This window comes from Barbus barbus, assembly GCF_936440315.1.
Source record: "Barbus barbus genome assembly, chromosome: 4".
Lineage (NCBI taxonomy): Eukaryota > Metazoa > Chordata > Actinopteri > Cypriniformes > Cyprinidae > Barbus > Barbus barbus.
The window spans coordinates 3,051,651-3,123,739 of NC_136732.1; the positions used below are offsets into that span (position 1 = coordinate 3,051,651).

The 72,089-nt window shown below is 39.5% G+C and overlaps 2 protein-coding genes across 3 annotated transcripts; one reads left to right on the forward strand and one right to left on the reverse strand.

The window, feature by feature from the left end:
- Positions 1 to 4,482: 4,482 nt before the first annotated feature.
- Positions 4,483 to 13,657, reverse strand: LOC306866738 (uncharacterized protein). The gene is made up of 2 exons (XM_079412057.1): positions 13,467 to 13,657; positions 4,483 to 9,640 (listed from the first exon to the last, which is right to left on the reverse strand). Exons 1-2 carry the CDS (start codon positions 13,475 to 13,477, stop codon positions 8,059 to 8,061), a joined length of 1,593 nt encoding a protein of 530 aa, XP_079268183.1. The 5' UTR covers positions 13,478 to 13,657; the 3' UTR covers positions 4,483 to 8,058.
- A 17,546-nt stretch (positions 13,658 to 31,203) lies between these two features.
- LOC306866761 (uncharacterized protein) lies at positions 31,204 to 34,409 on the forward strand. Of its 2 annotated transcripts, none has more exons than XM_079412096.1 (3): positions 31,204 to 31,244; positions 31,419 to 31,482; positions 31,903 to 34,409. In XM_079412096.1, exons 2-3 carry the CDS (start codon positions 31,421 to 31,423, stop codon positions 33,383 to 33,385), a joined length of 1,545 nt encoding a protein of 514 aa, XP_079268222.1. In that variant the 5' UTR covers positions 31,204 to 31,244; positions 31,419 to 31,420; the 3' UTR covers positions 33,386 to 34,409. The 2 variants fall into 2 exon arrangements, with proteins under 2 accessions (XP_079268222.1, XP_079268223.1); XM_079412097.1 differs by having other exon boundaries at positions 31,214 to 31,244; positions 31,338 to 31,482.
- The last annotated feature ends 37,680 nt before the right edge of the window (positions 34,410 to 72,089 follow it).

A 72,089-nucleotide genomic window follows, 5' to 3' on the forward strand; every position in this document is an offset into this window, starting at 1 on the left:
CACACACTCAAAATGGCGACCGCCATAACGGGAAGCACTGAGGTCAGGGGAACAGTCACTGTAACAGCCAGGGTTGAGGCCCTGGGAAGGCCAGCTGCTCGCACTGATATCAGTGGTGGGTCCCTTATGCTGGAAACCAGACACGGAACTCGAAGGACTGACCCTAAATCTCTGGTGACAGCCTCTGGCAGCTCGGAGGAGGCGTGAAGAGACTCTGGCTGGAGCACTGAGACGTGGGCAGACTCTGGCTTGACAGCGACGACGTGAGCAGACTCTGGCTTGACAGCGACGACGTGAGCAGACTCTGGCTTGACAGCGACGACGTGAGCAGACTCTGGCTTGACAGCGACGACGTGAGCAGACTCTGGCTTGACAGCGATGACGTGAAGGGGTGTTGTTGTTACTGCCATTTTGCGAGTGAGTGCGGTGTTGCGTTCCTCCGAAACACCCACGGTGAATGAAGAGCCCACACACAGCAAAGCATAGTCCATAAATTGACTGAGAGATGAACGGGGACCCTCGCGGATTAACTGTGACCGGAGCGGCTGATTAATGCCCTCACAAAAAAAGTCAATAAGTACATAGTCCGGCAGATCAGAAAAATGGGCGAGGTCTAAATACTCTTGTATATACTCCTCGAGCGGTCGCGAGCCCTGCTCGAGGGTTAATAATATACGTGCCATGTCCATACCTGGCCAATGTCCTCTTGAAAAGCCGCTGGATCCTTGTGTGGCCGAGTATTCTGTTACGGGGCTGACGAGACGTGAGACGTGCGAATCCATGTGCAAAGCTTTATTAAACAACATGGTCAAGACAGGCAGGGTCAGAGATCGGCAAACAGGTATGGTGGAGGCAAGACAGAGCAATCCGTGGAGCAAGCGTGGGTCAACGATCAGCGAACAGTATCCAAAGGGGCAAGGCAGAGAGATAATCCAGAGTCGAGAGCAATAATCCAAACGGGGAGCGAACAGAGTCCAAACGGCAGAGGCTAAGGGTAAATCCAGAAGACACGGGCAGGGTCAGACACGGAAAGGAAAACAAGGCAAGGCAAGGCAAGGCAAGGCAAGACTATGAAAACTAAGAACGCTTTGTAAGGTAGCAGGCTAATAATACTCGGCGGTGTGTAAGAGCAAGTCTCAGGCTTAAGTAGTGAGTGGTGGTGATTGTGAAATGGTGATCAGGTGTGGGTGTGATAATTGAGAACAGCTGTGCGTGATTAGGGAGTGCAATGGATGGTGGGAAATGGAGTCCAATGTGCTTGTGAGTGAAAATAGTCACTGTGGTGAACGGGTGACCTCTAGTGGGGGTTAACCGGGAGAGCATGGCCAGGATTCGTGACACTGAGTATCAAAGATAATAATAAAAAACTTCATTCAAAAACTGCATGTTGTGTTTACTTGTTATCTTTGATTAATATTTTAATTTATTTGATGATCTGAAACATTAAAGTGTGAGAAACATGCAAAAAAATAAATCCACTGTGTGTGTGTGTGTGTTAATTAACAGTTGCAATGTTGTGTTTTGAGTTAGGTATTTAACAATGTTATGAAATAATTTATTATTTAGTGCTGTATAAATATAATATAATATAATATAATATAGGTGCAATATATATCCCCCGGCCCCGGGGATAGGGGGATATAGACAGTATTACAGGTGTTAAGCTGAGGCCATTTTTAATAGTACAAATAAAAATCATTTAGTTCAGTTAGAGAACAGACCATTAAAGATTGAAAAATTTAAGAAATTAAAAATTGGAAGGTTTTTGTATTTGTTTCTAGGCTGGACGATATGGCAAAAAAAAAAAAAAAATCGATTTTCATAGAATATTTGACCAATTCTCGATTTTGTAAAATTTTAACTAGTCAACTTAAATATAACTACAACACGATTCAAGCAACTCTTTCTTTATTAAACCTCTAGTTAAAGAAAATTCTATTCTAAGTGCACCACACACGAAGTTGTCGTCATGATGTAAATGTTAAACAAATCACCAAATATCTTTGCAGAAAACATGCATGAACTACAACTACATCTTGTACAAACTTTTCTTATGCATAGGCCTATATGTTCAGAAATAATACAAGAAAAATGCTTAAAACATTCTCAAGTAATTCAAATTCAAAATGACTGAAGGTATAACAGCTAGAGTGCTATTATTAACTATAAATGCTCTGTAAAAACAATGAACAGTGGTTTTCAGCCTGTCACCCTGATGCACACATGAAATATCAGACATACAGTAGTAGTTCTTCACGGGTTTTTTATTTGATTATTCTGTTTTTCATAGTTTTTTCTGTGTAAACATGGACGCGTTTGACTGTTGCGCTCGCGTCTCTTGCAGTGGCTTTCTAAAAACGAGGCGCTCTAGTTATTAAAAGATGTTTAACTCCAATCTTCTTTCATTTTTTCCTTTTCCACTGCCCGCGTCGCATCTTTATCAACACAAAAGCACATTCTGTGTGAATGGCATAGAGAGCATCACAAGAGAGCGGTTAATCATGTGCGCGCGGGCATTTATAAGCTATATAAAAGCAAAGGACAGTCAGGTGGAAGAGAGGGAAAACTCCAACGAACTTTGTAAAACAAACTGTATTATGCAACTCGCTGACATTGTGTCTGTGGCCAAAATAAAAATGAATTATGCCTCTGCGCAGTAGTGATGGGTCGTTCTTGAACGATTTGTTCATTTTGAACGAATCCTTAATATGACTCGGGAAGAACGAGTCATCTCGGGGAGTGATTCGTTCAGTCGCGCATTGCACAGCATTCTATGGGTGCTGTACTGGAATTAGTTCACCTCCCGAGTCTCGGGTTTGAGTCGTTCGTTCATCACGTGACAGCCCCATACGCTTAACCAATGCAGCCTGAGCCGGAAAGAGAATTGATTAGTTCACCTCTCGAGTCTCGGGTTTGAGTCGTTCGTTCTTTTGTCACGTGACGTGACAGTTTTGGACAGAGAAATTAGTTAATTTACAACCTTCCTTACAAATGGGTGCATAGTCTTTATTATTATTATTATTTACTCTTACAGTTATGTGATGCTTTTCAGGTCTAAAATTATTGCTTTTAATTTCTGTCACATGGTTCTTTTCCATAACACCATAATAAAGATACTAAGGAGTTGGTTATGCTTTATTTTGATTTTTTTGGAGTCTAATCTTCATAAAATACAATGCCTTGTTGTATTTATGCCTTTTGAGTTAACCCTTTAATAAAAAAAAAAAGAAATAATAATAATTATATTGATTTGGTCCATTATATCACCTCTTAACTTGTCATACAGCCTAGGCATTACAGTTTTTGATAGTGTTTTTGTGCTAGGTAGACTGTATGATGGGTCCAGAAGATGTGAATACTCCTTAACCTCTGAAATCATGGATTACTTTTATGCACTTGACACTGAAGACTTTGGTTGACTGGCTAGATAAACAAATTGAAGAGATAATATTCTTGAGAGTGAGTAAATGACTTTTTTTGTTTTCTTAACCCATCAAATGGTCTAATTAATTCCTTCTTTTATGTAAAGGTTAATTGTGAGGATAAACCCAGACAACAGCAAGTGCTTCTCAAAGTAGAGCCCTGCGCGGGACTGTTTTCTTCATCCCGCTCCCGCCCGCGCCCGCCGAATTTCTGACCATTACCGCCCGCTCCCGCAACGTGTGTTACACTCCCACCCGCTCCCGCAATATGTATGTCCACTCCCGCCTGCACCCGCAAAACTCTGAGAATTTATTCCTGCAAGATAATAGAGATGCATTGATTTTGTGTCTTCTCCCGTCCCGCAGGAAAAAAAAAAAACGTATTGTATTGCTATTATTAAAGAGATTCATGTTTGTTTCTTTCCCTGACCTGCATGTATTCTGACGCACTGGTAGGGAAGATGAATATAGCCTGGGCTATCGGGGACATCTAAAACGCTTAGGCTACCGCACATTTCTTTAGACTTCAAGTACTTTGATTTTGTTGACAATGACATCATGTCGCTAGGCTACCTCCGATCCCGCAGTGTTTTTTTTTAGCCGCCCATTCCCGCCCGCAGCAAAGTTCAAACCGCCCGCTCCCGCGAGATTTGCGTTGGGTCCCGCGGGACCCGGCGGGTCCCAATCCCAATGCAGCCCTCTATCTCAAAGTTCCAAAAGAAGTGGGAAGATGGTGCAAAGAAAGAACTCTGGCCTGAACCCTCGTGTGTCCACCTTCATTAAGGATTTTCTGGATTTCAGCTGGCAAAACTATTAAGCTGCTAAGAGCAAATACATTCTATTCAGGCAATTTTTGTTGGATGTACAAGTTTTTAAGATTGTTCTTATGACTGAATTTGTTCATGAATTGGTTTAAAATGCTGTAATATGAAACTCTTGTGTATAAATGTTACTGCAGGTTTAAGAAAAACAGACTTTGTGAAGAAAATGTTCAGTCTGCAAGAATTTTAAAATGTTTTTTTTTGTTTTGTTTTTTACAAATGAACAATTAAAAACATTACACCATTGATTGCTTTATTATTTACTGACATACAGTAATTTACAATTTGTACAGTTTTAAGGTACATAGACAAATGGGCAATGAATTTTTATTGTATTAAAATATATTACTGGAGAAAAGATAGTAAAATTATTGTATATTTTACAGTAAGAAATACTATACCATTTATCTTGCTGTAAATGTATTTGCAGTACTGTAAACATTAATACAGTATTTTTGCTGTAAACTTAATTTACAGTAAGTTACTGGCAAATTGCTGCCAGTAAGTTACTGTACATTCTACAGGAAATTTTTAACAGTGTAATTACAAACTTGTCACATTCATATGCTGCTTTGCTGATTTTGGAATTTCTGTCAAATACAGTCTATTTTTGCTGTGTGTAAAATATTCAATACAATCAAAATTAATTTTCATGAGTGTAAATATGCATTACAAGGTGATGTAGCTATTGTGGAAAAACCAATAATAAATAGCAGCCACAGCAGCGATTGTTCTCCCCTCCGCCATGTTTAAAGTATATGGCCTGCCCCAACTTGGGAACTTGCACATCAAAATTATCACTGAGCTTCCCAGTGGTAAATACAACTTAAGAAAACATTCATGTCCAAATTGTAACTAGGTAACTCATATTTACAACAATTCTGATAGCACATGAAGCATTAATCCTGAGTTTCATTCTCTGATTTTACTGTTAGGTGGTGGTGGGCGGCGTAAGAGGTCTGCAATTCCCACAGACTCTGATGGATACTCAACTCAGCTCCTGAAATCGGTGTTGAATAATGGGACGAACATCCTTTTTGTAGATCCACTACAAGATCAGCTTTCCATTTGGAGTTTGCAAAGATGCCACAGTCAAACTCAGAAAATATCACTGCCATTGCTGCCCTTACACATTGAAGAGTGCAAAGTAACTGAGGCTGTAGGTTCTAATGGTATTGTTTTTGTTGTTGTTTTATAGATCATAATGCTTTCTTAATATTTCCATTGCCAGTCCATTTCCATTACAGATTTGTTCCATTTGCCAGATTTCTTTCCCAACTGATGTCTTACCTTACCATGCAAGCATGTGTGGTAAAGGGTAACGTTATACTACAATGACATTTGTCCTTTAGACCCTTACTTTAATACCTTCAAGGATTAGTCCACCCAAAGTTGATATTTCTCTCATAATTTCCATAAATCCAGCAGTTACAATTAGAAAGCACACTATTAATCCATATTGATCCAGTCACTCAAAGACTTCTGATGGGAAATGACACATGTTTTGAGAAAAACAAATCCACCAAATCACAAACTATATAACTATAAAACGTGTTGCTGGGCAGAGAGGCAAATGTTGTTAAAAACCTTGTTTGTTAAAGGTATTAATTATGGATTTGTTTAAAACACTTGCTGACCCACTGTGACCCAGTCAGGGAAACCGATCTTATTCAGGGCACCTCAGTCGTGGTATTGAGGGTGGAGAGAGCGCTGTACATTCACTCCCCCCACCTACAATTCCTGCCAGCCAGAGACTCGAACCCGCAACCTTTGGATCACGAGTCCAACTCTCTAACCATTAGGCCAGCCAACAACAGAACATTGGTGTAGACATTTCAATCTCTAACCATTAGTGTGTGGACTGCTGCAGCTCATTCAGGGCAGGGTCTATGCTAACACAGCAGTGTCCCTAACAGTTGTGGGCAGGACTTCCAGAAACCTGGAACAGTGTGTTTGGAGTCAGGGAAACCGATCTTATATTATAATATTGCCATTTTCAAATCACAGGAAAATGAGTTGCTGTCTAGGTTTTTTTTCTTTCCTGAGGGAGAAGGGGCGATTTTGAATTGACCGAAGGGCCAGATCAAACTTCAAACTGTCTTGCAGGCCACATAAGGCCCGGAGGCCGGACGTTCCCCACCCCTGGTTTAGCTAGTAAAATGTGTACAAGTTACGTCACAATAACAACAAATGCTAGTAATCTTAGGCTACTCATCAAAGTGATATCCTCCACTGAATCCAGCTGTGCGACGCATTCCGTTGTGTTCTTCTTTTGAGGTAAATTCTGGGTTATTCTTCTCAGTCTTCTTCAGAAACGACAAGTAGCCGAGATGAACTTGACTATCCTCACGCTTTGTTTATGATGATGATGTGCACACGTTTCGGCACAGTTTCTTCAGAGCGTGATAGAGTATGCAAACACCACGTGACTTGATGGCTCCATTTTCAACTCCGCCCCCGACTGCAAGCGGCTACTCTTATTGAAAGCCATCTGTAGCCGTGGTTCAAGTCAAACACACCTACTTTCTAACCGGCATGCACTGCTTTAAGTCAGATTCTGATCAGTCTGCGCATCGCCACTTCAAGTCGAACACACCTAATGAGTTTAGATGGGAAAGACTGAACATCGTGTTGGTTTCATACGGATTACTTTATCACAGAATATTTATTTTCAATATGACTTCATTTAAAAGTAGACATATCAAGCTTTCTATTGATATATTTCTGATGTCTGGGTGTCAAGTATTCGCTGAGTTTGTTCATTTTAGTGATGCGTTTCAGATAGATATTCGCGGAGACAGAGAAGACAGAGAGCGCACCCAGGTTGTTTTCTTTAAGACCAAGGAGAGTCCTCTGACAGCTGGACAGGTGGATTCACATGTCAATGTCCTCAGTGCCAGATTAGAGATCTGCATGGACCGCATTCCCACATCAAAACTTGTCCTGTGCCATACTTTGTTGCGTCTGGTCCCATGGGAGTGCAGGTCTCTACCTCAGATGTCGGAAGTCTATGGAGACTCTTATGTTTGTTGGTACAGCCAACAACAGAACATTGGTGTAGACATTTCAATCTCTAACCATTAGTGTGTGGACTGCTGCAGCTCATTCAGGGCAGGGTCTATGCTAACACAGCAGTGTCCCTAACAGTTGTGGGCAGGACTTCCAGAAACCTGGAACAGTGTGTTTGGAGAGACTGTTTATGATTTATGGGGATTATACAAAAATAGTGGGTGGATTTGAACCATTATAGGCTGTGTTCAAACCTTATAAAAGTGAATTTTGCATAACAGGTCCCTTTAAATTGACAGATTCAATTAGTTACAAGTAAAACTTAAGACATGTGAATTGTAAAATTGTCAAATATACGTGTGCATCCTTTCGCTAATTATTTGTCACTAACCTCAAGATAAGAATATCTTCTGGCTTGGTAAAAAAAAAACTACAAACATTATGAATTTCATATATTTTTCTATTAATTTTACTTATAAATAACAAAGGCAAAGAGATAAAAAGATTTCAGCTACTAATGAAGATAAAATGTAGAAGGGATTAACACATCAACATTCACAGATGCAACATTTTCTCTCAAAACTATCATCCAGTAACCCAAAATGATACAGACACTCATGTATTATTAGTTTCTAAACTAACAGATTGAACTGGAGTGGCTTGCCTTTTAAATAATCATTAAAACACATGAAAATGAGCTTGAGGCAATGAGATCTACAGAAAGACCCCGACATTGCTTTTACATTATCTTCTTCATTTTCATCAATTGTCCTCAATGTATTTGTTTATTTCCCACCAAAGAATCGTTACAGATGAACTTTTGACAGACCAGCTTTCAGATAACTCACAGCATCTTGATTCGCTTCTTCAGCTTCAGCGATTCTCTTCATCTCCTCCAGCTCTCGCACCCAGTCGTCTTTCCCAGCCTCCCTCACTCTGGGGATGAAGAAGTGGAGATGCTGAAGAGTGAAGGCAGAGTCTGGTTTTAATGCGATCTGAGACAGATGCTTGATGGTCTTGTATGCATTGAACAAAAGAGTTAACTTTTGGTCCTCAATCGCCTGCAGATCGTTGTCAAGATGATCCATTATAACTGAAAACCACTTCGTTTGTTCTTGAGTTTCGTCATACATCTTTTTCAAATCATCAAACACAATTATGACGCTTGAAGTGCTGATGATGTATTTCTGGCTTCCTTTGACATGTTTGCTGTGGTGACACTTGCCTGTGCAGACGGTGCAGTAACCGTTTTTCATGACTTTACATTTGTCGGGATTAGAAACCCACCAGCAGTTAAACTCGTGGCAGTTTTCCTGACAGACAGTGCAGGTCATTGCCTTCCTGTGTTTCCATGACTTGCTTTCAATGGGAACCATGATTTTGACAGCATTTTTGACCTCAATGATGAAGTTTTTACACTGTTCAATCTTTTCCTTGTTTTGTCTCATTGCCTCCTGAATCTGAAGTTTTTCAGCCTTTTTCTGCTCTTTCTCTTGAATTCGCAGCTGTATGTTGCAGATAAGCGCTTCGAGCTGAATGCGCTCAATCAGGACGTTTGAAGTCAGCTCCAAACTTTTTCTTTCCTTTTCATCCAGAGACTGAAGGAATTTCTCCATCTCTTCAGTGCAGTTTTCCCAGGCGTCTCTTTGAGCACGCATGTAACGTTTCTCATTGTGACGGGCGTCAGCATGACAATTGTTGAATAAGAAATAAACAGGTTGGCCACTTTTGTCTCGTCTGCAGGGGATTCTAGCTTTATTAATGGCACCGAGGACATTTTTGGGTGGCAGACCATCAGAGTGTGTGATTAAAAATACAATGTTGTTCACTATGTCTTTCCCGAACAAAGACAGAATTGAACCGATAATGTAATGCTGTCTGTCTGAGAGACGATTCTTAGACGCTTGAGTCACAAAACACACAGCATCGACTTCACAAACTCCATCATTGCTCTGAAACAGCATGGCTAAATTCCCAGCAACTTCCAGATCTTTGTCCAGTCCTCTAGTGTCTCCGTAACCTGGAGTATCAATGATGGTGAGCGATATGGGACTCTCTTCAGGAAAGACCTCATACATGGTGATTTCAGAGGTTTGTGATTCTGATTGATCTCCAGCTGCTTCTTCTGTGATTTCATACCATATTTCATCCTCAAACTTCACTCCCAGTAAGTAGCTGACCATAGTGTTGATGATGGTGGTCTTACCGACACCAGTCTCTCCCACCAGCAGAACAATTTTGTTCTGTTTACTGGAGTCTTTTTTCCCATAAGTCCATTTTCTGACTCTGCCATTATCATCAATCACTTTCTTCTCTGTATGCAAACGGAATCTTTTTGGAGGACCTCGATGAATCAGTGTTGTGTTGCGTGGTGAAAGATGTTTCTGTCTGTAAAATATAAAGGTAAATGTTTCTCAGAATATTTATGTACCAAGTATTTTAGACATAACAGTAGCCACTGATATACAGACTTTGTGTTACATACTGTACATGTTTTTAACTTGAACAAATTCATGTAATAAAATATTGTAGGAAGACAATCCAAGTACAGATAGAATTCAAAAAAAAGAAAAGATATTCGGAGCCAGCTAACACACAATGTACCAGTTACATAATTTATTGATACTTTTTCTTCGTTTCATGACTTACTAATTTGAACCAAAAAATGAAAGTAGGCACACCACAGTTCCAGAGATAGAAAAATAATGATTTATGTTCTCACCACAGGTGACGTTTCGAGCTTAGATGCTCTTCATCAGACAATGAACACATACATGACTCCGCCCTTATATAAACAACACACACACACACACACACACACACACACACACACACACAAAGTCACATGATTTTGTTTCAATATATTAGGTAATATTTCAATCCTAAATCACATGATTGCCCACTAGTGGTGGAAATTTTGATTCTTTCCAGAGACTCGTTCATTTTTCGTTCGTTCACCAAAATGATTCGTTCAGATTCGTTCACTAATTCGTTCAGTGACCATTTTTCCATATTACACAAATACGTCAGCATGTGCGGCAAAATGTGTTGTTCAACTAACGTATTTACTTGTTACAAAATAAAAACCGATTTGGCTTCATTAAAAAGTTTGCCCTTCTCATTAAATGAATAAAATAAGTCTAAATAAGTGATCAAAGTCATTACTCTTTTTATCTTTTAAATTACACTCTTTTCGGATGACCAAAGCACAAGTGTTTTTTTATTTGTTTGCATACTAGGCTAGTTAACATTTAATTGTTTAGGCAGAGATTTACACGTTCAAATCTGAGATTATGTTAAACGAGGAGTTATTCTGTATGTAAAATATGAATATAAACAAGCGTGCACAGTACGGATACCTGTGCTTTGCATCCGCTTTCTGCTGATTGATGAACTATATTGACAGAATGGCCGACCTACCCGGTCAACGAACTGGGTATAGCTACCAGTTCGTTCAATTCGTTCACGAACGGGAGATCTCTCTCTCGTTCAGACTCAAAACAGAGCCATCTCGGTCAATGATGCTATTATATTCGTTCGTTCGATCCAACCAATTACATGCCCCTTCTAAACCCGAGCTGAAATGCTATTTGCTGACGTGAGTCACGTGACGCAAATGAGATGGGATGACGTGACGCAAATAATCAATACTGCCATATTTTTTTATGTTTCACAGTTTTTAAACAAACAAAAGTGCATGACATGACTAACATAATGAAATATTTTTTTATTTAAAAGTATGTAACTGTTCAAACATAAAACAACAATAATATAAATAAATAAAACAAAATGATAAAAAAAATAAATAAATAATAATATAAAAAAATAAAACAAAGAACCAGTTGTTCGAACGACGAACGTAATAATGAGACGAGATGTATGTATGTAACAGTTCATTTGACTCTTTCAAACTCAAAGCAACTCAATGAAGGGCGTATTCGTTCACTAGATTAAACAAATCACATGCTCCGTCCTCGTATCATACTCGCAGGCTATTGGCTCGAGGTTTAGTCATTCTTTGACAGATGAAACGGTCCAGAGCTACGCATGCGCGCAATAGCGGCGCGCTGCGGTGGAGGGAGGAATTTCAGTGAACGAGAAATATGAGTCAATGGATTACGTGAACGAGAATGATTCGTTCACCTAAAAGATTCGTTCAAAAAGAACGATTCGTTCACGAACGTAACATCACTATTGCCCACATAACAACAAACAATCCACCAGGGCAATCAACAAATCATATAACAAAAGTACAATAAAGCAAATCACATAAAAGTGCGAACAGCGCGTCAAATTAATGAAATTTGTAATTTCATTGCCATCATATTACCAACTCACAATATTGTCAATATGATTTCCTATAAGATAACCATTATATCAGTATTACTGTATCACTGTGTCTGTGTGTTGCTGCAAAAGAAAGTGAATAGCTTGATTTCCAGGTAGAAGTTCAGTAATTTCACTTATGTAAAAAATGATTTATAAAACTTAAAGTGGGGGAGTTATCATCCTCAGACTTGAACAACAACATGGGAAAACTTGAGGCTTTCACTAAAGTGTGTGTCGTTATGAGAGTGTTATATATTAAAGTAAAATATATAAGTAGTTTGCATGCATTATTTTATGGCAAACTATATACAACTTTTATTTGATATTTTGGACAAGTGTCTTTTTTTCTCTCTCTCTGAAAAGACCACTGTAAAATGTAACTGACGTTCTTACTAATAAAATTGAGTGAAATTAACTATTTTTAATAAGTTAGTTGACTTTACCAAGTTTAACCAAGTAATCTCAACTTTTTTAGCACAGAAAGTTATTCAACTAAATAGATTTCCCTAAAATAAGTATGTTTAAAGTTTGAGCGGTCATGTGCAGTTCCGTCCATAGGTGGAGTTGATCTGCAATATAATGCTATTCTGACAGGAGACTAACGGGAGAAGCACATGTGAGAGTCAGCTCATGTTTGTCATTTTTTCTTATCACTTATTATGCATCAATTGATCGTGTAATAACCAGATTAAATATGCAAGCAATGCACAGCAACATTGGATGTGATGTTTTTTAATCAAACTGTAGGATTGTGTTGGATTGTGCTAATCAAAATCAACAGTCTCGCGTCAGTGATCTTTGGTGGCACGTTTTCAATCAATGAACTTCATATGGTGCACTAAGCCAACTTTGCCAAATGAAGTTGACATCTGAAAGCACTCACTTCTCCCGATCATTACTATACACGCCCCTGACTGGCCTCAAGTGGGACTCGGTCCGACCCTGTGGTCAAAAGCATTTTTCAAATATTGCTTCAAAAAGAAAACGGCTAATAAAAGGCATAGGACTAATTCACCTAAAAACGTTAAAGGGATAGGTCTAATTAATCTAAAAATGATAATTATATAGGAAGTCACCCTTGCATTATTCCTAACCCACGTGGCCCAATTTTTTCAAGAACATTTACACCTTGTTACTGTGCACTATAAAGACAGTCCACATGATTTCTGCACTTCATTTCAAATCTTCCATATGGACTGATTTTATGGTAGGCTATAGTTATAATATAATAAATAAACTGTCGTTGTATGAAAATGGTCTATATAAACATTCATTTAAAATTCTATTTGATGCACACCAGGGAAGACTAGACAAATTCTAACAAAGCATGCCAGTCATGTATTATGTTAATGATAAGCATAATTTTTTTAATAGAATTTATATTTAAATTTCTGTATTGTGTACCACGGACTGCTCCGTCTGCCCCTGATGCTTGTGTTAGGACTTTCTGTAATATGGCCAAAGGAAAGAGACAAATATTAGATATTTGTACACTGCGTATTGTGCAGGCTCAGATGTTTTCATCAGTGTTAAATATAATACTAGCATTGGGTGAAGTCATAAAACCTACATTATGTGTGAATTTAAATATAAACCTATAAAAACCAGTATACAGTACACTTCATCTGATGCTATGTTCAGAAATCACAATGCACACACACATTCAGAAGCACTACACTGTGTCTATTATTAATAAAACAATGTAGCAATTTAGTAACAAAGCTATGTAACTGATGAAAATAATCATTTTTACCCTTACGGTCAAATATTGCACTACAAACATCATCAGCTGCTTTATCTAACTTGTTAATGCCAAGTGACCATGGTATAGGCATGGATTATCTCTTACATCATTTATATAGAAAACACATTCATTTCAACTCACTCGAAATTCATGGTTATTGCTGGATTGAATGTGTCAAACTTGCCAGAAGACCTTCAGTGTCACTCTTGTTGTGTCACAACTTTGTGTCGAGGTGGAATAAAACTCAAGAGAGCAATGCTATCAGAAAAGTAGGACGTTTATTTTCTTGCAAGAAGTTTGTCTGACACGCAGAGATTCTGCAGCGAGAAGACAAAAACCTCTACGCCACTGTGGGGTTATATATAGATACTATCCCCTCCCCCTCATCTGGCACCTCTACGGATGCTACATATGATTTCTCAGAACTAAGATACAGGATGTTTCAAAACCATGCCAACCAGTTCTAACCAGCTTGAGGATCCGTTGAAGGGGAAGACAGCCCATGAGCTAAAAGCTTCACGTATACACACTCCTATATTTGTCTGTGTAGATTCATCACTAACACATCCAGGTGTTTAATCATTTTCCAAAACATGTACTTTTTATTAAAATCACTGGACTATAAAAAGCTGAACAAGACGTTTCGGTATCTATCCAAACACCTTCATCAGTTGTAAAAACAGGAAGTAACTCTGGCAAATATATACACAGAGGTCATATGACTACTAGATGAAATGTGTAACACATGTAGTAGTAGATGGTGTTACAGCTCACGTCGGTGCCCCTCCTACTCTCCGAACGGAGCACTCCAATCTCTCCTTGCAGTGTCTTTTGTGTATATATTTGCCAGAGTTACTTCCTGTTTTTACAACCGATGAAGGTGTTTGGATAGATACCGAAATGCTTGTTAAGCTTTTTATAGTCCAGTACACTCCTATATTGAATGTAATAGAAAAACACAAAAAAATCCTCATAAATGGAAATTTCCTTCACACTCTCCAGTCTGCTTACTGCAAAACAATTCATTTATTTGTAAAACACTGTAATTTGAATGTGTGTAACCGGGTGGTAAATAGGATAAAAGCTACCATTATTTCATTGTTACTTGCATGTTCTGTAAATTACAAAGTCAAAAGAAAGCGTGAATATCTGTATTTTCCTGCAGTCGTCAGTAGGTGATGCTGTGTGTGTTACGTATGGGGAAATGCGCACGCACACTCATTCTCGGACATTTTGTGTTTTGAGAACAAAGAAATTTAACAGGTTTACGACAACTTGAGGCTGAATAAATGTTTTTGAGTGAACTATCCCTTTAAAATCTCATCATATAATGGCAGGATCTCATATAGCCTACTAGTACACATGTTTTATTTTTAACTATTAATGTGCATTTAAGACACAAATGACCAGAACTCAACTGATTGCTTTAGTTTTTTTTTTAAATACTATTTTCTAAAATAAACTTAAAAAAAAAAAAAAATCAGAAGTTAAATATTTGTATTACATGCTACATTTATGTTTTGATTACTGTTTAATTAAATGTTTTCTTTAATTCTACTCAAATATTATTAGTTATGACTAAATAAAAAAAATAGACTAAACTAAATTTTTTATAACTTATTCCATTGTATTAAGTTAACAAAACTTTAAGTAAAAAATTAAGTAAATACAATATGTATGAGTATTATTAACTCAATATTATAGTAGCACAAAACACTTTAATATTACAATCCTCAAAACCATGTGGCCCAAAACGTAAAAAAAATTGTGGCAATCGATTGCCTTAAATCGCCTGAGCCATCATCTTGGTGGCATGTTTGGACACACTGCGCAGCTCCTTAAAAGCTGCGGGACCTGGGCCGGACTTGTTCATGCCGCGAAGGAGTTTGGCCTGAAAGACCTGGAGGAACGCCATGGAGTGAAGCGCCGAGGCCACTTGCCTAGCTGACGAATAGACTCATCCAGCGAGAGCTGAAGTTGTCTTACATGGCTTGGACGGGTGGGTGGCCTTTGCCTTCCAACCGATGGCAGTGGGCGTGCAAAGATATACGGCCACTGACTCATCCAGGGGAGGCAGTCTGTTGTACCCTTTTTCCTCTGAGCCGTCAACCGATGTGAGGGCGGACGAAGAAGAGACACGTAGGCGGGCCGAGTAGGGGGCGCGCCAAGATCTGGTGATTTCATCATGGACCTCTGGGAAGAATGGTGACGCCCACTGACGAGGGGCCTGACGGCGCCCTGGCAAGAATCATTCATCCAGGTGGCTATGGGTGGGATCCTCAAGAGGAGACCACTCCAAACCCAGCTCCTTTACAGCTTTAGACAGGACGTGGAACAGTTTGGCGTCCATGCCTGTGCTGGGCTGTGCAGACGGCAGGGGGGCGGGGTCAGCTCCTCCGCATCTGAAGCCACCAGAGACATGCTGTCGTCACACTCGCTCCCACCAAACGCTGGTCCGAGTGAGCAAAGAGGATGGGAGAAACCTCTCTGAGAAGAGAGTGAGACACGAGGGGGCTCAGCCAGCGTGGGTTCACTTGTCTCCAAGTGCCGAGTTCCTCTGTCCCGCTGCTTTTTCCTCACAGGTTCCTGGGAGGTAGGAAGCAGGAGGGTGTGAGGGGCGGAGTCGCTTTCTGAAAGGAAAGCTAACCACGATCGCAGAGAGGCGAGACTCATATTCTCACAATGAGATCATTCCATCTCAGTGAGTGCACTTGCAGCGTGGACGGCGCCCAAGCATGAAACACACTCGCCATGTTTGTCAGGGGTGACAATAATGGCGCGGCATTTGCAACAATGCTGAGAAAATTTGCTCTAATAGAGAAATCGCCGGATGGCGGCAGGGGACCCGGAAGACGGCGAAGTCAGCTGAGCAGGAATGGATCTTGATCCGGTGCAAAGCTTGTTCACGGCGAAGGCTTCGAATCTCGTAGAGCGAAGATCTTGCAGTCGTCGCTGAAGGAGAAGAAATCTAAGGATCCTATGGTGAAATGCCCCTTTTATAGCCAGATGACCCCACCCATTCTGGCAGGCTTCGTCGCCATAGGCTCGTGCAGCTCCGCTTAAGCAAGATGCAGTACGAATGAAGTATCGATAGGGACCTTTCTTTCACCCAAACCGCGCTTTCAATTAATTGACTAACCAATTGTTAATTTTTTAGGAAAACCACAACTACCTTATTCATGCGAGATACAGAAACAATATTTTCATGGTTTACCTGTTCTCCCGTTGCCAACAGCACCTCCTCAATCATAGTGCCTGCCTCGGGAACGTACCTAAAACCATTCCTAAGCGAGAGAGAGACACCATCCTGCCTCACTAAAACGCTGCATGAGTTAACCAATATATCAATAAATAAACCTGAAAATCAAAACAAAAAAACACCAGTTTTACGGCAAAGTTTTAGAACTTCACGCTCCCACACGTGCCTCTCACCTGCACTCCCAGCATGCAACACAGAGAGAGAGAGATTTATAACTAACGAATCTATAGCCAGTATACTTTTTACATTTTATAATTCATTTGTGTTTAAATACTGCCGGTTATAGCGGAAAGTTAAGTATATGCTAGTCATTTGAAGATTCTATGAACTACAAGATTCTACAAACAGTTGATATGCTGTTAAGTAAAGTCATGTTAATATAGTTTAGGCCAGATAGCAAGGTAAGGAATTACACACATTTAACAGGAGATCACAAATCTGAGCAGGTGCTGGGTTGAAAATTTAAAGTAGTACAAATGTAATTAAAAATCAGAACACTTTGCTACGTTTAGCACATTTATTAAGTAAAGAAAAATGGTCCACTTCATATTAATCAAACAATGCCGGTGAAAAGGTCATACATCATCATTGTACAGGGGCGAACGAGACGAGAGACGTGCAGATCCATTTGCAAGCTTTTATTATACAGAGAGTCAAACATCAGTTAACAGATATGTTGAGGACAAGACACAAGAGTATTCTGAGGGCATGTGTGGGTCGTCGATTGGCGAACAATATCCAAAGGGTTTAGACAAGAGGCGTAATCCGAGAACACGAGCAATAGTCCAAGCAGGGGCAAACAGAGTCCAAACAGAAAGACGAAGGGTTAATCCAGGAAACACGGGCAAGAATCAAAACATGAGAAAACAGACAAGGCAAGACTAAGACAACTAAATGGGTTCCGTATCGCAGCTAAAACTAGGAGAGTAATAAACGCAGAACAATACTGGAACTAAACAGAAACACGGAATGGCTCGGTAAGGCAGCTAACTCTAGGGGAGTGCTATACGCAAAACAATACTCGGCCATCTGTGAAAGGAAGTCCATGGTTTATGTAGGGTGTGTGATTGTGTAATAGTTCTCAGGTGTGAGCGTGTGATTAGTGAAATGGCTGCTGGGAAATGTAGTCCAGGGTAATATGTAACAGTCTGTGTGGTGTGAAAGTCAATGTGATGGAGGAGTGACCTCTGGTGGCGAGCAAATGGAAGTCCATGGACCTGATTCATGACAGTACATTAAACTTAAACACTCACTTAAGCAGTAGTAAATGGTGGTCAATTCATCCTTTATAAAGCATTATTCCAACATTATTAGGCATTAGTAAGCAGTTTATAAATACAGCTATAAATGTTTTGTTCTTGAGCATATCTACAATGTTTAATAACGATCAATTTATAATTTCTAAATTATTACGTTATTCACAAACCAGTTATTTAGGAGTTGTCAGTGGTTCATAAGATTATTTAGAAAGTGTAAGTAAATGATTAATAAAATATTTAAATGTACATTAAGAGCTCATTAATCTCCATTTAACCAAAAATGTCACTTACGCCCTTCTAGTTCTCACCCCTCGAACTGTACACTTGATTAAAAAAAATGAAAGATAAACTGCAATTTCACAGAAAAAAATAAATGAATAAAACTTCAAGTGTACAGTTGTACAGTTTCATTTTTTTGCATCTTGAAATAAATATTTCTGAGTTCTGTATCCCTCGGTGTTGTTTTTGTTTATTTTTTCTGTTAGGAAGATAACTGAGCCTTTAAATCTCCTTTGTAATAGATATGCTTATAAATCAAGAACAAGGCATTTATAGCTGTACTTATAAACTGCTTACTAATGACTATTAATATTGAGACAATGCTTTATAAAGGATGAACTGACTATTTACTAATGCTTACCTAATGATTCATAGCATGCAGTTATTATAAAGTGTTACCTCAAATGTTCATTTTTGGGTGAACTATCCCTTTAAATCTGCTTGACTGCCATAATGTTAAGAAAATACAAATAAACGTGTACTCATCCGTCCCTCCCGAATCTACAACACAAGTGTCCTTCCCTGGTCAAAATGACAAAAATAAATTGATCCAGAGGTATTATTGATCCATTTTTACTTATTTTTTTCTAAACATTTATGTAGGTTTTTCTATTATTTTTGCCTTTTATTCTGGATATTTTTAAGAAAATATGCAGTTTATGTACATTATTTCACCAAAAAGACTATTTCAGTCCTGTTTTATCAAAAACCAACATGTGGCTTTGGAATTGAGTCACTGAGTGTCTCTGATGGCATCTGGTGGGGAAAAATGACATAAAATTGCATTTTATGGTTACAGCCACTAGAGGGGCCTATAGATCCTATGGAGATTTTTACCTGAGCAAAACAAGTGAAACATGAGAATACATAATGGCAAATGAGATCATCTTGAGGCTTCAATTTGGTTGTTTATGGATTCAAATATATATTGAAACATAACAAAATCCATATTTTGTATAAAAAAATAAAAAAAAAGTTCTAACTGAATTATAACCAAAATATATGTATATTCATAAATATGAAATAAATATATAAAATAGTTTTAAAAATATATAAATATAATATAAACTCATTGGTCTCCACCACATCACTCAAATTTAACTGTTAATAAAAAAAAGAAAAAATAAAGAAAAAAATGACATGTCATATCCCAGCAGAAACATGAAACATATTATGATGTGTTCTATGGGAGTGTGTGTACCATGTTTGTGTTTGTGCATGTGTGCACATGTGTGAATGAGTGTTTTATGCATTGGGGATATTCTGTAGTCTCAACCCTTCGTTTGGGTATAAATCTTTACTAGATTGGCACAGATTTTGTATATCAAAAAAAAAAAATGTAATAAAAAAAATGCAGTTTTCTCGTAAATTCCATTTATTCCTATGTGGGTCAAAATGACCTACGAGGGACACTTTTGTTACTTTTTTTACCCATTTAAACTCCTCAAATCCGCATTTTGTGTGCGTGTATTTTTGTGCAAGTGTGACAAAAGTAAAAAATCATGATCAGCACACGATTTTTAGATTTTTTTTGAAAATCAGTTTTGGGTCAAAATGACCCGAATGCAAGGAAGTGAGGAGCAGAAAAAACATTTTCAACTACCTTGAAGGCCAGCCATGCTTTTGCACAGACTGGAGAAAGAATGGTAAGGCAGTGCTTGAACTGTTGTTTGTTGCTGGTTCCAAGTACATGATCTATACCAAAAAAGAATAAATGGAATACATTCAAACATAGATAGATAGATAGATAGATAGATAGATAGATAGATAGATTCCACTGGGTTGGAAATAAATGTGTTTACCTTAATGTGACACCAAAATGGCATGAATGAAGAACTAGAACTTTCTGTTTTTCTTTAGTGGACTATAATTGGTCGAATTCATCTTTAAGATGTTATATAATACATCTAGAGTATTTACAGTGTGAAAACCATAATTGCTTATGACGATGTATTTCTGATGTTTCTAATTATTGAATTTTCCACTGTTATACTATTTAAAGTCAGTTGGTGGAGTACATATTGCTGATTGTTTATTTAAACTGTAGGCTTGTATAATAGTGATAAATGAATAAGATAACAACCTACCTCCAACAACAAAAAGGCATTTGAGAATTATACCTGGATACCATGTTTTGGTCAAAATCTTCATCTGGCTGTAGGCAAGGCATTAGGCCTCACTCATGTCAAGTGCTTTGTCTGTGTGGTGAGTGGGGCGGGGCCGAGAGCCGTGGGAACGGAGCGAGGCCGGTGGAGTTAATGATAATGAGCGACACCTGCGACACTCACCGGTCTCGAGTCCCACGGAGGAGCTCCGGAAGGATAAAAGGAGGAGTGACGACAGTGGAAGACGAGAGAGGACCAGGCCTGGATATTATTTTGTGTTTTGTGTGCGGCAGTCGTCCGTGAGGGGCTGCCGCTGTACTTTTACGTTTGTTTCTTTTGATTATTAAATCGTTGAATGTTTGCCGGTTCCCGCCTCCTTCTTCCCGAATCTACGAACTTTGTTACATTGGTGCCGAAACCCGGGAGGAAGGAGGGACACGCTGTCAGAGAGCCCTCGCTGCTGAGGGGGATCGCGGTGCTGAGGAGATCGGGCAGCAGGGAGTAGCGGGGACGGCCGCTGGCTGCCCGAGGCGACGGTGGTGCTGGAGCGATGGAACATCAGGTGGGACGGAAGACTCGCGGCCGTGCTCCTGGGTCGAGGAGGGGGGCTGCCGTCCGAGAGGGAGCGGAGGAGTCGGCGCCATTCGCCGAGTGGCCGTAGCCTGCTGCCATCCGCCATGATGGGGAGGAGCAGGGAATGGGGGACTCGCTGCCGGCTGCCCTCGACCGGAGGAGCCATCGCCGTCCGCCAGGAGGCGGAGCGTCGAGCCGTCCACCAAAGAGGTCCAGTACCATCGCATGGCACCGCGAGTGAGAGCCTCTCAGCTGGTTGAGGACCAACCAGCAGTGTGTCCGGGAACCGGACCGAATTTTTTTTTTTCTCCTCTCTCCCCTCTCTCGTCTCTGTCACTCCTCATCCTTCCGTCTCCTTTTCTCTCGCCTTGTCTGTCCATACCCCCAGGTACGCCGCGGCCGCCCTGACGGGTCCCCCCCAGGAAGGGGGGGGGGGGGAGTAGAGCGCAGTCTCGAGGGTACCCCCCGGCCTGCGAGGGGCGATGGGGGTATGTGGTGAGTGGGGCGGGGCCGAGAGCCGTGGGAACGGAGCGAGGCCGGTGGAGTTAATGATAATGAGCGACACCTGCGACACTCACCGGTCTCGAGTCCCACGGAGGAGCTCCGGAAGGATAAAAGGAGGAGTGACGACAGTGGAAGACGAGAGAGGACCAGGCCTGGATATTATTTTGTGTTTTGTGTGCGGCAGTCGTCCGTGAGGGGCTGCCACTGTACTTTTACGTTTGTTTCTTTTGATTATTAAATCGTTGAATGTTTGCCGGTTCCCGCCTCCTTCTTCCCGAATCTACGAACTTTGTTACAGTCTGCCTTTTCCAAGTCATTACCAGGAGAAACAAAAGACCTTAAACATACTTATTATTATTATTAATAATTAATTACATTTATATAGTGCTTTTCAAAGCGCTCTACATTGTGAGGGGTGGTGTCTCCTCGTCCACCACCAGTGTGCAGCATCCACCTGGACGATGCAATGGCAGCCATATTGCGCCAGAACGCCCACCACACACCAGCTACAGGTGGAGAGGAGACCGAGTGATGAAGCCAGTCAGTGTAAGGGGATGATTAGGAGGCCATGATGGTCAGAGACCAATGGGGAAATTTGACCAGGATGCCGAGGTCACACCTCTACTCTTTTCAAAAGACATCCTGGGATTTTCTAATGATCACAGATAGTTAGGACCTCGGTTTAACGTCTCAGGACGGTGCTTTTGACAGTATCGTGTCCCCGTAACTATACCGGGGCGTTAGGACCCACACAGACCACATGGTGAGCACCCCCTGCTGGCCTCACTAACACCTCTTCCAGCAGCAACCTAGTTTTCCCAGGAGGTCTCCCATCCAGGTACTGACCAGCCTCAACCCTGCTTAGCTTCAGTGGGCAACCAGTTTTGGGCTGCAGGGTGATATGGCTGCTGAATACTTGTGCTAAAGCTTGTTCATGATGAGCCTACATGTTGGAACTCCACCTTTGAGATGGTGGACAGATTTTGTATTCAGTAACAAGCTGTCCGTGCCATTTTGGCTGAAAATTGGAAGAAGTGGTACCTGATGTGGCAACATTAGAAATCATCAGAGATGTCCTAGGCCCAATAAGCATCTTTACAGATGCATTAAATAGAGAGAAGGACCCCACATTGTCTTCTGTGTTGCCCATCAAATGTAAAACTACTTTCCTTTCTAACATTGAAGGATGGAGAAAGCCCATTTTCATGTGAAAAAATAAAAACTGATTTCACAGCAAGATATGAAGGCAGACCTCTTGACACTGTCCTCAACACTGCGACATTCCTCGACCCAAGATTTAAAGGGGACCTATTATGCTCCTTTTTACAAGATGTAAAATGAGTCTCTGATATCCTCAGAGTGTGTATGTGAAGTTTTAGCTCAAAATACTCGACATATAGTTTGTTAACGTTACTACTTATAGGGTATGAGCCAAAACGCACCGTTTTTGAGTATGTCGCTTTAAATGCAAATGAGCTGGTGCTGAGAAGAGGGCGGAGCTTCAAGAGCTCAAGCTCCGGCAATAGCAGTGCAGTATAAGCCAGGTATCTTTACAGAAAACATACCGTTTAAAAAGCCAGTCATCTGATTGTACTGTGCGTAATAAATTTGCATTTATGGATTACAAAACAGGGAGCACGGTGCGATACAAATAACAACATAGCAAGTCCCACTCATGATTATGAGCTCAACAAACTCAAGAGATCGACCTACATTTCTTTCATATGCACCTTTAAACTACCACATTGCTATTTACGATCATTCTGATAGCACTTGAAGGCAGCACCAGTGAAAACAGATAGAGACAATGGTAGCTTTAGCATCATTAGCCTTACAGAGTGCCAAGAAGCTCTTTCAGAAAGACAATTTGGAAAACATACTTACTTTGTCTGAAGCAGACATCCGCGCACGAAGCGTTGGTATTGATCCCTACTCGTTTTGGGAACTTTACAGATTTTTTTCCGGGACATTTTTCACATACATGAAATTTAACCACAGTGTGACAGTTTGACTTTTTAATTGAATTGTTTGTTAAAAGTCAAAATTATATAATAGGCCATAGGTGTGATATTTTATCCCTGAGCATTTTGTTATTTCCGCTTTGATAAAGCCTTCCTCTGAAAAGTCGTCACCTTTGTCTTTGTATTTCTAGGCTGATGCAGCACATTGGGTGGAACATCTCTTTTGCCGACCTATGAATGAAGAAGTACAGTGTCACAGCATAGTAGAATAAAAATTGTAAGACGTCGAGTGCATGATGCAAAGTCATATTAAAAGAACCCATTGGAACGCCATACATAAGTGCCACTATCTTGTCTACACTGCATACAGATGCGCATTCAATTTCTGACATTTAGTTTAAACAGCTCGTTCACGTCTCTGAACAGATTTTAGAAGGATCTCATCGTCGGGAATAACTGGATTGTTTATTTTAATGGCATCCTGGATCCTTTCGAGGATTTTTGTTCAGAGAATCTTTGTTTGTAAATGAGGCACAGTGTAATGGAGAGTTTGCAAAGAAACATTTGTTGAAAGATGAAGCACACAGAAAAACGAATGTGACCTTAAATACAGCATAATTAAATGTAGCTCATTCAATTATTTAAAGCCAATTAGAAAAAATGTAGTTGTTTCATGGCCGTTTTGGGCATGGTCATCAGTTCAAATGTATTCATCCTGGCTGCCCTTGTAATTTTAATGCACTTATGACAGGTATCACGCCAATACCTCTAAGCAACCTGAGCCCGTGGTTTCATTTACCTGTCACTTATGTTCTTTCTGTAAAATTGGGACAGAATGTGGCTATTTTCTATACATAAGTCATCACCTCATCAAAATGAGACGGTCACCTGAATGTTCAAAGGCTGTGACTATAAATGCAATGTATCCAGTAACTTTAAGAATCACAAAAGTCACAAACATAAGCTGCATACATTGATGGATTTTAAAGATGGTGTAGTTCAAGAGAGTGTTAATGTAATGTAATGTAGGCTGGTAATTTATTAATTTTACGGCCCCAGATAATGAAAACAGGGGAGTTCTTCAGGAATGTGCTGTCCTGTTAATAGGTGTGTGTGTGTGTGTGTGTTCTTGTTTCGACAAGGTTCAACAATTGGTTGCCCTGAAGTCACTCTTAATTCATTAAAGAACAAGTCCAGGGATGAGTGCTTTCCAGCCAAAAATGTTAATTATTGTCCTGCGCTTCCTGCTGGAGAAACAGATGAAAGCCTTGAAAAAGCCCAGTAGTTGAAGACTTTAAACTCCAGTGGCCTGCATTCTTCCAGGTAAAAGAGGTAAGCTTGTGTTTACATTTTTCTAATTAACAGTTTTTATACACAGGTATGATTGTATATGCTCTCCTTAGGCCATGTGTTAATAGAGCTAAGACTGTGGTGGATGTGCAGAGAATGGGAGAAGGGTTTGATTCGGGCCAAGTTGAAAATAGGCAGTAATATATAAAGAGGGGAGAGAGAAAGGTGAGACTGGGCACATGACTGACTGCTATGACTGATCTGTACTGTACATCTTTGTATAATAGATTGGTGCTGAGTTTAGTTAGGTGCATAACCACTATCCTGCTAGAATCCACCTTCATGGCACTGGACAAATATCTTCCAGAAGAAAAGAGGTGTTTCTGGCCAGAAAATGGCTAAATATTTCAAAAGACGTAAGGATGTGTGTACTGTCTGAGCCAACATTTGTCAGCAAAATGTGTGCAATTAAGGCTGTAAATATTTAGTGAACTTATTTATGGCAACATTGTATGCTTCCAATTAAAGTAATATTCAAATAATTAATATTTATAGATAAGTGATATCCACCTGAAAATAGAAGCCTTCATTAAAGTTTTTTCCCTCTACCTTGGTGAGTCAATAATTGAGTCTCTTAAAAACAACATGGATGTGTGAGTACAGGTTTGTATATATATCAAACCAAAAAAAATTTCAGACGCCAGATGTATTTTTTTTTTACTAGCGGGTGAAGGACACTATAGTTCATTTATGTAAGAGAGGGTAGAAAAATGAAGAAAACTGACATATTATACCCAAAAATTCTTCATACAGTGGACTACCGGTAAAACTGATAAATTTGGGACCAATAATTTGATTTGACACTTTGACCTGACCATGTTTTGTTACATACCTTTCTATCAAATTTGTTCTGACACAGTTTAACCCTCTGGGGTCCGAGGTGATTTTGGAGCCCTTGAGATGTGTTGACATGCCCTGATATTTGTGCTTATTTCAGCTGCTTAAAACACTATTGACCAACATGTAATTATTTATTTTTTTTTTGTATTCAGCACAAACTGTGCTACAATATTATGTGACCAAGATGGATGTACATGTTTGCATTTTTTAGAAAAAAAAAATATGCGTGGTTAGTAAGTTTTGGGGGAAAAAAATGTAGCTAAAATAAGGCCATAAAATCCACACTAAATCGTCCTAAATAAGACTTTTGAGTAATCAGTCTTGTAGGCTAGAATATTTACTTCACAATTATGTGAAAATCATTCTGCTTACTCATTCACAGAAAACGTGAATTTTTAAAGATATGTTTTGTGATCGAAAGCGATCATAATGTGAGAAATGTTGAAGGTGTCTGAATAAAATGAATACGTCATGTGACACAGCAGCCACAACAGCACTTATGTTTTATTTATTCTTTTCCTTTTTATTCGAAACATTCCCAAATGCATTAACTATATCATGAAATATCTTGATTCTCACCTGTATAGATTGTTGATCCATGGTGGGCGATGGTCAAAGTAACCAAATAATGTAATATATTAATAAAAACCTGTCTGTTTATGGGTGTCATGACATAACATTTTTAATAGTATTTTGTTAGACAGGTATAAAAAAAGCTTAGTGTACCACGGCAGCCGTCACGTGAAGGCCTCCTCGTGTGAAGACCGAAGAGTGTAAAGACCGCCGACTCTACAAAGGATATCGGCAAAAGATATAAGAATCATTTTTTATTTCTCCTCTTTCCTACTAGGACTTGTTTCACTTCTGTTTCAGTTTTTTCTAACCATTTCTTACTATGTGTAAGTAAGTTGTGGTTTTTTAGCATGTGTGTTTGGCAGTATTATTTTTAAGGATTACTGAAACTACTGTCATTTGATTTGAATTTGGTAATTATTTTACATTTTAATTATGTCTGATTTTATAAATGTGAGTATATATATATATATATATATATATATATATATATATATGATTTTATATTCAGTTTAATTAGGTTTATAAAAGAAAGATACAGCTTACGTTTCTCTCCGAAAACAGCCAAGCTCCTGGAGGCAAGCCGTGGGCGGGGCTGAAGAGTTGCGATTGGCAACAATCACAGATATTTGGTGCATTTTACAGCAGCTCCTAGTCATGACGGGGGTCTTTATCGCTGGGACTGCTCCGTCTTTTAGTATCAAACAATGAGCACATCCAGTGTCAGAATGTACCTTGTTATAAAACATTCGTCACCGGAATGACGGGAACAAACAAACATGTTGTGAAACTCCGTTGCTGCCCCGGAAAACAAATTGCATCCACTGTTCACATAACACTGAATAAGCAGTGTTGGGGAAGCTACTCTGAAACTGTAGTTTGACAAGCTACTCGTAAGTTAAAGTAGTTAAACTACAGTCAAGCTACCCTTTTGGAAAAGTAGTTAGCTACACTACAAGTTACTATCAAAAAGTAGCTAGCTACATTGAAACTACTTTTGATTTTTTTGAACAATGTATATTATAAATAACTGAATAAGTGTCTGAGGAATGTTTTAAGTAAAATATTTAGTGTTTAAAACAATGCAATACAATTACGATTTCAAAGAGTATTGTTTTATTACACACAACACTCAAATATCTCAGACTGTTTGTCAAAAGTGCAAAATTGCAACAAATACAACATTCCAAGAACAAAATATACATCCAACGTAAATTGCATGTAGAACATTTTCTCAAAAATACCGATTGTGAGATGGTTGCATTTTGGCAAGAAAATACATTGAACAACCGCTCACATGTGGCACTGGCAGGGAAAGAACTATCTGGTGTAGTTGCAGTAGACTGAAACCTCATCCAAAACATTAACCTCCAAAGGGTCAAAATGTTATAATTTGTAATGTTACAAAAGCCTCAACTGAAGAGTAAGAACGCTTGGAAAATGTTAAGTGTTTTAGTTGAACTAGCATAGTTAGTCACTGTTATTGTTATACCACTCAAGCAAAACAGGAATGCTTTCACACCATCAGTCGAGAATTGAGGTGCAGTGTCCTTCTAATAAGAGCAGGCAATAACAAAATGTATAGGCAACTCAATTTGTTCTCTTAACTAAACTGAAGCAGAAGTGCCTGACCTGTTAATTCGACAAGAGAAGTTTCTCAAAATGACTGTCGGAAAGACGGTTGCGTTTTGGCAGGAAAATGTCCTTTCCAACACTAAACAACCGCTCAAAAACAATTGTCTCTGCAACATGTGGACTGTGTGCTGCTGAAAGCTCCTGTTTTAGTCTTAAGATGATGCCATCTTTTTGTTCATTTGGTATGTAAGACATACGAAACATAGGATGTGAAGCCGTTGCCATGAGATACTTTTTACCGGAAAGGTAACTGAACCTTCTGTTCACACCACTGATGATGGCATTAACTAATGGCCCACAATATTGGAGGTTTTCTTGCTTAGGCACAACCAGCATGCACCAAAGTCTGTCTTTAATGTTGTCAGAAGCTTGGGTGCTTCTACTCTGCTTATTCCAAAGGCTTTGACATTTGGCGAAAGCTGCCCTTGAAATCTTTTTAAATGAAGAATCTTCCACAGCTGCCTCAGCATCTTTGGTTGCAACCAAGTGGAGAGAGAATGGCAGGCACAGCGTTGATGGGCTGGCAAGTGGTAGTCATCCTTTTTGGTCTCTTGTAGAAATGCTGCAACATCAGTGAACTCAACATCTGCCTCTTCATCATTTTCTTCATCATCTTCAGCTGCGAACACACTAAATGCTTTTACAAAATTTGAACCGCTGTCTGTAGTGGTTAACACAACTTTGTTTTGAATGCTGAATTCCATGTGGACACTTTCAAGCATCTCTGCCAGAGTGTCATAAGTGTGCCTTCCCTTGATCCTTCGGCAAGCTAAAGCCCCGGAAGAGATGGTAAGTGTGTCTGAATCTATCCAATGGACAGTGACTCCCAGATAGCTCTTGTGATTTGTAGACCATGCATCTGTGGTTGTTGCTACAAATTCCTGCTCAGACAAAACTTTACACATATCTGTCTTCATGGAAATGTATTGATCCTCTAGCATTCTGACTAATGTTTTTCTAGACATCACATGCCTTGAAGGCAGTACCTGCTTGAATAATTCTTTAAATTCTGCCCTTTCAACAATACTGAGGGGATGAAGCCCCTGAATAACAAAAGTCAGAACCAGCTTGTTGAATTTTTCCTGGGAAACTGGCGCCACCTCCCTCATGAAATACTGAATTGGTCTTGATGAGCTTGAGGAACTCTGTTCTTGAATGGAGGGTGTCGTTATCTTTTTACTGAATTGTTGCTGCATTCTCAGTAACTCATTCAGTTTAGTTGGATGCAGTCTCTGATAGGCATAGGATAAAGGGAACCACGTTAGTGGTCTTTTATGCTCATTACCAAACTGGCGGACAGATCATGGCGGGTCATTGTAATTAAATCAGAAATAGAAATTTGATGTAACATAGAGAGCAATAAAGCAGGATAATTAATACATTTAAAATGGCCATTACTCACCTGTATGTGCGTCCTTAAATTTGTGCTTGAGGTCTTTGACATAGACAGCGTTTTAAACTTTGGTTTGCAAAGATTGCATACAAAAGTGTAACCTTTACTTGTCGTTTCTTTGAGAGACATGAACTTGGACAAATAAGGCCATGGGTAATTAACGTTAGTTGTTTCTCCATCCTCCAAATCTGCCGCCACGTCTTGCTCCATCATGGATAATATGGGTGTGTCAACCCACTTCTGTACGTCAGTGAACCGTTAGCCGCAAGATGCGTGATTAAACAACAGGTGGCGGTAATGGCAAAAAATGAGTTTGTAATCTAACAAGAAGAATATCCTTGCATCGCGCTGATTCGCGCAGGCTCGACAAAACGCAATGTAGCTTTTGCTCGCGCTACACCGCTACTTGCTGCAAAAAGTAGTTCGCTACTGGAAAAGCTACACTGTTTAAAAAGCAACTGAGCTACTGCCAAGCTACTGAAAAATGTAGTTAAGTTAGTAGTGTCGCTACTTGTAGTTAACTACTCCCCAACACTGTGAATAAGGTTATATTTTCTCACATCCAATAACACATCTTTAGAAGACATTCTTCTCAAGCAAGTACTGTAGCGCTGCTGATGATTTCCGAACAATGAACGAAATGCGTTGAGCGGCATTTGACGAAATGACGGGATAACCTGAGAGCATTAATATGAACTTAGCTTGTGAAGACGTTTGAGAGAGTGAACATAGCAGCTGTGGCGAGGATGCTTCTGATGATGTCCTTGGGGATGAAGTTCCCATCTGAACTTGTTCTTGAGTCGGTCACATAACTTGGAGTCCATTTCAATAACGTAGCGTTGCGTGAGTAACTCAGTCACTTCTGAATCGGGCAGCTTATGATCAATGCGGTGAATTCATGTGTTCAAGTTAACGAACTTGAATGAATTGGAGGTGAGTCCATTGGGGAAACGAATTCCACAAGCTAAATTCCCAATTCAATGGTGTTTTGCCTGCCGAATTCGCCATTTAATTAGCTATTGAGCAATGTGAAAACTGCTGATAATACTGAGGGACCTTATATATGGATGCTTAGGTGTTGTATTCCTATCGGTAGATGGGGATCAGCTGATGCAAGCTTGACTAACGTGACCTGCTAGAACTAACGCTACGCTTGATTTTTAGGAAAGTCATATGACCCCTTTAAGGACCTATCAGTGTCATCTAGAGTTTCCTGACAACTTTGTATGTGTGCACTTTGCAGACTGATGGTGTAGTTATGTGCATTTTGTTCATTAAGGCTGAAGGACCCTAATAGAAAAAAATGCACATAACTACACCTAGCATTGCTCTTTGGACTCGCTTTGTGGGTTATATCTTCTTAATCTTAAAGGGGCATAGCTATATTTTCACTCATTCACTTGGATAATTATAAAAATATTAAAGAAATCATGCTGCTTTCAAAACATTTTAAGTATCAAAATCCAAAGTTAACACTCACCAAAAGCTAAAAGAAAGTAAAATTACTTGGTGAGGAAAAATGAGTCACTTCCATATAAGGAACAGTGACATACTGAACTGAAAGAATGATATTATATGGTTTCTATACCAGATTCTTTCAGGAGATATTCGTTTTGTCTGATACTCAAAACCAGATAACACTGCAATTTTTCTGATATTCAAAATTAGTCATCAATTAACTTTTATATCAGCCAAAAAGTAGAAAGAGACTGGGAAAAAGTGGAAGGCTTAAGACAAAAATTTGCAAAGTTTATTGAATGATATTAATTCCAGCAAAAATTCAAAAAGTATTATACAATAATGGAAAAAGACTGCTTCACAACACTGTCCTGTGACGTTGAAAACCTTGATATGGAGACACATAAACACACACAAAGCTTGTGAAGACAACACAGCACACAATGAAACCATAACTATAGCAAGAGCATAAGTAAAAATGAATATGTACAAGAAGTACATTTCAACATCCAGAACATAAAATAAAAAAAGTTGCTTTTGTTCTGAATATCAGCTCTCCTGATATACGTATATAGGTCAACGGCATGATAGTGAGTAATATTGCTTAACTGTTGTAAACCATTAACCAACAGCAGCAGCTTAAAAAACTATTTAGCACCCGCCTTGCCCTCTTCCTATAATCATATGAACCGGAAAACAAGTGAATTCAGTGGATACGCTTAAACGTAAGGTAAGCCAGTTTCTTTTCTGTTTGAAAAAAAACACATTATTGTGGCTATGCATGCATTATTTTCAGGCTTTGAGTTTTTTGATCTGAACCTAGTAAATACTGCAGCTTCAAGTTTGAGTTCCTTCATTTTCACTTTGATCAGAGACTCAAACAGAAATATATATTGTCTGTCAGTGATGGACCCCTTCAAATCGATGTTTAACACTCGTGGGAATCAACTAAAGGAGACATTTAAACAGTAAGCATTTTTTTTGCTCTAACTTGACTTTGTATATCATGTAATTTACGTTTGCATTACGATAAGTATAGTTGTTACTTTACTAGAGCATGTTCTCTCTGTGTGTTATGGATCAAGTGGGACATGCGCATACATGTAAATAACTGGCTTTCCAGCAGATTCATTGTATGTGATATTCCACAAAGCATAAAAAACCCAGACTCCCAAAAACTATGGTCATGCTTAAAGCGTGTGAAATACTCTGTTAGTCTACTAACAATTCAAAATAGCGTCTAATAAATTTGTCTCCACGTGGGAATCCAGGTCAAATTAATTGCATGTAAGAGCATGTCACCAGTTGACTTGATCCCCAGTTGATCCAATACACTGGCAATTTATAAAACGCACAAAACAAGCTTAAAATACTTTCTAATATTCCAGGAAACTTGACATTTTGGATGACTTGAAAACAGAGGTGAACACACTGAACTTAGATTTTGACAGAAAGCATCGGGCACTCACTGGTCAAGTAAAGAAACTCCGTATCATTACTGATGAACTTGAATCCACACACAAGAACACTACAGTGGGCAGTTTGACTGGTGCAGCAATGGGAGCAGCTGGAGGAATCGCATCCATAGTGGGTCTGGCTTTGGCTCCGGTCACATTAGGTGTTTCTTTAGCTCTTACTGCTCTTGGTAGTGTTGTTGGAGTAGCTGGAGGAGCAACAGGTACAATATGCAGCATCATTAATGACACCCAGCAGAAACACCTACGCGAGACTATTGAGAAGATCGCCAGTGATTTCCAGAACACCATCAATGCAATGTTTGAGAATGTGAGTACAATTATTAATAGCACAGAATACATTCAACAGCTGGCGCAGCAGGAGATGAATTATATACCAGCGAGGATGATCCAGGCAGGTGTGGATAAAGTGAGAGGCGTTACAGACATTTTAGGATTCCCTAAAGCTGAAATGCCCCCAAAGAGTCAAGGGTCTAAGCAGTTTGACAAAGCTGTTTGTTGGACTAAAGACGCTGTCAAAGGCTTCCAGTTCTGTTCTGGCGCTGTCAAAAAAATTAGTTCATCTTCAGAGGCTGTCAAAACTTTTCATTTGACTTCAAAGGCTGCCAAAACGGCTCGTTTGTCTTCAGAGGCCACCAAAACTGCTCGTTTGTCTTCAGGAGTCGCCAAAACGGCTCGTTTGTCTTCAGGAGTCGCCAAAACTGCTCGTTTGTCTTCAGAGGCCGCCAAAACTGCTCGTTTGTCTTCAGGAGTCGCCAAAACTGCTCGTTTGTCTTCAGAGGCCGCCAAAACTGCTCGTTTGTCTTCAGAGGCCGCCAAAACTGCTCGTTTGTCTTCAGAGGCCGCCAAAACTGCTCGTTTGTCTTCAGAGGCCGCCAAAACTGCTCGTTTGTCTTCAGGAGTCGCCAAAACCACTCGTTTGTCTTCAGAAGTTGCCAAAACCACTCGTTTGTCTTCAGGGGCTGTTAAAACGGTCCGTGTGTCTGCACAGACTGCAAAAGCTGCCCGTTCAGCAGCGGCGGTCGGTGGTGTAATCTCAGCTCTGTTTGTTGTGCTTGATGTGGTTTGTATTGTTCAAAATTCAATGGAGCTCTCTGAAATGAACCAATCAGCAGACAAAAGAAATGTCAAAAATATCAGATCCAACACTTTGAAATTCATTCATCAGCTGAGAGAAACAGCTGCTCATTTTCAGAAGACTCTAGATGAAATTAAAGATGCTAGAGACAATGCTATCGAAGAGTTTAATAAAGAGTTGAGAGACAACACTTCTTTCCTGCTTAGGCAAAAGCGCAGAGTCAGCCTTAATGGTCTAATTTCAACGAGCATTGTTTTGATCAGCATTGTTCTTGTTTTTTTTTTAATTCTATATTTCTTTGGCGTTCTTCACAAATAAATGCTTGATCTGAGGTTTGGATTTTGTAGCTGTTTCCACATTTCATGTTTTAGAGTAAAAAAAACACTCCTTTTAATCTTTGTAATCTCCTCAGATGACAATGTAGATGCATGACAAACGTTGTTGTTGTGATCATAGATTTATGGATGTGATTACACACAATACACAAGCTTCCATGAAAACGTTTCAGCTTTTACTTTCCTTTTACGCCCTGAAGATGATATCGGTTTCATCAAATGATCCATCCTCGATCGCTTTTAGTCAGCTGTGACGAAACTCCTCTCAGCTAGCACATCTTTTCAAAGTGAAAGTAGCCTTGTCACTTGACCCGAACACTGATTCGCTAAAATGGACTTATCGGCTTCTGTTCAAAAACAAGGGCGCTTGTCGGCTTCTGCAGTAAAACGTGAACTCGTGATGCCTTGAAAGTGGACAATACCGTTTTTTGACAAAACGTGTTTATGGTTCAGATCGCACTAAATGTGGAAATTAATGCACGGCAATCACCTTTTTTTTTTTTAAATTGCCGTTTATCGGTTTTGCAAATGAACTCTTTATATATTTCTTCATAATTTGGGAATCTGAAGAGTGATTGGGCTTTGACCTAGTGGGGGTCGATGTCTCAGGTAAACACTTGATAGCAGAATATACTTTTGTGTGTTTATATTTTGAAATATGAAGTATATAATATTTTGCTTGCTAATACTAAAGGGACTTTCCCACAAAAAAACAGCTTTAGCATTAATTTCCACTGGTCAAGAAGAGTGAGCATTTATGTGAAAATCTGACAAAGAGCATGCTTGATCAATTCTGTTTCTATTAGGTTTTATTTTTTGTCATCAATATATGATAAATTGTGGACGAAATTTTATTATTATGCTATGAAATTGTAGTGGAATGGTAAAAGTGTGTTGGTACGTGACAGGAGGGCCTCCACCCAAGGATAGAATATGATAAGCAAGTCTAAAGTTGAAAATACCATCATTGAGACTATAAGAGAGAAAGGATGCCGTCCCTTCACTGTCCCACTGTGTGACTGCTGGCCTTTTCTTGCAAGAAAATAAACCATCTTTAAAAGACAATTGGACATGTTTGTCTCTTATTCAGTGATGTCATTTTTATTGGATTGGACCTTTTTATGGCAGACACACCACCTGCCGCATCTCCCACCTCTGTCATCTCAGAAACCCCAAGTAGTAATTTTTTTCTCTCTTCTTCCTCATTTAACAATTGTAAGGGCTATAGGCTACCATTTTGTTTAATTTTTTTACCATTTCAGCAATTTTATTTTTTTGGAGCAGCTGTTATTTGCTGTGTAACATTTAAGATGTCCGTTTTCAGTTTAAGGCTTTATTGCTATGGGGCTTTGTTTTGTATGACCTTTCTGAGTGTTATAAATTAACAATAAAAAAAAAAATTCAATGCTTCTCTCGTTTCTATTTAAGTGCTGTCAAAAATAGTTATATGTTTAAAAGTGATCAAGTTGCATAACCCATTGTGGCAAGGTTGTGTGCATTTTCCTTGTAACTTTTCAACAGTTCATAACTGTCTATTGACTTTTTGACTCGTACCAGATCAATGAATATGGTGAGGCTTGTAGAAACCACTTGTCCACAATTTTTTTAAGTCACAAATACTTGCAATATCCAAAAGTTTAACACATCAGCATGTCCTGTATACGGGGAATGGGGTGTCTGTCTGGAATGGATTTCTTATTTAACTCCCCGTCGTCGCAGCAGAGGAGGGGAGTTCCATCTTTCTTACACACGCAGACTCAATTTAGTAATCCATCCCTTATTCAACAGATTCTCCAGGTATTCTTTAACCTCTGTGAAATTTCAGATGAAAATTTCGGACTCGGTGTGCAGTGACCTTTACTCTTAAAGTCTCGAATAGCCTTCTGGGGAAGTCGTGGCCTAATGGTTAGAGAGTCGGACTCGTAATCCAATGGTTGCAGGTTCGAGTCTCGGGCCGGCAGGGATTGCGTGTCCAGCACTCTCTCCACCCTCAATACCACGACTGAGGTGCCCTTGAGCAAGCATAAATGGCTGCCCACTGCTCTGGGTGTGTGTTCACTGCTGTGTGTGTGCGCGCGCACGCTAGATGGGTTAACCTGTTAACCTTCAACCCCATTTGTGGCCTCGCAGGTGAAAATAATCTACCTGAATTAAAATGGTAACAGTTTGTGACAAAGTGTGCTTACACAAACAAATTAGGTATCTTTTGAAAGAAGAGACTCTGGGCTTTACTATCTATCATCCAGAGTTGATAATGCTCAAAAAGATAAAAAGTTATAGACACTGACGTGCCTTGAAAAATATTTTTCCACACTGAATGTTTTTTTATTTCATATACAAATACATGAAATAAGTCCTGGAGCAATCCAGAAAAGTAATGGCTCGAAAGCCACATGTCTCATGTGTTCATATTTCAAATTTGAAGAAGATACCATGAAAAATGAGATTCCTGCAATATTTTTTCTGAAACTATTTATGGTCCCCCCCCACCCCCCTGTTTGAGGAAAAATAACCACCAAATGGATTACAGAATTATACAAGCTATTTTAGTCATTATACATGTTCCTGCATAGTTTTTCAATTATAAAATAATAGACAGATTTATTTGAGCACTAAAAAATACAAAAATAATTATTTGAGTAATAAAAAAGGAAAAAAAATAGAAAAAAATGCTTTGTATATAGTATGTATACTGAAGTATTCTTCGTTATTCGTTATTACAATGATAAATATCACTGCCAGACGTGAAGTGATATTGCCAGACATGGTCATAGAGTCAGTAAACACACGCTGATGTGCTTCCATTCAGATTATAATCAAACAGATGGGCCATATAATCAATAATAGCTGATCAATGAATCACAATGATAGCCGTCATAGAGTCGCTAATAAACACGCTGATGTGCGTCCATACATATTATAATCATGCAGACACGGCCACATTCCCCACACAATACACACACACACATATAAAAAATGTAGAAGAAAAAAAAAAACAGTTTTTTATGGATAAAGCAGATCGCTAAGTTATGCCCCGCTCAGATGACAGCGTGCGTCACAGAAGCGTCACTGCCGGCAGGAGGGAGCGCCAAATTCAAATAATCTATATTCCGCTTTTCTGAGACTTTTTTTTCCGTAGACGGTCTCATTATATTTGTAAGACCGTATTCTACAACATCGTTTTGTTTTTTTACCACCAAGACGCTGTTTTTGAGCGTAATTTATTCCATAACGGACGCGAACAATAACTCTCTGAAGAAATGAAACGTAAACAAAGGAATATTCATCCTTATTACAGCGTTATTGTTTCGCTGGACTAAAAGTGCTCGCTGGGATGTTTTTCTGTGGACCCTTACCTCTCTAACTAAACTGGGATTTCAGCAGTGGACGCGTTTGTGGCTCGTTATTACAATGATAAAGGTACGTACGGCTTTTTTACTCTGCGTGTTTGGATGTGTACTGCTTACACAAATGTAGCAAATTTGTGCCACTCATTCCTTATAAGCTTTCCATCGAAAAACAGCGATCTGTCGTCGATGCTTGAGGCTTAGACCCTCAGAATGATGTAAAGTTTGTCAAGATTAACTTTGTCCCGTTTCATTTATTCTATTAGAAAACAATGACACATGCAAACAAAGAGCGTTCAGTGCGAGGTCGCTCTGGTGCAGGCTAACAGGTTAAATGCAGAGCACGAATTCCGAGTATCGGTCACCATACTTGGCAGTATGTCACTTCACTGATTATATTTGGAGTTCAGACACACTCTCTCCGTTTAAATCTAGATTCAAAATAAATCTTTTTAGTCAAGCATTCTCATAACACATCTCATAACCTTGTAATCTAGTAATAAATGCACATGATCGTCTTTTGCCTGAAATAATATGAACAGCATCTATGCTAATCCTTTTCCTTTTGTTTTCCTGTCTATCTCTCAGGTTGCCCATCCCAATGTTACTACATCTTGGATCCAGCCATTTAATCTTTGGATCCATTTAATCTTTCTCTAAGCCAAATAATGTTTAGCGAATATTGTTTATTTACATATTACAGACTTTGTGACAGTATGAAGTGGATTTAAATTCACCAAACTTACCCTTTAATGTTTGTCTGTTTATGGACGTTAATTTGTTGCCAGAAGATGCTCCCCTCACAGTCACCTCTGGTTGTTTAAAGGAATTTATTATTATTATTGTAACCTTGAAATATGCATTTTCTAAAGCTGCTTTGATTGTGAAAAGCATTGTACCCTTACAACAGTTAACCATGTTTTTACTAGGGTAAAACTAGTAACCATAACTGTAGTAACTAGGTTTATTTTTTTTTATTTATTTTTTTTTTAAATCAAACTAAGGTTTTGATATCATGGTTCTACTATAGTAATATTTTAGTAAGGCTGGAGTAAAACTGTGGTAAAAAAGTGTTTGAAACCATGGTAAAGTTTAGGTTTACTACTATGCTGTAATAAGACCATGAATTTACTACAACAATCATAGTTAAACCATGGTTAATTTTGTGGTTGACTTTTGTATACGGACATATGTGAACTGAATGCTTCTATTTGAAAGTCACATTGGATAAAACAATCTGATAAATATACTGTAAATGCATTTGTATGTTTAATCTGTTCACTGAAAATAAATTTGCAATTGCGATTTTACATTGTTTTTGATCCATTATTGTGAGTTAGAGTAATCGAACTGATTATGAACCACGGACCGACCGTGGACCACCAGCAGGGGCGTAGATTACGCGGGGGACGTGTCCCCCCCACTTTTTATAAAAAGTAAATGCGTCCCCCGCACTTTATCATTGGACAGTTGTGTTCTCGACATGTTGAGGTTTTAATGGAGCGATGTATATAAATGCAGAATGATTTAAAATTCAAAGAGACAGGATAATTTATACATGACGTTTACGTTTCCATGGCAATCAGTCACTCAGTTTGTGACGTCACGACATGCCCAGGCTTGCGCCCGCGGTCCCGCGCTGTATCCATCATTGATTAGAGGTCGAGATGAGTTCAAAGCGGCAAAAAACTCTTCACTCCTTTTTTACGAAGAAGTCAAGCAGCGTAAGTTGTCATGTGGGATCCGAATAGTGTTGCACGGTGTTCAGTGACTCTGCCTATTGCTCTTGCTGAATAATTAGCAAGTTTTGATGTTCATTATATGGAGAAAAAAAAAAGCTGCCTGGACAAACATGCACTTATTTATTTTCAGTGTATTTTTCCATAACTCTTTTGTAACGTCTTTTATTTTAACACGTATGTATGTTATCAGAACCCTTCAAATAAGAATAAAGATAATGTTGAACTGAGATTTTACAGCGTTTGCAGCATTGTGACATGTTTAACTCTGCCAAATCTACATGATGTATTTCAATCAAGTAACTTATGCAAGCACTGATCTGATACAGGACCGATCATCATTTAGGGCTCCTCTGTCATTGTTGCGCTAATTTGACGTTTTTATGTGTTGTCAAGAATGACCAAGAAACAGTCAGCCTAGGTTTGTTAGAGCAGAATCAGGACGACACGCAAGAAAAACACACTTCACAGGTGAGAAGAACTGATAGAGTGGCTTTTAACACCTGGCTGTTTTTACATTGTATCAAATCTATTAATACACGATCGTTTGTAGGATTATATTTGGACCAATCATAGAAAACACATAATTAGTCAAATATAGAAAAATAAAAAATAACATTAGTATGATGAACAACTTCTCAGCTATCATTTTTAACTACTGTATGTAATTATTAGCTTGCATATTGGTTGTTTATTAGCACTTAAGCACATATTAATTCTGTATTCTTCATGACCATATTCTGCATCCCATAATCCTAAACTTAACAACTACAACGACTACCTTACAAGCTATTAATAAGCAGTAAATGAAGAGATTATTGAGGCAAAAGTCATAGTTAATAGTGAATATGTGTTCCCCATTCTAAAGTGTTAAAAAATAATTTAGTATACAAATGATTGTTTATTGTCCAGCAGTGTACTTAATGTGTTATTTTCTTCTGTATGTCACTATTCCCTGTATGTACATGTTTCAAACACTACTTTATTTTCTATAGACAGAGGCAGAAGTAAGAATGAATGAGGCAGAAAGTTTCAGTGAGGCTTCAGAGGTAAAGATTATTTACAGCATTGTCTATGATAAGATATTTCTTATACCTTTTAACATAGACTAATCAGACTGATTTGTACTTTTTTATAGACAGAACAGGGAGCATCAGGCATAGGGTTGACTGCTGAAGAAGTAGGCAGGTCTTCTGTAACTGTATTAAAACCCCACCAGCCAGATCCTAAGACTATTGTGTGTCAGGTGCTTCGGGACAGAACTCTAAAATTTCAGGCTCACTGGTACCAAGAATTTGCTTGGCTACATTTTGAGCCTGGTATTGATGGGGTATTGTGCTTCTACTGCCACAAAGCCTTTAAAAAATAAAACATCAGAACTTGCCAAAAATGCAGAAACCACCTTTATCATCTCTGGCTTTAAGAACTGGAAGAAGGCCAGAGAGAGGTTTACATTACATGTTGGATCAGAATGTCACAAGACAGCCATAACAACACACATCTATGAATCAAGACCAATAGATATTCAGCTGTCCAATGTACTGGCATCCCAGCAAGAGGAGGCAAGGAAATGCCTGTTAAAGATAATCAGCGCTGTGCAGTTTCTGGCAAGACAAGGTTTATCTTTTAGAGGCCACGATGATGATGAGGGAAACTTTAATCAGCTTCTAAAATACAAGGCAGAAGATGACCCAAGCCTGAGAAAATGGTTGTCCCTCAAAACTGATTATACTTGCCCGCAAATTCAGAATGAAATCCTCAATTTATTCAGTAATTCTATAATTCGTGGAATTGCAGAAAAAATCCATTCACTTCTGAACTTGCAGTTTTGTGTCATCATGGATGGTACCCAAGATTTATCAGGAAAGGAACAGGAATCAGTCTGCCTAAGATATGTTGATCAGGATTTAATAGTCCATGAGGAATTTGTTGGCCTGTATGAAGTACTGCTCCGTCTTAACTTATCCATCACTGGGCTGAGAGGGCAGGCTTATGATGGTGCTGCGAATATGGCAGGAAAATATTCAGGGGCACAGGCCATCATCAAAGAGAGTAAGCCACTTGCATTATATGTCCACTGTGGTCCACACTGTGTAAATTTAATTACACAGCATGCTTGCACAGCATCTCCTGTTATCCGCGACTCTTTGCAGTGGGTTCATGAAGTGGGAGTATTGTTTCGCCAGTCTGTGAAAATGAAGTAAATTTTCCAGGATATTTCAAAGTCAAAGAGTGGATCTATTACAGCCATCAGACCTTTGTGTCCTACAAGGTGGACAGTGCGCACCTCTGCCATTCATGCTGTGCTAAAACAGTATTGTCACGAATCCTGGCCATGCTCTTCAGTTTACTCGCCACCAGATGTCACTCACTCACCACATTGACTCTTACACTACACAGCACACTGGACTACAGTTCCCACAATCCATTGCACAGATCACAGCTGTCACCATTCACACATCACACACACCTGATTATCATTTCACAATCACTCACTCACTATTTAAGTCTGGGACTTGCTCTTGCTCAAGGCCGAGTATTGTTTGCATTTATCACTCACCTAGCGATAGCACTTTACAGAGCCATTGCCTTAGTCTTGCGTTGTTTTCCTGCCGTGTCTGACCCTGCCCGTGTTTCCTGGATTTACCCTTCGCCTCTGCCGTTTGGACTCTGTTCGCTCCCCGTTTGGATTATTGCTCTCGTCTCTGGATTATCTCTCTGCCTTGCCCCTTTGGATACTGTTCGCCGATCGTCAACCCACGCTTGCTCCACGGATTGCTGTGTCTTGCCCTTGCCATACCTGTTTGCCCCTGTCTAACCCTGCCTGTTTTCTGACCATGTTTTGTAATAAAGCTTTGCATATGGATCCGCGCGTCTCACGTCTCGTCAGCCCCGTAACAAGTATGAGCCAATGTTACTTGCTCTGGAGGAAATGGCACATGGTCATTCAGAGTCAGCTTGCAGGGCAAATGGTTTGTTTGATAGATTTCAAAAAGGCAATGTTTTGCTTGGCCTTTTATTGGACTTAGAAGTCACAGAAGAGCTTGAGTGTCTCAATGCTTCTCTTCAGAGCCGCAGTCAGACAGAAGATGGAATGCTAGCTGCTGTGAAGTGTGTGAAGGACACAATTGCAAAAAAGAGAACAGAGGATGCATTCCAAAGTGTCTACGAAAAAGCAACACAAATGTGTAACTCCCTAAATCTGTCTCCAGTTGAAATGCCCCGTGTTCGAAACCCTCCGAAATGCCTGTCTGGTCAAGGTTCAGCACACGTACCTACTTCTTCTGCAGAATACTTCAGGACAGAATATTTCAAGGTCCTTGATGTTGTTAATGTGCAGTTTCAAGAAAGATTTGAGCAAGAGGGTCTGCTTACGATCAGTGCTCTTGAAAAGGTACTATTGACAGGAGAGTCTGGTGGTTTTCTATTGGAACAGTATCCAGAATTGCACAGGACTTCGCTGAGGGTGCAGTTAGCAATGTTTAAGTCCAAGTATAATTATCAGTCAACTACTGAGGCTGCAAGCATTCTTCAGAATATGTTGCCAGAAGTCCGCCAACTCTTTGACCAAAACACTTGTGAGGTTGCTCCTTGTTTTCCCTGTTTCTTCAGCAGAGGCTGAAAGAAGCTTCAGCAGTCTTCGAAGATTAAAAACCTGGCTCCGAAGCACAATGACACAGTCCCGTCTAAACAGTGTTGCTGTGTGTCACATCCACAGTGACAAAATAAATAGGGAGATGATTGCTCAGCAGTTCATAGATTGGAAGGAACGTCGCAGAAACACTTTTGGCAGTTTTAAGTAGCTAAGATATATTGAGATATATGTTAGCTTTAATACCGTGTCAAAAAGCTACTACTTTTAACAAACAAGCCAGAAAGCTTGAAGGAAATATCACTAATGTTTATTTCATCTCGTTGTTTAATTGATATAGGGTCTACCTTGACATGTTTGTCAGTTGAGCTCAATAAATAGTTTCTTTGCAATAGTTTTTGAATTACTTTTTTTATTTCATTCCTGAAACATGGACTGTATAATAGAACAGAATAAAGAAGTATGTGAATGTGCAAGTATCCATTACTGTGTGCCATGTACTGTACATACAACACTCACAAAATACAATCTGAAATATGTAAACAATAGTACCCTTATAAGGACATCTGTGTAACTTATACTCAAAAAGGTGCACATTAGTACCTTAGAATACCAATATGTACCGTAATGTACAACTATGAAACTTTTTGAGGTAAATAAGGTACAAAGATGTCCTTTTAAGGGTACTGTCCCAGTGACAAGTTGTTGTATTTCTTTCTTTCTTTTTCTTTTTTCTCTCTTTCTTTCCTTATGTTTTATAATCATATATAATAATATAATCATAAAGCATATTAAGCAAAAAAGTATGATTAAAAATAAAACCTGTCAATTAGACAAGGCTTAACTGAAAAAAAAAAAAAACTGGTTTAAGACTAGACATTCCGTCCCCCCCACTTTTGAAATGATGGCTACGCCCCTGACCGCCAGCATACAGTAATATTAAACCAGCGGCTTGTCAGCGCTGGAATAACGATGAGCAAAACGCCGGTGAATAGTGGGCGGCGTCTGCCGGTGGGCCGCCAACTTTGACTCAGTGGGGCGCAGCGTGAGGCAGAGCGGAGCGAGTATGAGAAGCATTCAGAGACACGGGCTGTGTGTGTGGTCTTCTGAATTAGCGAACATGCAGTATATATATATATATATATATATATATGTTTTCTTCAGTTTTAATTTGCCTAACTTTCGATCTGACCCTTTTTAAATGGTGGGCGTATACGAAGTTGGCTAGAGCAGTGCTGATCGGGGAGAACAGAGGTGTGCTCACTCTGTTGGTTAGTAAGACTGTCACTCAAGGCTGGCAGTCGTGCATATGCTCTGGATCAGAGTAATATCGCGTCCACGTCGCAGGCTTTGCTATTAGCAAATCGCAACGTCTCAAATCGTGATTGCGATTCGATGAATTGCATAGCCCTACCAGATAGTTCTCTCTTCAAAGAGTTGGCAGGCAGAGGGGGACATCACAGGGTTATCTGTTGTGCCAGTGGAATGGCAATCTGCTTGCCGCACGAGGCAGCATCAATTGTTGCTTGCAGACGCGCCTGTATATTAACCGGCCTAATTTGCAGCACAATCGGCCGATGCCGATTAATTAAAAAAATGCTGATGAAAAAAATCAGTCGGCCGATCAATCGGTCGACCTCTAATCACTTCTACCACAAAATACTGCTTTGTAAGTTATCTTCCTGACTTGTCTAAATTCCTCAGCATATCCAATAGCTCAGAAAAAAAATTATGTAACAAACTATGGACTCCCTATTTTCTAACACTTTAGTTTTGGTTGCTCCTTTACACTTAAAGAAGACTAAGGAAAACAGTCTGACAACGTGGGATAATGAGCACACCTGTGCCCTAAAGAGAGCAGCCTGGAAAATGGAGCGCAGCTGGAAGAAAACAAAACTAGAGGTATTTCGTATTGCTTGTCGTGAAAATACCTTCTCATATAGAAAAGCATTACAAACTGCTAGATCTCATTACTTTTCATCTCTTTTAGAAGAAAACAAACACAACCCCAGCTATTTATTCAATACCATGGCTAAATTAAATAAAGCATCAACAGGCGTTGACATCTCCCAACAGAACAGCAATAATGAATTTATGAACTACATTACTTCCAAGATCAATACTATTAGTGATAAACATTTTAACCATGCAGCCGTCAGCTACAATAATCGCATCAGATAGTGCTCTATAGATCCCCTGAGGAACAATTCCACTCATTCTCTACTATAGGAGAAAGAATTGTATAAACTTGTTAAATCATCTAAACCAACATGTATGTTAGACTTTATATAATCTAAACTACTAAAAGAGGTGCTTCCAGAAGTCATGGATCCTCTTCTGAATATTAACTCATCATTGTCATTAGGAGAGCATATGATATGTCCCAAAAACCTTCAAACTGGCTGTTATTAAGCCTCTTATTAAAAACCACAACTTGACCCAAAAGAATTGGTTATTTACAGACCGATCTCAAATCTCCCTTTTCTGTCAAAGATACTAGAAAAGGTAGTATCCTCACAACTTTGTTCCTTCTTAGAGAAAAATGGTATCTATGAGGGTTTCCAATCAGGGTTTAGACCAGGGGTCCTCAAATCTGGACCATTCCTGCAGAGTTGAGCTCTAACCCTAATCAAACACACCTGAACATGCTAATCAGAGTCTTCAAGATCATTAGAAAATCACAGGTAGATGAGTTTGATCAGGGTTGGAGCTAAACTCTGCAGTAGACTGGACCTCCAGGGAAAGATTTGAGGAACCCTGATTTAGACCATATCAAAGTATTGAGACTGCTCTCGTTAGAGTTACAAATGGCCTACTCTTATTATCTGATCGTGGTTGTATCTCTCTATTAGACAAATGATTTTACTCCTAAATATGTCAAATATAAAGTGAATTATTTTTTCAAGCTGTGAATTCACAATTAATCCCATAGAGGGTTAAGATACATATACATCATTTTATAAGATTGGAGACTCATACAGTAACTCATAATACCAAGATACAGTTAAAAGAAAAGCTAATAAGACCAAATATGAACCCTTTTTAATTAATCCAAAATTCATGGGAGTTAAAAAAAAGTTTCATGCACAGGGAAGTCAATCCAAACGAATACAAACAGGCCAAAACAACAAAGAAACCAGAATCCAAGGGCTAAGAACAGCAGTGTGACATTAAGGAGACTAAGCAATGAATGAGAGAAAAACCAGGCTTTAAATAGGGTGAGACTGATGAACTAACAAGACACAGGTGAATGCAATCAATGATCAAGAATCCAGGCAAAAAAACTATGGGGAATGTAGTTTAGAGGGAGTGACAACAGTGTGAGGTGGAGTGCGCTCTGGAGGAACTCATGGGCACTCCAGCCGGTGATTGTAACAATTATATCATACTATTATCATGATGTGGAGAGACAGTTTTATGTGTACAGGATTTCTTGCAAATACACACAGTTTGAGGAAGTTATGCAAGGTTTGGTGTAAGTGGTGGGCAGAGCAAGGCTTCGTGAAACACTGAAGCAGTCGAAGCAAATGTGTCGAGGCTTCGAAACATTTCGACACCCGTCTCTACAGTGACAACCTAGTGGTAATTTTCAAGTATTACTTTAAAACATGTTGTGTTAGTCAATCCACCAAGTGATTTGGGGGAGTGGTTAGTGTGCTTGACTGTAATGCTGTTGCTTTGGGTTCGAATCCTGGGTGAAGCAGTCATCTTCACAAAATTATAATAAACAATTAAAATGTTTGTTTTTATTGTTCTGTCCTTGTAAAGTGTTGAAAAATCAGTCAGACATCTGAATGATCTCTTCTATAAATAAGTGTTATTTTGGTAATGAAAAATAGACAATAAAATACATCTAGCCACAATGTCTTTTTTTTTTTCTTTTTTTTTTACATATAAAGATTTTTATTTAAAAATATTAATTGTTCTGCTGTTAGCCTACTTCTTTTTTTACATAGAATTTCTCCAGCCTTTAAAAAAAATCCTCTCACAAAAACCCACAAAGTGAAGATGCGTTAACTCCACTTTTATACTTTGTGGGAGTTAGGTTGAGACAGATGTGCAATTGTGTGATTTGTTCCCGACCCTGTCAATCAAACACAGAATCGGCAGGTATGCCACGTCCCGAAACACTTGTGACACGCGCCGATGCTTCGAATCGCCTTAATCACGTGACATGGGTGTTTCGAATCACGCTTCGGAGCGGTGTTTCGAAACATCTGCGCTTCGGGATCTCGACACAGTGTCGAAACGTCAGTTTCGCGTCAGCCATCCCTATTTGGTGTATTTACAAAGGTAAATAAAGTTTTTTTTTTATGGAGATAAGTGTTTGATGAAGAAAGATTAGTGTTCCAACACGTTTAGAAGGAACTAGGAGAAAATATAGACTTTTCGCTGAATAAACAGCTACAAACACGACATCAAAAATAAAAAAAGAGCTTTTCTGGATAGAACTTCCTTACAAATATTATAAGATTATACTTCCTTCCTTATAAAATGACGCTTACACTGCCTGAAGAAGCAGAAAAATTTGAAATTTGTCACAATACTTCTAAGCGTCATGCTTTATAGGAATTCCTTTCTTTGATTTTGTTCTCAGATCTTACTGTGATGGAAAATTTCTGAGCACGTAGTGAGCCAGCCAAGGAAGGCTCCACAACAACGTGTCAGAATTATGGAACATCCAGTAGATCGGAGATATAGATCCACTTCAAGAAACACTAGTGCACGTTTACATGCTGATGATTTTCCTTCTGGTGATTATAACATCGGTCCCCACCATCGTGACGATGGAAACATCCCTCAACATCCCGTTTATGGGCTCTTAGGCTTGACAAAAGGATAAACGGTGATATTAATTATGATTTTAATGAAAAACATAATCATCTCAACCACAGACGAGAGAGACGTGACAGTTTCCAACAGAGACAAAAATACACAGACCCTGATCAGTTCACATATGATGAACAATGTGCACTTCCTGATGATCCGAAGATAGCTGCTCGAATCTCAGAGTGTCTAACAGACATTTCTTGCTGGATGAAGGACCATCACCTTCAACTCAACCTAGCTAAGACAGAACTGCTTGTAGTTTCAGCTAACCCATCGCTTCATCACAATCTCACCTTCCAGTTAGGGTCATCTACCATAACTCCTTCAAAAACAGCCAGAAACCTTGGAGTTGTGATTGATGATAAGCTGAATTTCTCAGACCACATTGCTAAAACTGCCCGGTCCTGCAGATTTGCATTATACAATATTAAGAAGATCAGGCCGTTTCTCTCTGAACATGCAACGCAACTCCTTGTTCAGGCTCTTGTTCTGTCCAGACTTGACTATTGCAATGCTCTCTTGGCAGGTCTTCCAGCCAATTCTATTTAACCTCTACAATTAATCCAAAATGCCGCTGCAAGATTAATCTTTAATGAGCCGAAAAGAACGCACGTCACGCCTCTGTTCATCAATTTGCACTGGCTACCAATAGCTCTGCTCGCATTAAATTCAAGGCATTAATGTTTGCCTACAGAACCACCACTGGCTCTGCAACCCTTTACCTAAATTCATTACTTCAGACTTATATGCCCTCTAGAAGCTTGCGTTCTTCAAGTGAACAACGCATTATTGTACCATCCCAAAGACACACACAAACACTTTCACAGACTTTTTCATTAACTGTTCCCATCTGGTGGAATGACCTGCCCAACTCAATCCGAGCAGCCGAATCCTTACCCATCTTCAAGAAACGGCTAAAAACTCATCTGTTCCATCTTTACTTGACCCTCTAACTCTAGCACTCTCTATTCTAATTTTATTTTATCTATGTCTTTTTATTAAAAAATAAAAAATAATAATTATCTGTACTGCGTTAGGCTAACCAGGACTTGTAATAGCACTTGCACTCTTTTGTTGGTTTTGATTGCTTCTTATGTCCTCATTTGTAAGCCGCTTTAGATAAAAGCGTTTGCTAAATTACTAAATAAATAAATATAATCCTTTCTGGATCACAATCCGCCATCAAAATGATTGTTTGACATTTAATTATTCTAGCTGCTGTGAGAAAAGCTATAAACGATCCAACACTTGCAGGATCCTCACATGCGATAACCTAGTAGCCGGGACAACTTCTTTATGTTTACAGACGTGACGTAATGACGCAGTGCCTTGCTCGAATTTCCCCCGAAAACCTACCCGTACCACTCAAATTAGAAAACATTATTATTAGCTAACCATTGTGCATCGGGCTAAAGTAAGGCAATAGTTTTGAACACTGGCTGATTATGTATTTGCTCAAATATTGTTTTTGTGATAAATTTTAATCCAAAAAAAGTTATGGACTGCAGCTTTAACAATTGATATATTTATTTACCATAAGTTTATAGATGCAGGTTCCAAGGATGATGACTGTGAGGGACACAGAAGTCCCCATCTTGGACGTGGGGATCAAAAGTGGCTCCAGAATTCTCGAGGTGTCCTTGTGGCGGGACCAGGCCTTGACCAAGCTCCAAATTAGTGTTGTCAAAAATATCGATATTTTGATAAATATCGATACTGAAATATCTGAACGGTACCAATATTAATTTCCCGAAGTATCGATACAAATTCAATTCAAATTCAAATTTTATTTGTCACATACATATACATACATAGTACGACATGTAGTGAAATGTATTGTACGACTGTCCAACAAATTGTCCAACAAAATTAAGAAAAACCTCAAGTTTACAAAAATACAAATAGAAATAGAAAAAGTACAGTAAACATATATACAGAAATAAACTAGCAATAAAATAAAATAACAAATAGATATGAGAATAAAAATAGATATGAAGAATAAAAATAGAATGAGATTCCATATAGATTCTATAAAAAGTAAAGTGTATGTCAGTGATAAAGTGTCCGTGTGCTGTGCAGTGCAGTAAAGTGTATAAGTGAGTAAAAGGAATACTAAAGACAAAGACAAATGGTATGTAAGTCCCACTCATTTATCCTTATGTAACCTTCTACAAATTAGTGCAGATTGTATTTGAAAATGTGCAAAGTGGAAGTGTGGGGTGATGTGATTAGAGTGGAGAGTGGTTAAGACTCCGAATGGCCTGCGGGAAGAAGCTCCTCCTCATTCTCTCTGTGTTCGCCTTCATGGAGCGGAAGCGCCTCCCTGAACGCAGCAGAGAAAAGAGTCCATTGTTGGGATGGCTGAGGTCCTTCACTATCTTCCTGGCCCTGGTCAGGCACCGCTTGCTGTAGATGTCCTGCAGGTCAGGGAGCTCGGTGTGAATGGTACGTTCCGCTGAACGCACCACCCTCTGGAGGGCTCGTCTGTCCTGCATAGTGCAGTTCCCGAACCAGGAAGTGATGCTGCCCGTCAGGACGCTCTCGATGGTGCAGGTGTAAAAAGTCTTAAGCACCCGAGAGAGAAGTCTAAAGTCCTTTAAGCGTCTCAGATGGTACAGACGCTGCCTGGCCTTCTTCACCAGGGTGCTGGTATGACAGGACCAAGTCAAGTCCTGCGTGATGTGAACACCCAGGTATCTGAAGCTGTCCACTCTCTCCACTGGAGTCCCGTTGATCGTGATCGGCTGGTATGACCGCTCCTGCTTCGTACTGAAGTCCACTATCAGCTCCTTAGTTTTGCTGATGTTCAGGTGTAGACTATTCACCTGGCACCAACTCTCCAGGTTCTTAATCTCCTGCATGTAGGCCGTCTCGTCGTTGTCTGAGATCAGGCCCAACACAACAGTGTCATCAGCAAATTTGATGATGGTGGTGGAGTTGGAAGTGGCCACACAGTCATAAGTGTACAGTGAGTACAGCAGGGGGCTCAGAACACAACCTTGAGGGGCTCCAGTGCTTAGGGTGATGGAGGATGAGGTGTGTTTACCCATCCGTACGGCTTGCTGTCTGTCCTTCAGGAAGCTGGAGATCCATTGGCACAAGTATGTGCTGAGACCAAGGACCTCCAACTTGGAGGTGAGTGTGGAGGGAATTATGGTGTTAAACGCTGAACTGTAGTCCACAAACAGCATTTTTACATAATTCCCTTTTCTGCAGTCCAGGTGACTTGTTGTGGTGTGGAGGAGGTGTGAGATGGCATCCTCCGTGGAGCGGTTATGCCTGTATGCAAACTGTAGTGGATCCAGTGTGTCTGGTAGTGATGCAATGATGAAGTCTCTGACCAGTCTCTCAAAGCACTTCATCACCACTGATGTGAGGGCTACAGGGCGATAGTCGTTTAGGCAGGTGGGCTGGGGTTTCTTGGGGACAGGAACAATGGTGGACTGCTTAAAGCATGAGGGGACTATGGACTGTTCCAGGGAGAGGTTGAAGATCTCAGTGAACACCGGTGCTAGCTGGTCAGCGCAGGCCTTCAGAACCCGACCTGTGATGCCATCTGGTCCTGCTGCCTTCCTGATGTTCACTCTCCTGAATGCCCTCCTCACGTCATGCTCCGTGATGGTGAACACGTTGTCCTCACCGGCTTCCTCAGCGTGCATGCAGTTAGCACTGCTAGCACCGCTAGCATGATTAGCTGCAGCCTCGAAGCGAGCATAAAAAGTGTTCAGCTCGTTAGCCAGAGAAGCGTCCGCATTCCCCGATCTGGAGGGTGGTGTTTTATAGTCCGTGATGGTTCTAAGTCCCTGCCACAGGCTCCTAGAGCCGCCATGTTGGAATTGCGACTCTAGTTTCCTCCCGTAGCGCTGCTTCGCCTCCTTCACCGATCTGCGCACGCTGTAAGATGCAGCCTTGTAGTCATCCATGTTCCCGGTGATGAGCCCTGTGTTGTAGGCAGCGGAGCGGGATCTCAGGGCGTCGCGGATGGTTTTATCCACCCATGGCTTCTGGTTGGGAAACGTCCTGATGATGGTTTTCTGCTCCGTATCATCCATTAGTTTCTCTATAAATCCCACAACCGCTTCCGTAAACAAGCTGACGTCATCAGAGCTGCGCCGGAACATGTCCCAGTTTGCGTCATCTAGCGCGTCCTGCAGAGCGGCCACCGATTGGTCCGTCCAGCGTTGGACCTCCCTCTGCACCGGGGCTTCCTGTTTCAGCCTCTGTTTGTAAACAGGCATGAGAAAGATGGCGGCGTGGTCCGATTTCCCAAACGGTGGTTGTGACTGTGCCTTGTAGCTGTTCTTGTATGGGGTGTAACAGTGATCTAATGTCCTTTCGCCCCTGGTGGGGCAGCTGATGTGCTGATGGAAGTTCGGCAGTGCACGCTTGAGGTTGGCACTGTTGAAATCTCCCAAAACAATGAATGCGGCGTCCCGGTGCTGTGTCTGGTGAAGGTGTAGTGTTTCATGTAAATCCCATATCGCAGTGTCCGTGTCCGCTTGAGGTGGAATATAAACGGCACTGACGATGACAGAGCTAAATTCCCGAGGGAGATAAAAAGGGCGACATTTGATAAAAAGGGCGACATTTGATGGTCAGAAGTTCAAGATTCGGTGTGCAGGAGCGTGAGAGGGGTACAATGCTCGCGCTGTCGCACCAGTGTTTGTTCACCATCAGACATACTCCACCTCCCCTAGTCTTCCCCGAGTCCAGCGTTCTGTCCATGCGGTAAACCGAGAAGAACTCGGCCGGCTGGATGGCGTGGTCTGGTACCGCTGGGTTCAGCCATGTCTCGGTGAAGCAGAGAAGGTTGCAGTCCCGAATGTCCCTCTGGAACCTGACTCTTGCCCGGAGGTCATCGAGTTTGTTATCCAGCGACTGGACATTGGCGAGCAGGACACTTGGTAAGGGAGCGCGGTGTGCGCGTGCCCTCAGCCTGTTCCTGACGCCGGCTCGTTTCCCTCGAGGACGCCGGTACGGGTCGCGTCCTTTGTTCCTCCTCAGGATCTCGCTTGGCCAGGATGGGTCTGGGTTCAAAAACGGCGAAAGGTTAGTGCATTGTGCACCAATAGAAATAAGAGTGGCCCTGTCGTATGTAAGAATGGCCATCTTACAAAAAGAAACCGGTGTTTATAGTTAACAATACGAAAAAATAACAAAAGAAGACAAAGTTTGGTCGGAGCAGTCACTTTCACTTCTCTCCAAAGGCGCGTGGACAAGCACCACACGTGACCGCACTCGTCTCCTTCGCTCTGGTTAAATAGCAAAAGTGAAGTGAATAGAAAGATGACTGCTCTTGTTGTTAAAGAACACAGCATGAGCGCTATCTGTAGGGATCTATGATCTCCGCGATGCAGAGAACGCCACGGAATCCAGTCATAAACACGGAATTTACAGTTTAACGCGGAATGTCATGGAATTTGTCAAAGTTTGGATGAATTAATCAAAAGTAGGTCATACACTTAAATCAAATCGTGATATGGACTAGTATCTGTAAATATTAAGCTGCAAGAGTGGATTTAAATATGAATCCTGCATGTTCTGCGCGTCTCTGTGTGAATGTGCTGCACGTGCGGTTTTGTTTACTAATGTGGCGCTCGCGGTGATTTCAGCGTCTGCCGTCCCAATGAGGACATAAATACATCAACAATATCTCCAGAACTGATCTGAAAGGCACTTTACGAGCATTTTACCATTTAATTTGAGTAAAACTAGCATCATATCACACACACACACAGAACTTTAAAAGTATTCACGGCAACCCGTCAAAATAAAAGTTCGGTTTAACTTAGCCTATTAAAGACCGTGTGCCAGAAATAGGCTATATTACTATTATTTAGTAGAATGTACATAATACTACTACTTACTACTACTGTTAATTTTTTAAAAATAAATAATCACATATTTAAATTTTAATAGTAAATCCCCTTCATTTGCCAAAAATGTAAATGTTTAATTTTCATTAATTCAAATATAAATGAATTAAAATTATTTTATGCCTTCATCTGATATCCAGTAAAATTTAAATACACAACACAGAATTTCTGAGGGGGAAAACACATTTCATAAGAATAAATAAAAATTGTTTGTATGCATTCAAATAGCCTAATAGACATGCTAAAACACAGAATTTGGTAACAATAAAACATAAGGTGAGAAAAAAATAAAACATTTCATACGGCCCTAAACGTGTCATTTTTGTTACACTTTTAATAAATTAAATGTTAAATTGTATAATTTTCATTATTTTAATTAATTAGACATGCTTTTAGATTAATAGCATTTAATTTGACCATTAAAAAAAAAGAAGAAAAAAAAACGGAATCCAGAAAAATTTAAATGGAAAAAATTGAATGTAGAACATTTTTTAACGGAATTTGGGGAAAAATAAAACTGATTTCATAGGGCCCTATATCTGGAAATATTTTGGTTATGAAGCAAATGAGAATATCAACAAATAGAACTTTGGATTTTAATTAGTACATGTAGTAGTAAACGTTAGTTTCAATTAACATTTAACTAAGATTAATAAAAGATTAATAAATAAATCAACAAATGTAGTACCTCAAGACATTTTTTTGTTCATGTAAAATATACCGCATGTTCTCGACTTGTTACATTTATCTTTAAATTAAAAAAATTACCCCCTTAATATTGTGGCAGTTTTTTTCACTGTGGTATCGAAAATGGTATCGAGTATCGATATTTTTCAAGGTATCGTATCGAAGTTAGAAATTCCAGTATCGTGACAACACTACTCCAAATAAACGATAAAATTAACATCTGTCACCTCCGAGCAAACGCCAAGGCCACCAAAAGTTCAATTCAACCATCCACACAAATGTGGAGGTATGCAACATACACATTAGAGCAGGGCAACTCTGGCCCTCTGTCCTGAAGCATGATCAAACACATCTGTCTGTAAGTTTGAAGAAATCCGGAAGACTTTGGCAAGATTTTCCACTTGTGTTTGATTGTTGATTTTGTTGTATATAAACATTCTGTTACTCCTAAATTATCGTGTGGTAACTATTTCTTAAAATCAGTAACACGCCCAAGGCTGCATTGTGCCTAGCACCATCCTTCAGCCATGACAAGGTTCACAATATAGCACAGCCCTTCATAGATTGTGTAAACATGACTATTATAATAACAAAAGAAAGTAAAAGCATTAAAGATTCATTATCACTAAATGTTTTATTAATGTGTTTTTTTTTTTTGCAATTTCCAAGGTTTTGGAGCAAGGACCCCATGGTGGAGTACATCGTGGTCATTGGCTTGTCCGAAGCCAATGGTGAGGTCTCCTTGCTCACTGAGGACTTCGGTGAATACACAGCACCCCCCGAGCTGCTTGACAGGAATCCAGAATAGCTCCTGTGCCAGCTTCCGCTTCATTTGGAAGTTATTCACAATTATAGAAAAATAACAAAAATTAATTATGTTGATGACATGTAAGTTGTCAGTTGTGTGAAATAGTTTTTTTCCCTGTTATTGTTTGCTGTTCCATTTCATTATATACATTTGTTATTTAATTGTTTTGCATATATACAGTGGGTACGGAAAGTATTCAGACCCCTTAAATTTTTCACTCTTTGTTATATTGCAGCCATTTGCTAAAATCATTTAAGTAAATTTTTTTCCTCATTAATGTAAACACAGCACCCCATATTGACAGAAAAACACAGAATTGTTGACATTTTTGCATATTTATTAAAAAAGAAAAACTGAAATATCACATGGTCCTAAGTATTCAGACCCTGTGAACTCTGCACAAACACAAACTCTGCTTAAGTGACATTTCGGGGACTCGAGATATACAAACTCTGCTTAAGTGATACTTTGGGGACTCTTGAGATACACAAACTCTGCTTAAGTGACATTTAGGGGACTCGAGATACACAAACTCTGCTTAAGTGATACTTTGGGGACTCTTGAGATACACAAACTCTGCTTAAGTGACATTTTGGGGACTCTTGAAATACACAAACTCTGCTTAAGTGACATTTCGGGGACTCGAGATACACAAACTCTGCTTAAGTGATACTTTGGGGACTCTTGAGATACACAAACTCTGCTTAAGTGACATTTAGGGGACTCGAGATACACAAACTCTGCTTAAGTGATACTTTGGGGACTCTTGAGATACACAAACTCTGCTTAAGTGACATTTCGGGGACTCGAGATACACAAACTCTGCTTAAGTGATACTTTGGGGACTCTTGAGATACACAAACTCTGCTTAAGTGACATTTCGGGGACTCGAGATACACAAACTCTGCTTAAGTGACATTTCGGGGACTCGAGATACACAAACTCTGCTTAAGTAATACTTTGGGGACTCGAGATACACAAACTCTGCTTAAGTGACATTTCGGGGACTCGAGATACACAAACTCTGCTTAAGTGATACTTTGGGGACTCTTGAAATACACAAACTCTGCTTAAGTGACATTTCGGGGACTCGAGATACACAAACTCTGCTTAAGTGATACTTTGGGGACTCACAATTTAGGGATACACAAACTCTATAATCATGATATTGGATTAAGAACAACAAAAATCACTCCACTCAGTCTTGTACCAAATAGTCATTTTTTAAATTGATGAATGAACATCTACATAACAGAAAATATGAACATGCAAACACACACTATCAAATGAATGCATTATAACTAAGCTTATTTTAAATGTACAATGTTCAAACACAAGAGCCTTCTCTTAACAATAACACTTGTTAAAGATAAGAACCGTATTAAACATTGTGGTCAAAGTGCATATTATAACGACACTATGCAACATTATAGGAGTTTTCCTTAACATTAATTTCCTCAGTAAGTGGAGTGAATGTAATCCAAACCCTGTGGTGGACATGCACATTAGATAGTTCATGACTTAGTAAAACATTAAAATGATTCTTCAACTTTGTAAGAACTTAACGATGAAAATAATAAATTTCAACTAAACATTTGACATTTCATGTAACATTATAAGAACTTTCACTTTCCATTCACTCCTCCTCTTTTCACTTTCCATTCACTCCTCCTCTTTTCACTTTCCATTCACTCCTCCTCTTTTCACTTTCCATTCACTCCTCCTCTTTTCACTTTCCATTCACTCCTCCTCTTTTCACTTTCTATTCACTCCTCCTCTTTTCACTTTCCATTAAATCCTCCTCTTTTCACTTTCCATTCACTCCTCCTCTTTTCACTTTCCATTCACTCCTCCTCTTTTCACTTTCTATTCACTCCTCCTCTTTTCACTTTCCATTAAATCCTCCTCTTTTCACTTTCCATTCACTCCTCCTCTTTTCACTTTCCATTCACTCCTCCTCTTTTCACTTTCCATTCACTCCTCCTCTTTTCACTTTCCATTCACTCCTCCTCTTTTCACTTTCTATTCACTCCTCCTCTTTTCACTTTCCATTAAATCCTCCTCTTTTCACTTTCCATTCACTCCTCCTCTTTTCACTTTCCATTCACTCCTCCTCTTTTCACTTTCCATTAAATCCTCCTCTTTTCACTTTCCATTCACTCCTCCTCTTTTCACTTTCCATTCACTCCTCCTCTTTTCACTTTCCATTCACTCCTCCCTCATTTCACTTTATATTCACATCTCCCTCTTTCTTCCCATTTACATTCACTCAACTTAATGGAACTCAACATTAATTAAATTAATGTTATTCAAACACTATAGTGGATATGCAAATTACAGATAGTTTTCGACTTATTAAAAAGATTAAAATGGTACTCTTTGTAAGAACTGAACAATGAAAATAATGAATTTAAACTACTAAAGTCAACTACTCTCTCCTTCAATGCTCCTCATACTCCCACAGCCTTCACTTCTCCCTTCCTTAATCTTGATTCATCCTGTCATTAAACAACTTCTCTCTCTTCATAGTCCTTTATTCCCACATTTTCCCACACTTAATTCCCATGCATTTCTTCTGCACACCCTTACAAACCACCTTTGTTTTTCAGAGTAGTGATCCTGTTCCGGACATCATTTTTAACACCTGTCCATGTTCGCTCCTTCAATAGGCCTATTTCACAATATGGCGGCCGAGAACGGAAGTAGGGAAGCGGTACTTCCGGTCGCGCCGCTGCCCGTTACGATCGTTTCATTCATTTATTCATTTATTGCCATAATGGAGTGCGAACTCGTTTTCTCACAGTCATTAATCAGTTTACCAACACTAAGAATTGCAGATGTTGTCCGTTTTGTTGATAGATTGCAGGGAGATGTGAGGCGATCAAAACTGGACAAGGGTTATACATTTTTTTATGAACAATTTGTTTTTGATTACCAAGGTATGTATTATGGTAGACAGCCATGGTAGCTAATTTCCGAATTATCAATGTTTTTTTTATGGATTAATTGGTTTATTATTAATAAAAAAACGTCCTGTTAATAACTGTTTTTGTGTTTGGACACTTCAGTCTCAAACATTATTTTAGGGAAAGTAGTAATTAGGGGCAGGTGCTATAGATCGTTAAGAAAGCGTGAGGAACCACATCGGCTTGAGGTAAATACATTCAGGATTTAGCTAATAATTGTTTATAATGCATTAAGTGTCTCACTATCAATAGATCAAGTCTGGCAGTAACAGCACCACCTGCAGTTAGGATTAAGTTTACATAGAATGTGATACTGCATAGGACTGCATTCATACGTGTGTGTGTACACACGCACTCTCACACACACACACAAAAAGTGTTATACTGAGCAAAGCGTACACCCTAAATATGTTAAATATATGAAATACAAGTCTTTATCACTTTTTTTAGATCACACTTGAAACCAGCACACCACCCAACTGACTGCATATACATGCTCGTGTGCTGCTGGAAGATGTTTGTGCAACCATCTCATGTGAGGTCAGAATCCACAGCAAAAACACTTGCTGGCCGGATCATTAAAGGTGCGCCCCAGACCAAAGCAATGCGTAGAGGAGTTGAACTTGAGCAGAGGTTCTTCGCCGCTATGCTGAGACTTTCAGTGTTAATGTACTTCCATGCGGTCTCATCATCCACCCTGAAGCTCCACACCTTGGTGCTAGTCCAGATGGCAAGGTGGTTGACCCAAATGAAGACCCTCCCTATGGCCTGGTAGAAGTAAAGTGCCCTGATGTGAAAGACATTGGAGCAGCATCACACACTGAGTTTGTTGGGGGCCAAGCCAAACTAAGGAAATCACACACCTACCACTGGCAAGTCCAGGGTCAGCTGATGGTCACTGGCTTAGCTTGGTGTGATCTGGTGACAAATACCAGGGGTGACGTCACTGTGGAGAGAGTATGGAGAGATTATGATCTTATCCAAGAAATCAAGGCTAAAGCTGATGAATTCTACTTTGGCACATACATTCACGTTTTGCTAGGGAGAAAATAGGCAGGAAGTGCTGCCTAACCAATGATGTTTCTATTATTCACCGTTATATAGTTATTTAGTTTGCAAGAAAAAAAAACATTAGTCATTCATAGTTCATTTACGGTTTAACTGCACTAGACTTAAGGATTTTTTTATAACATTAAATTTAGAGTAAGATTTATGATAAAAATTGAAGAACGTTGAAAATATGTTTAAACTTACTTTTCCCAAGCTGGAAAGAGGAGTCAATGACAGTCCAGCTCAATGTGTTAAAAACTGAAAAATTATGTTGCAAGAGAGTTAGGTTAAAGGACAGTTAGTTTGTGTTAAAATTGAATTAAATCATTTTGTTTGTTTTCAAAAAAACAAAATAAATCTTAAATTTCCAACATTTAATGCGGTAAAAAATTATTGACCATTTTCTGTTTTCAATTACATAAATAATGTAACTTAAAATCCTGTCTGAAATGGGTAACAAAACCTCCAACTTACCAGAAGATAGACCAGTGTCACAAAGTAGGCTAGGTTAGGAGAACCTGCTTCTGTTATATGAAACAAAGATAATGTCTGTTATCAAATGTGTGTAGGTGATCTATTAATGCGACTTAATACTTGGCCATAATAAATAAGATTGACAAAAATACTAGATAAACAAAAAAATGAAAATTTGAGAAATTACTTACCCTTGCTAGGGATGAAGTTGACTTAAGATTCTTAAGATGAATTTTTTTTCACTGTTGATGAGATCAGAAAAGTTGCTACAGTTACACATTTTATATTTATTTTGTTTAAAGTACACAAGTAAATTAAGGTACTAAACTGCTGAAATTATGTAGTGAAGAGTCTGTACCTGATCTTGTGATAGTCAATGTTACTGGCTGGTGAGCAGGAGGAGGTGATGGCATGGTGAGCAGGAGGAGGTGATGGCATGGTGAGCAGGAGGAGGTGATGGCATGGTGAGCAGGAGGAGGTGATGGCCGATGTTACTGGCTGGTTAGCAGGAGGAGGTGATGGCCGATGTTACTGGCTGGTGAGCAGGAGGAGGTGATGGCATGGTGAGCAGGAGGAGGTGATGGCCGATGTTACTGGCTGGTGAGCAGGAGGAGGTGATGGCATGGTGAGCAGGAGGAGGTGATGGCCGATGTTACTGGCTGGTTAGCAGGAGGAGGTGATGGCCGATGTTACTGGCTGGTGAGCAGGAGGAGGTGATGGCATGGTGAGCAGGAGGAGGTGATGGCCGATGTTACTGGCTGGTTAGCAGGAGGAGGTGATGGCCGATGTTACTGGCTGGTTAGCAGGAGGAGGTGATGGCCGATGTTACTGGCTGGTGAGCAGGAGGAGGTGATGGACGATGTTACTGGCTGGTGAGCAGGTGAGAAGGAGGAGGTGATGGCATGGTGAGCAGGAGGAGGTGATGGCCGATTTTACTGGCTGGTGAGCAGGAGGAGGTGATGGCCGATGTTACTGGCTGGTGAGCAGGTGAGGAGGAGGAGGTGATGGCCGATGTTACTGGCTGGTGAGCAGGAGGAGGTGATAGCCGATGTTACTGGCTGGTGAGCAGGTGAGAAGGAGGAGGTGATGGCTGATGTTACTGGCTGGTGTTATGATGTCAGAAAGTTGTGAGAAGAGAAGACACAGGACACCTGATTTGGCTGCAATGAGCGAAAAATAGCAGGCTGACAGAATGTTCACTCCATCCAATATTTTATCTCACCTTCAAGATCTAAAGGACCCTGGTAATTTACCATCATGCAACAGCAGGACCACATCTGATTGACGGTGCCTGCTAAAGTGAGGGGAACAGGGGAATCCCAAATGTGGTACTCTTTTACACGTCTAATTGCACGTTCAACAAGGATCCGGAGTCTGGCAATGGCCTGGGTTCTCTCAGTTTCCTCTCTGCTAAACTGGTCACTGTGCTTGAAGGGGGGGATGATTAATTTTGCCCTAACATCCTCCAACAGCTTTCCAATGAGGAAGCCCTTATCTGCCATCACCTCATCACCTGGCTCCAGTAAATCCAAGATTCCTGACTGCCTTGTCAACTCCTTGTCTGAGATGGAACCAGTGAATAATTTTGACGCAAATGTGATTGCACCACAGGGTGCCACTCCAATTAATGCTTTGAAGGTGGTGTGGCTCTTGTAAGTTGAGAATGTTTCAGAGTGGAGGGTAATTGCCTCTGGGCACTCACATCTGAACTCTGTGCAGTCAATAATGACCCTCACATTTGGGCAGTACTGATGAAATTTCACAGGCATTGTCCGTCTCACCTGTTCCCGGGTCATCCAGATTTGAATTGATCCCAACACAAGGTATAAGTAGTTGGACCATGTTATTATAATGCGACTCACTGTAAAAGTGCTCACTTGAAATATCTCAGCCAAAACTCTCTCTCTAAGACCGACAGCGACTCGCAAGCAAAACATGAAAAACTCATCAGTGAGCTGCATCTTGCGCTGGGGGCTTGGCTTCACAACCTCTTTTTCTGCAGTTGAAATTCCAATCCTCTTGGCTTTGGACCAGTATACAATCTTGGATGCAGAGGGCTCAACAGATCTCCAGAAAACAAAAAAGATGTTTTTGTTTGAGAACCTCGTGAAATACCTGAAGTCTTCATCAGACACACACCATCTATCCAGCAAAGCTCGAGAGATGGTAAGGCTTGACACCAGTTCCTCCAACTCCTTTATTTTTTCCAATGCCTCATCAAGAGCACCTAATTAAAATGAAACAACATATATATTTTTCATATTATGTCATGACAATTCATTATCAGAGTACATTTGTGATGAAAAAAACAACATCTCTATCTGGTAATTAACCATTACAGGTTTATGCCATTATATTTAATTTAATACTTTTAACATCACTGTAAATTCTTTATTTACCCCAATATTTTCACATGCAGTTATTATAGAGAACCAATGAGCTAATCCACAGAGAGCAGTATAAACAGGGGCTGACAAGAGTAAAAATTAACAGTTTTAACTAGCAGCACACTCTGATAAACGCGCTGATCATTTCCTGCTTTTATGATGCCCCTCCCTCAGAAATACGCGATTGGTTAGGTGACCCAGTGTGTTGTGACTGGCTAAACCACCTCTAGTGCACGTCTGAACGTCCTGCCCCTCACCTCAGCGGCATGTGCCCTGGTTGTATTGTAAACAATGGCGTTGTCTATATTTCTTATCAATTTGAGCCCGATTGAGACACAGAGGAACTTAGTGAAGAGGATCATGCAGAACCTGTGCAAGCACGGCTCTTAATGGTACGTTTGTTTGTCGTCTCATACTTTGAGGCCCCGTTTACACTTATGCTTTTTCGTTTTAAAACGCATAATCGTTTACACTACTCCGGCGTTTTCAAGGTTGAAAACGGAGACTTTTGAAAACGCTGCAGACCTCGTTTTAGTTTGAAAACTCCAACGATGGCGTGGCTGCCCACATTTGCACTGCGTATCCTTGACAACCGTGTAAGCGATAACATCATGTGCATTATTGTACCCATAGATATGTATAGGTGAACTCAAAGATAAGATCTAAGACTTTTTCTATGTACACAAAAGGCCTATTTCTCTCAAATATTGTTCACAAATCTGTCTAAATCTGTGTTAGTGAGCACTTATCCTTTGCCGAGATAATCCATCTACCTCACAGGTGTGGCATATCAAGATGCTGATTAGACAGCATAATTATTGCACAGGTGTGCCTTAGGCTGGCCACATAAAAGGCCACTCTAAAATGTGCAGTTTTACTGTACTGGGGGGGTCCGGGGTCCGAAAACCAGTCTGGTGTGCCCACCATTTGCCTCATGCAGTGCAGCACATCTCCTTCGCATAGAGTTGATCAGGTTGTTGATTGTGGCCTGTGGAATGTTCAATGGCTGTGCGAAGTTGCTGGATATTGGCAGGAACTGGAACACGCTGTCGTATATGCCGATCCTGAGCATCCCAAACATGCTCAATGGGTGACATGTCCGGTGAGTATGCTGGCCATGCAAGAACTGGGATGTTTTCAGCTTCCAGGAATTGTGTACAGATCCTTGCAACATGGGGCCGTGCATTATCATGCTGCAAAATGAGGTTATGGTCGTGGATGAATGGCACAACAATGGGCCTCAGGATCTCGTCACGGTATCTCTATGCATTCAAAATGCCATCAATAAAATGCACCTGTGTTCGTTTTCCATAACATACGCTGACACATACCATAACCCCACCGCCACCATGGGACACTCGATCCACAACGTTGACATCAGCAAACCACTCGCCCACAGGACGCCATACACGCTGTCTGCCATCTGCCCTGTACAGTGAAAACCGGGATTCATCCGTGAAGAGAACACCTCTCCAAAGTGCCACACGCCATCGAATGTGAGCATTTGCCCACGTAGAGCATTTGTCTACTTTTGAGATCTTTGAGTTCAGCTCATGAAAAATGGGGGCAAAAACAAAAGTGTTGTTTATATTTTTGTTCAGTGTAGTTACGTAATATTGCATGAGGCATCTTAGATAATCCATCAGCCACCGAGAAATTGTTTAAAGCAGGGGTGTCAAACACACGGCCCGTGGGCCGAATACGGCCCACAAAAGGTGTCCAATCCGGCCCGCGGGATGATTTGAACAATAAAATAAAATAAAACAGTATTTTGAAAAAATAAATAGTTTATTCACTACAATATTTACTTTTTAAGTTAAAGCGGAACAAATGTCTTTTTGTATTGAATGTTACGCCTTGGGAGTCGGGACACCTACACACGCACGTTTTAAAAGGCGACGCCCGAATCTCGAGCAGCACGATGATCTGATGATAGCTGCGTTGTAACTAGGGTGACCACCTGGCAATAGATGTTGCAGGACATAGATGTGATTTTGCGGGACAATGCGGGAAACGTGTGAGACGGATACATTTACTACTGTTATGCTATGTAAATACTGATTTACATCCGTTTGTCATATGCGCTTATTTATGTTTCTGAGCGCGCACATGTAAAAGCGCGTCCGTTTTGTGTGAGAGTGAAGAGAATCCACCTGTGAGAGAAGAGATTTGTGCTCGCGCATTTTGATGTGGCCTCGCATTACAATAATGCGCTCTGGACATTTGTCATTAAAATAAGACCATAGAAACTGCCTCAAACGAACTATTGAAAGTCATGTCTGAAAGCAGCACCGAATTTTTTAATTGGTTAAACTTAATGGAGAATATCGCGTTTTTCTGTGTGCGTGTGACCATTTCCGTCGGTAGTGCTCGCTTGATAAGGTTTGCACGGAAACTATACCGCAAATAGAATAAATAAACTTTTTTTTTTTTTTTTTTGTGTGTAAGTATGTACGTTTTTTAATGGTGTGCAAACTGACATTTTGTAACTTTGCAAGTTTTTCAGTGCCGGATAAAGGCAATCAGAATACAGTTATAATATAATTCAAGATATTAAGGCAAAAATGCCCTGTAAGAGTCTTTAAATATTTATGTCATGATGGTTAACGTTAACTATAGAAAGAGTGTTGCCTTCCTGAATGTCAGCACGATCGCAAATGCATTGGTTTTATACAGCAGCGAAACAAACAAGATGCTAGTATTAAGCGTGTTACATTTTAGTCACAATGCTGTCTGTTTATGTCTGTCTCGGCAATGAATTTTTTTTACAAAGCCGGAATAAGACCATTTTTTCCGTCTCTGAGCAGCAGTGTGTATTTTGTTACTGAATTAATCTGTCTTTTTGATCAAATCATTTGAGTCAATGATTCAGTGGCCATTAAACAATCACTAGCTTCGTTTCTAAACAAATCAAACGTTTTCAATTAAGGAGTCAATGGATCACTCATTAAGACGGAGCTCATTTAGTGTCATATTTATCCATGACAGCCTTAAACAAACCATCTCAAAAGGCAAAATATGGTAATTATTAATATATTTAAAAATAATAATAATAATTGTTCTGTTCTGTTTACACTAGGGGGGTTATTATTGCTGCTCTCTCTGCTCATTCATGACAGGCTGCATGGATTGGGCAGGGAGTTTTTGCCCAGAACAGAACTATACCGTCAAACCAAACTGTATGCTAAGTGTCTATCATTGACTATAGTGGTCCTGACAGAAATATTGTAGTATATGTATGGTTAAAATTATTTGGAATTGACTATTTGGAATTGACTCAGCTGGAACGCCACCACAAGCCTCTCGTGTTTCGGTGAGCAGCTCCATGGCAGAAACCATAGAAGGCTTGAGGAGCACAGGAACCTTTCTCCCTCGTTTACCACGGATCTCAACTCTGGTGCAGACACAGCTTTCTTTCAAATTCAGAAAGACAGATGGCGATGTCTTTGTGCAGCTCAGAAGAATCCCTGCTTTTAAAAGCTGACAAAAGCATCCTTGACACCTCACCTTCTCTTCGCCTGTTAAACAGGATGACTTGGGACAATGTGACCTTGGCAAGAGCAGCACAGCTGTCTGCAGAACTTGGGCAACTTCTGAGCTTACTGAGCAACTCATTGTGTTTCTTCTCCAGATGAGCATGGAGGACTTTGACATCCTGAGTGAAAGGAATGATCTGTGGAGCATTCCACTTGGCTTCTTTCAGTGTAGTTATAGCACCAGCGGAAATGTATTCATTCGCGACTGCCTTTGCAACTTCTACTTCATTGCGATACTGTACAAAGTGCAATGTACCCTTGTGCTTGGTGTCATCTAGAAACTGTTTTAGAAAATGGCACACTGATGGACACTCGTCTGGATAATGTGCAGTTCCGTCAACAATTGCAATATTTCAACTTTTGCAAAAAACAAAGTGGTTAAAATAGAAAACATTTATTTTAAATTGCAACAGACATCGAGAAATATTATAACCCATGCACGCGCTAATTCAGAATAGCATGGGTGGTTTTGCTAAGCACGTGCAGATTTTTTTTTGTGTGTGTCGCATACATGCTTGTGCATGAGTATTTGAGATTTTTTTCTCCTAAAAACATATGCATGCAATGATAAAATAAGCTTGGGAGCTTTTTCAAGCTTTTTGTGCTGTTTTGCACCCACATGTGCTAAAATAATTTGACATGCATATTTTTAGTTTTGCACGCGTTTGTTCATCACTTGCATTGATGCATGTGTGTATGTGTCAAAAGCAAATGCTCCCAAGCTTATTTGAACTATGGCATATTATGTGCAGCTTTTTTTTTTGTTTACATCTTTTTTGTAATCTATACATAAAATGCATTCTACATGTTTCTGTTGCATTCATATTTGAATGCACACATTTATTTGTGTATCTTATGTGGATATGCAAATGATATTCTTGTATCTGTTATGTGCATATGTTAATTATTTTTGTGCATGTAATATCAGCATGCATTTCTGAATAGCAATGTGGATTTATAAATATGTTTTGTTTTGCAGTCTGGACAGTGAGGAAGAGTGGCAGCCAGATTTGCCATGCACCAGCAGCAAAGAGGTTGTTTCCCCACCTCATACCTCCAAGACCCCCACATCCTCTGATGGTAATTCTGTGAAGCCACAAAGAGCTGGAACTGCCAGCAAGCAAACCAGAGGGAGGTCTCATGTACAGGGGACGAAAAGGTCAGCAAGTGCGATGTCTGAGGATGATGGCACAGAAAGGTTGAATGACTGCAGTGTGGAGGATGAGGTTCCAGCGCTACCAAATTTCCTCCCAAAAAGAAACCCATGAGCGCAGCTTGTAATGGACAGGATCTACTCCCCTCTGCAGCTCTTCTTTACAGGGTCTGTGGTGGACACCATTGTGAAAAACACCAACACCTTTGCACAAATGAGGGCGGAGGCTGGAAAACGTTTCCTTTGGTTGCCTTTGAATGCACACAAACTGTATTAGTACATCGTACTTGTCATCTACATGGGGCTCCTCGGTGCAAAAAACATCGTCGATTACTGGTCTGGTAAAGAAATTTATCGCCTACCATTCCCAAAATCGGTCATGTCAAGGTCCAGATTTCAGGCCATTTCTTGGAACCTGCATCTTAGCAATCCTGAGGATGATCGAGAAAAGTGGGGACTGAAGCCTACGACCGACTTCACAAGATCAAGCCCCTGTACAATGACATCGTCTTGGCATGCAAAACCTATTTCCATCCAGACAGACAGCTAGCAGTGGATGAGAGGATGGTGGCTTCAAGGGCGCGAATCGGCATCAAGCAGTACATGAAAGACAAGCCGACCAAGTGGGGCTACAAACTCTTCGTGCTGGCTGATTCTGCCTGTGGTTACACATGGAACTTCTTCGTTTATGAAGGCAAATCTTCCCTGGCCACTGGAAAAGGGCTCAGTTATGATTCTGTAGTGCAGCTTCTGGATCTGTCACTTCTCAGCAAAGGCTACCAGCTTTTTATGGACAATTTCTATACGAGCATGATAATATCATGATGAATATTATGATATTCATCATGATATTCTTTTTTACCAATAAACACAGCTTCTGTTCATTTTGAAGCTTAAATACAATCATTAACATAAACACTATAAGTACAAGAAGGTATTACTTATGTATTTTATGTTTAAAAAAAACGTGAAAATATCTTGAGATTGTGTTCAACTCAAAAACCCATTGACTTTGTGATGATGGAAGACATACAACTCGTTTCTGTTTTAGGACTCACTCATGCAGCACTGTATTCAGGAATCATATACATTACCTTCTCAGTTTTGCAGATTAATATTTTTGGTATTTTGCTTAGTTGTAAATACTGAAATATCTTGCCTTTATATTTGCTGATGAATTGCTCTGGTTTATCGGTTTTACAAGCAATGCTCTGCATCCTGTTGATCGTCTTTTATTTCTTTGGATTCCCAGCATTATAACATAGGCCAGCTGTCCTGTAATGACTGGAAAAAATACAAATAAAAGACATACAAGGTGAATGGAATAAACAATCATATTAAAAATATAAATAATCTTACAACAGCACATGATTAACTTTAACTATAACTTAAACTAAACAGTATATTATATATACACACTGCTTAACATATAAGGTTTGTGCTACAGCTGCCCTAAACAGTATTGGTGATTACAAAAATAATTTTTGATGTTTCTGTAATTATTAATCCAGCAGTAAAACAAATATAAATAAATAGTAAAGCACTTTCTTTAGTTTTTAATGCAGATGCCCAATTTTGGGTTTTCTCTTTATTATGACAGGTGATCTAATAAATTTGTAAAGAACATACAGTGCTTAAGAAATTTATTAGACTGTATTTATTGATTAATTGGGCATTTGAATACAAAAATTATAATAAAGTGCTTCATTTTTTTTTTTTTTGCGCTCCTTGTATAACACTAAATGCGAACATTAATGGATAATAACAATAATTCTATTGTATTGGGACTAAAGAGCTACCCATACTGCTGGATTAACCATTACAGAAACATTAAAAATTATTTTGTTAATCACCAATACTGTTAGTTTAGGGCACATGGTTCTGAGCTACAGCATATTGGACATTTTAAAGAAGTCGTGGCCTAATGGTTAGAGAGTCGGACTTGTAATCCAAAGGTTGCGGGTTCTAGTCTCGGGCCGGCAGGAATTGTAGGTGGGGGAGTGAATGTACAGCGCTCTCTCCACCCTCAATACCACGACTGAGGTGCCCTTGAGCAAGACACCGAACCCCCAACTGCTCCCCGGGCGCCGCAGCATAAATGGTTTCCCACTGCTCCGGGTGTGTGTTCACGGTGTGTGTGTGTATGTGTGTGTGCATTTGTTCACTACTCACTGCTGTGTGTGTGCACTTGGATGGGTTAAACGCAGAGCACCAATTTCAAGTATGGGTCACCATACTTGACAATACGTCACGACTTAAGTCAATAACTTAATTTTTTCTGCCCATAATACAGAACTATTGTAGACCTAGATTCACATGAACTATTTTCATGATACTTATTGTCAGCTTTGGAGCTTGACACACTTGAAAAATACTAAAATCTAGTATAGTGCATACAGTTCAACCACTAACTTGGTTATTTTTATGAAATTGTAGATTCTAAATTACTGTTATACAGGAAACTATGTTTAAACTGACACACAATCGACAACTGAATAAAACCTTCAGAATACAATGCAATCACTAAACTAAATATACATCTTACTAACTTAAACGGTTATTATAGGTAGTTATTATGCATTTTTTATTGATTAGAAGGTGCTCCTAATTTTTTTAAATTAGGAGGACAAGCGCTCCTAATTACAAGAAGAAAAAAAAGCTCTTAAACTGTGTGTGTGTCAGGTACGGCTGTGGAATGGGATTTGGCCGAGGACAGTCATGGACTTTCAGTCAAAAGTTGTTTTTGCTTTAACCCTGTATAATGCAATACTAGTGTATGAAAATGTTGGGATTGGTATTGAATTGTTTTTTTGCAGACATTCAGTTTGAATGTCATCAAGTGACTTTCCCTGGATGCTTCCAAGGCAACCTTTGTCCATTGCCAAAAGTAATTTGGAGATTTTTGCAAGCTGAATTGTTCCCAGGGAGTCTGTAGTGATCACGGTGGACACGTATATCAGGTCCCATCATCCAGTTCATTATCTTTGAGGTTTAATACTTCTGAAAGGGTTGTTTCCTAATTTGGGTTGAACAAATATATTCTCTCAAGCAGTCTTGATCCATACAGTAACTGGAATATTTTGGTCTAGTGAAGAGAAAGATATAGGAGCACAACATCAGGGCACATGAATTTCAATTTTCATCAACAACAAATGAAGAAAAATCAAGGTAAATATTGCTTGATCAGTTAATATATTTATTCTGCATCATAGAAATAGCGTAAAAGATTAACATATAGATCTAGTGCGTTGTGCTTTAGTATTTTTCAACCCAAGTAGTAACTCAATATAATGTTTGATATCTACCTGAAATAATTCCAGAATTGATCGGGTCTCTGCACTCAACATTATCTGGTCTCTGACAACACCTTCCGCTTGACAAAGTAGTCCTGATGCATGCAGCGTTTCGTTTCGAATTTATACACATCATTTCATATCACAAAATCATAGATCCTTGTTGAAAATAAGCGGACATTTAAGATATAAAAGATTTAAAATGTTTAAATGAGAGGAAATCCCGCCCGGCGCAAGGATACGGTTTGCTCCGCGCAGTGAAGCGGCGGTGAAGCGGCTCTCTCTTCAGTCTTCAGCGGCAAATCAAGCACGAGGACGCGGAGCAGAAATATGCAGATTTTATAAACATGTCTCTGTTAATATGCGTTTTCAAGCATCGGAAACTTTGTTTTTACAGTTTAAATGACGTTTAAACTATCTCTTGTAACAGTTAGTAAAGTAAAATGTCTCTGAGGTTTAAAATTTAGGTTATTTTTGTTGACGTGTAATGTTGTTTTTTCCTTACATTTATCAAGTCTTATAGACCATTTTTGTTTATTTATGCTTTCCTGTTGTATTTTGTGGCTGTCTAGTCGCTATTTTCACCTGAGAGGGAAAATTAATTTCCTCAGCAGCCGAACATAATTATGAATTTGCTTAATGACACAAGTTCTGAAATATGGGCTTTCAGGCTGTGTACCACCACATTTATCATGGCTGCTGTGATTAAAGTTAAAAATGAATGATAAGTGTGATTGGGCATTACATTAAATCTGTTTATGTTGTTACGCCTTTAAACCAATCACACACGTTCATGTTGAGCTTATGAATGCAGTGGCCAATCAGCGATTAGATTACTCATGTTTTGAATGTCGCGCTCTGACTAATGCACTCTCATCATAAACAATACAGATAGCATGCAAATAAGAGATTAATTTTACTGTGTGCACAGCCTCAATTATTGGAATTTTAAATGACTTTTAGTCATTTAGCAGACGCTTTTATCCAAAGTGACTTACAAATAAGAAAAAGTAACAAACTAAAAGTCAGCACTCTGTAAATACTCTACACACATTTAAGAAAATACAGAAATTAAATAAAATTGACAAATGCATACAATTCAATAGTAAACCTCTACAACATTTTAATGTATGATTTGTTTTTTTTAAATGGCTCTTTTATTGTTTGTGAGTTTGTAGATTAATAAACAGTGAAATGTTGATGCAGAAAAGCTGAAATACTGATGTTGCTCTTATCAATATATATGTAGTAAATAATTATTTATAATTATAACGTCCAGCTGAGATGCCTCAAAAATCCTAATCAAAACACGCATATACACTATACTGGGCCCTAGTATATCCCACATGTTGGCTGGGTTAATGTTACAAAGGAAATCAAATACTTTTTGTGTCCTCTAAAGCAAGGGATCTCAAACCACAGGCAAGAACATTTTCCAAGGGCCCTTTCATAATTATAACAGGGAGTAAGCATATGCTCACTACAATTTGTGCTCTTAAATACCATTGGAAATTCAATTTTTCATTTTCCTTTGGTCCACTGTCTTGCAAAGTTGAGCTCCAACCCTGATGAATCTCTCATGCCTGTATCTTTCTAGCAATCCTGAAGACGTGAATTGGCTTGTTATTGTTTGATTAGGGTTGGAGCTGCACATCACTGAAAACACTAAAAGCACTCATAATTTGATCAACAAGTGGAAATTGGTCATTTTTTATTTTTGTGTTTTTCTCTGAGCTATATTGTGTTCTTCCGGGTTGAAAAGCAAAGTAGAAGAACATCACGAAATCTGACGTTGAAGCATGCATTCTGTGTCAGCAGTTTCTGAGAGCTTCTCTGCATTTATTATTTTATTTGGTTCATCTTAGGTCAAAGTTTAAGGCAAATATTACAAATAATATAGATATACACTTATCTACATATAACACATATTCATTCAGATTAGGAAAGAGAATGAACTCTTAACCCAGTCACTGTACTGTATTACACATCTTGTTAAATGTACTTCCTCTATCTCTCCCAGGAGACTTCTGAAGGGTTCACGTCGTCCACTGAGACCAGAGGACAATGTGGAACGAGGATCTCTTTAGCTCTTTTTCCCTGATCTTCAGTCAGGCTCAGTGGGGCTTTTTTAAATTTGCAGGTGGCTGATTTAAACAAAGATGCTCGGCTTTTCCATACTTGTTTGATAAGGTATGGTTTTTCACCAAGTAGCTGACCCCCTCTTCAAATTCCGGAGTCTCACCTACGATGAAACGCATCATTTAAAACAAAAAAACTGGGAAATCAATTAATCCCCTGAAAAAAATGTATAAATCAAGCAATCATTTATCAGTATGTGGATAAAAAGTTTAAAGGGTTCGTGGACTGCATTTTTAAATGGTCCTCTGATTTAAATACTCCAATTAAAGGGACGTGTCTCCTTAAAGACTTTAGTGTAAATGCCCACTGCTGTAATTAACATCTTTTCATTCAAAGTCTGTATTGCATGTGGAACTCTTCTGAAAACTTTACATTAGGATCCTTTGAAAGGCAATATTATTTTAGTCCAGTAATCCTGTTTTCTCTCATCTGTGAGTCACTAAGGGCCTAATAGGCACTGAAGAAACTGATGCTGGTTTTGTCTTGTCTGTAACCTTGTAATCACGAGGAAGTAGAAAACAAGTCAGATTGGCAGCTTGTTTTCAATAAAAGCGTTTTTTAAGTCATAGTTTAATATAATTTTATGTGATTTTGATGTACATCACAGAACTGTTATATTAGTAAATGAACAGTATTGTGCAGAACTTTGAGACGTGTATTTTAAGACTGTGCATGACTGATATTTCAACATTTATTTGGTCATTAATTGCAAGGAGTGTGATTTAATTATGCACAAGAATTTTGCTCAAAACTGTTTTCATCAAATATGTAGCTGCACATTATTGTAGTGTCACAATCATTTTAAATTGT

What these genes read in the sequence shown, in the direction of transcription:
- LOC306866761 (XM_079412096.1), top strand. Translation starts at nt 31,421, where the DNA reads ATGGACCCCTTCAAATCGATGTTTAACACTCGTGGGAATCAACTAAAG. An exon ending in CTAAAGGAGACATTTAAACA is followed by an intron (nt 31,483 to 31,902) that starts GTAAGCATTTTT and finishes CTAATATTCCAG; the next exon opens with GAAACTTGACATTTTGGATG.